This window comes from Gordionus sp. m RMFG-2023, chromosome 1 (assembly GCF_954871325.1).
Source record: "Gordionus sp. m RMFG-2023 chromosome 1, tfGorSpeb1-WG-v2, whole genome shotgun sequence".
In the NCBI taxonomy this organism is placed as follows: domain Eukaryota; kingdom Metazoa; phylum Nematomorpha; class Gordioida; order Chordodea; family Parachordodidae; genus Gordionus; species Gordionus sp. m RMFG-2023.
In genome coordinates, this window is record NC_088775.1 from 30,988,454 (window position 1) to 31,060,542 (window position 72,089).

Here is a 72,089-nt window from a genome sequence, read left to right on the forward strand (position 1 = left end):
AATATATTCAAAATTACATTTAAAATGTTAGCATTTCCCCTATAAATGTCTTTCGCGATAAAAAATTTATTTTGTGAACCGGAAACGTAAAAAAATACATCTAAGCGGTTTTGGATATAGAATTAAATTCTAAGTTCAATGATATAAATATATTTAAAATTACATTTAAAATGTTAACCTTTCCCTATAAATGTCTTTAGCGACAAAATATTTATTTTGTGAACCGGAAACGTAAAAAAATACATCTAAGCGGTTTTGGATAGAGAATTAAATTCTGAGTTCAATGATATAAATATCTTTAAAATTACATTTAAAATGTTAGCCTTTCCCTTATAAATGTCTTTCGCGACAAAAAATTTATTTTGTGAACCGGAAACGTAAAAAAATATATCTAAGCGGTTTTGGATAGAGAATTAAATTCTGCAATGATATAAATATCTTTAAAATTACATTTATAATGTAAGCCTTTCCCCTATAAATGTCTTTGGCGACAAAAAATTATTTTGTGAACCGGAAACGTAAAAATATACATCTAAGCGGTTTTGGATAGAGAATTAAATTCTGAGTTTAATGATATAAATATATTTAAAATTACCATTAAAATGTTAGCCTTTCCCCTATAAATGTCTTTCGCGACAAAAAATTTATTTTGTGAACCGGAAACGTAAAAAAATACATCTAAGCAGTTTTCGGTAGAGAATTAAATTCTGAGTTTAATGATATAAATATATTCAAAATTACATTTAAAATGTTAGCCTTTATCCTATAAATGTCTTTCGCGACAAAATATTTATTTTGTGAACCGGAAACGTAAAAAAATACATCTAAGCGGTTTTGGATAGAGAATTTAATTCTGAGTTCAATGATATAAATATATTCAAAATTACTTTTAAAATGTTAACCTTTCCCCTATAAATGTTTTTCGCCACAAAATATTTATTTTGTGAACCGGAAACGTAAAAATTACATCTAAGCAGTTTTCGGTAGAGAATTAAATTCTGAGTTTAATGATATAAATATATTTAAATAAAATGTTAGCCTTTATCCTATAAATGTCTTTCGCGACAAAATATTTATTTTGTGAACCGGAAACGTAAAAAAATACATCTAAGCGGTTTTGGATAGAGAATTTAATTCTGAGTTCAATGATATAAATATATTCAAAATTACTTTTAAAATGTTAACCTTTCCCCTATAAATGTTTTTCGCCACAAAATATTTATTTTGTGAACCGGATACGTAAAAAAATACATCTAAGCGGTTTTGGATAGAGAATTTAATTCTGAGTTCAATGATATAAATATATTCAAAATTACTTTTAAAATGTTAACCTTTCCCCTATAAATGTTTTTCGCCACAAAATATTTATTTTGTGAACCGGAAACGTAAAAATTACATCTAAGCAGTTTTCGGTAGAGAATTAAATTCTGAGTTTAATGATATAAATATATTCAAAATTACATTTAAAATGTTAGCATTTCCCCTATAAATGTCTTTCGCGATAAAAAATTTATTTTGTGAATCGGAAACGTAAAAAAATACATCTAAGCGGTTTTGGATATAGAATTAAATTCTAAGTTCAATGATATAAATATATTTAAAATTACATTTAAAATGTTAACCTTTCCCTATAAATGTCTTTAGCGACAAAATATTTATTTTGTGAACCGGAAACGTAAAAAAATACATCTAAGCGGTTTTGGATAGAGAATTAAATTCTGAGTTCAATGATATAAATATCTTTAAAATTACATTTAAAATGTTAGCCTTTCCCTTATAAATGTCTTTCGCGACAAAAAATTTATTTTGTGAACCGGAAACGTAAAAAAATATATCTAAGCGGTTTTGGATAGAGAATTAAATTCTGCAATGATATAAATATCTTTAAAATTACATTTATAATGTAAGCCTTTCCCCTATAAATGTCTTTGGCGACAAAAAATTATTTTGTGAACCGGAAACGTAAAAATATACATCTAAGCGGTTTTGGATAGAGAATTAAATTCTGAGTTTAATGATATAAATATATTTAAAATTACCATTAAAATGTTAGCCTTTCCCCTATAAATGTCTTTCGCGACAAAAAATTTATTTTGTGAACCGGAAACGTAAAAAAATACATCTAAGCAGTTTTCGGTAGAGAATTAAATTCTGAGTTTAATGATATAAATATATTCAAAATTACATTTAAAATGTTAGCCTTTATCCTATAAATGTCTTTCGCGACAAAATATTTATTTTGTGAACCGGAAACGTAAAAAAATACATCTAAGCGGTTTTGGATAGAGAATTTAATTCTGAGTTCAATGATATAAATATATTCAAAATTACTTTTAAAATGTTAACCTTTCCCCTATAAATGTTTTTCGCCACAAAATATTTATTTTGTGAACCGGAAACGTAAAAATTACATCTAAGCAGTTTTCGGTAGAGAATTAAATTCTGAGTTTAATGATATAAATATATTCAAAATTACATTTAAAATGTTAGCCTTTATCCTATAAATGTCTTTCGCGACAAAATATTTATTTTGTGAACCGGAAACGTAAAAAAATACATCTAAGCGGTTTTGGATAGAGAATTTAATTCTGAGTTCAATGATATAAATATATTCAAAATTACTTTTAAAATGTTAACCTTTCCCCTATAAATGTTTTTCGCCACAAAATATTTATTTTGTGAACCGGATACGTAAAAAAATACATCTAAGCGGTTTTGGATAGAGAATTTAATTCTGAGTTCAATGATATAAATATATTCAAAATTACTTTTAAAATGTTAACCTTTCCCCTATAAATGTTTTTCGCCACAAAATATTTATTTTGTGAACCGGAAACGTAAAAATTACATCTAAGCAGTTTTCGGTAGAGAATTAAATTCTGAGTTTAATGATATAAATATATTCAAAATTACATTTAAAATGTTAGCATTTCCCCTATAAATGTCTTTCGCGATAAAAAATTTATTTTGTGAACCGGAAACGTAAAAAAATACATCTAAGCGGTTTTGGATATAGAATTAAATTCTAAGTTCAATGATATAAATATATTTAAAATTACATTTAAAATGTTAACCTTTCCCTATAAATGTCTTTAGCGACAAAATATTTATTTTGTGAACCGGAAACGTAAAAAAATACATCTAAGCGGTTTTGGATAGAGAATTAAATTCTGAGTTCAATGATATAAATATCTTTAAAATTACATTTAAAATGTTAGCCTTTCCCTTATAAATGTCTTTCGCGACAAAAAATTTATTTTGTGAACCGGAAACGTAAAAAAATATATCTAAGCGGTTTTGGATAGAGAATTAAATTCTGCAATGATATAAATATCTTTAAAATTACATTTATAATGTAAGCCTTTCCCCTATAAATGTGTTTGGCGACAAAAAATTATTTTGTGAACCGGAAACGTAAAAATATACATCTAAGCGGTTTTGGATAGAGAATTAAATCCTGAGTTTAATGATATAAATATATTTAAAATTACCATTAAAATGTTAGCCTTTCCCCTATAAATGTCTTTCGCGACAAAAAATTTATTTTGTGAACCGGAAACGTAAAAAAATACATCTAAGCAGTTTTCGGTAGAGAATTAAATTCTGAGTTTAATGATATAAATATATTCAAAATTACATTTAAAATGTTAGCCTTTATCCTATAAATGTCTTTCGCGACAAAATATTTATTTTGTGAACCGGAAACGTAAAAAAATACATCTAAGCGGTTTTGGATAGAGAATTTAATTCTGAGTTCAATGATATAAATATATTCAAAATTACTTTTAAAATGTTAACCTTTCCCCTATAAATGTTTTTCGCCACAAAATATTTATTTTGTGAACCGGAAACGTAAAAATTACATCTAAGCAGTTTTCGGTAGAGAATTAAATTCTGAGTTTAATGATATAAATATATTCAAAATTACATTTAAAATGTTAGCCTTTATCCTATAAATGTCTTTCGCGACAAAATATTTATTTTGTGAACCGGAAACGTAAAAAAATACATCTAAGCGGTTTTGGATAGAGAATTTAATTCTGAGTTCAATGATATAAATATATTCAAAATTACTTTTAAAATGTTAACCTTTCCCCTATAAATGTTTTTCGCCACAAAATATTTATTTTGTGAACCGGATACGTAAAAAAATACATCTAAGCGGTTTTGGATAGAGAATTTAATTCTGAGTTCAATGATATAAATATATTCAAAATTACTTTTAAAATGTTAACCTTTCCCCTATAAATGTTTTTCGCCACAAAATATTTATTTTGTGAACCGGAAACGTAAAAATTACATCTAAGCAGTTTTCGGTAGAGAATTAAATTCTGAGTTTAATGATATAAATATATTCAAAATTACATTTAAAATGTTAGCATTTCCCCTATAAATGTCTTTCGCGATAAAAAATTTATTTTGTGAACCGGAAACGTAAAAAAATACATCTAAGCGGTTTTGGATATAGAATTAAATTCTAAGTTCAATGATATAAATATATTTAAAATTACATTTAAAATGTTAACCTTTCCCTATAAATGTCTTTAGCGACAAAATATTTATTTTGTGAACCGGAAACGTAAAAAAATACATCTAAGCGGTTTTGGATAGAGAATTAAATTCTGAGTTCAATGATATAAATATCTTTAAAATTACATTTAAAATGTTAGCCTTTCCCTTATAAATGTCTTTCGCGACAAAAAATTTATTTTGTGAACCGGAAACGTAAAAAAATATATCTAAGCGGTTTTGGATAGAGAATTAAATTCTGCAATGATATAAATATCTTTAAAATTACATTTATAATGTAAGCCTTTCCCCTATAAATGTGTTTGGCGACAAAAAATTATTTTGTGAACCGGAAACGTAAAAATATACATCTAAGCGGTTTTGGATAGAGAATTAAATCCTGAGTTTAATGATATAAATATATTTAAAATTACCATTAAAATGTTAGCCTTTCCCCTATAAATGTCTTTCGCGACAAAAAATTTATTTTGTGAACCGGAAACGTAAAAAAATACATCTAAGCAGTTTTCGGTAGAGAATTAAATTCTGAGTTTAATGATATAAATATATTCAAAATTACATTTAAAATGTTAGCCTTTATCCTATAAATGTCTTTCGCGACAAAATATTTATTTTGTGAACCGGAAACGTAAAAAAATACATCTAAGCGGTTTTGGATAGAGAATTTAATTCTGAGTTCAATGATATAAATATATTCAAAATTACTTTTAAAATGTTAACCTTTCCCCTATAAATGTTTTTCGCCACAAAATATTTATTTTGTGAACCGGAAACGTAAAAATTACATCTAAGCAGTTTTCGGTAGAGAATTAAATTCTGAGTTTAATGATATAAATATATTCAAAATTACATTTAAAATGTTAGCCTTTATCCTATAAATGTCTTTCGCGACAAAATATTTATTTTGTGAACCGGAAACGTAAAAAAATACATCTAAGCGGTTTTGGATAGAGAATTTAATTCTGAGTTCAATGATATAAATATATTCAAAATTACTTTTAAAATGTTAACCTTTCCCCTATAAATGTTTTTCGCCACAAAATATTTATTTTGTGAACCGGAAACGTAAAAATTACATCTAAGCAGTTTTCGGTAGAGAATTAAATTCTGAGTTTAATGATATAAATATATTCAAAATTACATTTAAAATGTTAGCCTTTATCCTATAAATGTCTTTCGCGACAAAATATTTATTTTGTGAACCGGAGACGTAAAAAAATACATCTAAGCGGTTTTGGATATAGAATTAAATTCTAAGTTCAATGATATAAATATATTTAAAATTACATTTAAAATGTTAACCTTTCCCTATAAATGTCTTTCGCGACAAAATATTTATTTTGTGAACCGGAAACGTAAAAAAATACATCTAAGCGGTTTTGGATAGAGAATTTAATTCTGAGTTCAATGATATAAATATATTCAAAATTACTTTTAAAATGTTAACCTTTCCCCTATAAATGTTTTTCGCCACAAAATATTTATTTTGTGAACCGGAAACGTAAAAATTACATCTAAGCAGTTTTCGGTAGAGAATTAAATTCTGAGTTTAATGATATAAATATATTCAAAATTACATTTAAAATGTTAGCATTTCCCCTATAAATGTCTTTCGCGATAAAAAATTTATTTTGTGAACCGGAAACGTAAAAAAATACATCTAAGCGGTTTTGGATATAGAATTAAATTCTAAGTTCAATGATATAAATATATTTAAAATTACATTTAAAATGTTAACCTTTCCCTATAAATGTCTTTCGCGACAAAATATTATTTTGTGAACCGGAAACGTAAAAAATTACATCTAAGCGGTTTTGGATAGAGAATTAAATTCTGAGTTTAATGATATAATATTCAAAATTACATTTAAAATGTTAGCGTTTCCCCTATAAATGTCTTTCGCGACAAAATATTTATTTTGTGAACCGAAAACGTAAAAAAATACATCTAAGCGGTTTCGGATAGAGAATTAAATTCTGAGTTCAATGATATAAATATATTCAAAATTACTTTTAAAATGTTAACCTTTCCCCTATAAATGTCTTTCGCGATAAAAAATTTATTTTATGAACCGGAAATGTAAAAAAATACATCTAAGCGGTTTTGGATAGATAATTTAATTCTGAGTTCAATGATATAAATATATTCAAAATTACTCTTAAAATGTTAACCTTTCCCTTATAAATGTCTTTCGCGACAAAAAATTTATTTTGTGAACCGGAAACGTAAAAAAATACATCTAAGCGGTTTTGGATAGAGAATTATATTCTGAGTTCAATGATATAAATATCTTTAAAATTACATTTAAAATGTTAGCCTTTCCCTTATAAATGTCATTTGCGACAAAAAATTAATTTTGTGAACCGGAAACGTAAAAAAACACATCTAAGCGGTTTTCGGTATAGAATTAAATTCTGAGTTTAATGATATAAATATATTCAAAATTACATTTAAAATGTTATCCTTTATCCTATAAATGTCTTTCGCGACAAAATATTTATTTTGTGAACCGGAAACGTAAAAATTACATCTAAGCAGTTTTCGGTAGAGAATTAAATTCTGAGTTTAATGATATAAATATATTCAAAATTACATTTAAAATGTTAGCCTTTATCCTATAAATGTCTTTCGCGACAAAATATTTATTTTGTGAACCGGAGACGTAAAAAAATACATCTAAGCGGTTTTGGATATAGAATTAAATTCTAAGTTCAATGATATAAATATATTTAAAATTACATTTAAAATGTTAACCTTTCCCTATAAATGTCTTTCGCGACAAAATATTTATTTTGTGAACCGGAAACGTAAAAAAATACATCTAAGCGGTTTTGGATAGAGAATTTAATTCTGAGTTCAATGATATAAATATATTCAAAATTACTTTTAAAATGTTAACCTTTCCCCTATAAATGTTTTTCGCCACAAAATATTTATTTTGTGAACCGGAAACGTAAAAATTACATCTAAGCAGTTTTCGGTAGAGAATTAAATTCTGAGTTTAATGATATAAATATATTCAAAATTACATTTAAAATGTTAGCATTTCCCCTATAAATGTCTTTCGCGATAAAAAATTTATTTTGTGAACCGGAAACGTAAAAAAATACATCTAAGCGGTTTTGGATATAGAATTAAATTCTAAGTTCAATGATATAAATATATTTAAAATTACATTTAAAATGTTAACCTTTCCCTATAAATGTCTTTCGCGACAAAATATTATTTTGTGAACCGGAAACGTAAAAAATTACATCTAAGCGGTTTTGGATAGAGAATTAAATTCTGAGTTTAATGATATAATATTCAAAATTACATTTAAAATGTTAGCGTTTCCCCTATAAATGTCTTTCGCGACAAAATATTTATTTTGTGAACCGAAAACGTAAAAAAATACATCTAAGCGGTTTCGGATAGAGAATTAAATTCTGAGTTCAATGATATAAATATATTCAAAATTACTTTTAAAATGTTAACCTTTCCCCTATAAATGTCTTTCGCGATAAAAAATTTATTTTATGAACCGGAAATGTAAAAAAATACATCTAAGCGGTTTTGGATAGATAATTTAATTCTGAGTTCAATGATATAAATATATTCAAAATTACTCTTAAAATGTTAACCTTTCCCTTATAAATGTCTTTCGCGACAAAAAATTTATTTTGTGAACCGGAAACGTAAAAAAATACATCTAAGCGGTTTTGGATAGAGAATTATATTCTGAGTTCAATGATATAAATATCTTTAAAATTACATTTAAAATGTTAGCCTTTCCCTTATAAATGTCATTTGCGACAAAAAATTAATTTTGTGAACCGGAAACGTAAAAAAACACATCTAAGCGGTTTTCGGTATAGAATTAAATTCTGAGTTTAATGATATAAATATATTCAAAATTACATTTAAAATGTTATCCTTTATCCTATAAATGTCTTTCGCGACAAAATATTTATTTTGTGAACCGGAAACGTAAAAAAATATATCTAAGCGGTTTTGGATAGAGAATTAAATTCTGAGTTCAATGATATAAATATCTTTAAAATTACATTTAAAATGGTAGCCTTTCCCTTATTGTCTTTCGCGACAAAAAATTTATTTTGTGAACCGGAAACGTAAAAAAATATATCTAAGCGGTTTTGGATAGAGAATTAAATTCTGCAATGATATAAATATCTTTAAAATTACATTTAAAATGTAAGATTTTCCCCTATAAATGTCTTTCGCGACAAAAAATTTATTTTGTGAACCGGAAACGTAAAAAAAATACATCTAAGCAGTTTTCGGTATAGAATTAAATTCTGAGTTTAATGATATAAATATATTCAAAATTACATTTAAAATGTTATCCTTTATCCTATAAATGTCTTTCGCGATAAAAAATTTATTTTGTGAACCGGAAACGTAAAAAAATACATCTAAGCGGTTTTGGATAGAGAATTAAATTCTGAGTTCAATGATATAAATATATTCAAAATTACTTTTAAAATGTTAGCCTTTCCCCTATAAATGTCTTTGGCGACAAAAAAATAATTTGTGAACCGGAAACGTAAAAAAATACATCTAAGCAGTTTTGGATAGATAATAAAATTTTGAGTTCAATGATATAAATATCTTTAAAATTACATTTAAAATGTTAGCCTTTCCCTTATAAATGTCTTTGGCGACAAAAAATTATTTTGTGAACCGGAAACGTAAAAATATACATCTAAGCGGTTTTGGATAGAGAATTATATTCTGAGTTTAATGATATAAATATATTTAAAATTACCATTAAAATGTTAGCCTTTCCCTTATAAATGTCTTTCGCGACAAAAAATTTATTTTGTGAACCGGAAACGTAAAAAAATACATCTAAGCGGTTTTGGATAGAGAATTATATTCTGAGTTCAATGATATAAATATATTCAAAATTACTCTTAAAATGTTAGCCTTTCCCCTATAAATGTCTTTCGCGATAAAGAATTTATTTTGTGAACCGGAAATGTAAAAAAATACATCTAAGCGGTTTTGGATAGAGAATTTAATTCTGAGTTCAATGATATAAATATATTCAAAATTACTTTTAAAATGTCAACCTTTCCCCTATAAATGTTTTTCGCGACAAAATATTTATTTTGTGAACCGGAAACGTAAAAAAATACATCTAAGCGGTTTTGGATAGAGAATTTAATTCTGAGTTCAATGATATAAATATATTCAAAATTACTTTTAAAATGTCAACCTTTCCCCTATAAATGTTTTTCGCGACAAAATATTTATTTTGTGAACCGGAAATGTAAAAAAATACATCTAAGCGGTTTCGGATAGAGAATTAAATTCTGAGTTCAATCATATAAATATATTCAAAATTACTTTTAAAATGTTAACCTTTCCCATATAAATGTCTTTCGCGACAAAAAATTTATTTTGTGAACCGGAAACGTAAAAAATTACATCTAAGCGGTTTTGGATAGAGAATTAAATTCTGAGTTTAATGATATAATATTAAAAATTACATTTAAAATGTTAGCCTTTCCCCTATAAATTTCTTTCGCGACAAAATATTTATTTTGTGAACCGAAAACGTAAAAAAATACATCTAAGCGGTTTCGGATAGAGAATTAAATTCTGAGTTCAATGATATAAATATATTCAAAATTACTTTTAAAATGTTAGCCTTTCCCCTATAAATGTCTTTGGCGACAAAAAAATATTTTGTGAACCGGAAACGTAAAAAAATACATCTAAGCAGTTTTGGATAGATAATAAAATTTTGAGTTCAATGACATAAATATCTTTAAAATTACATTTAAAATGTTAGCCTTTCCCTTATAAATGTCTTTGGCGACAAAAAATTATTTTGTGAACCGGAAACGTAAAAATATACATCTAAGCGGTTTTGGATAGAGAATTAAATTCTGAGTTCAATGATATAAATATATTCAAAATTACTTTTAAAATGTTAGCCTTTCCCCTATAAATGTCTTTGGCGACAAAAAAATATTTTGTGAACCGGAAACGTAAAAAAATACATCTAAGCAGTTTTGGATAGATAATAAAATTTTGAGTTCAATGATATAAATATCTTGAAAATTACATTTAAAATGTTAGCCTTTCCCTTATAAATGTCTTTGGCGACAAAAAATTATTTTGTGAACCGGAAACGTAAAAATATACATCTAAGCGGTTTTGGATAGAGAATTATATTCTGAGTTTAATGATATAAATATATTTAAAATTACCATTAAAATGTTAGCCTTTCCCTATAAATGTCTTTCGCGACAAAATATTTATTTTGTGAACCGGAAACGTAAAAAAATACATCTAAGCGGTTTTGGATAGAGAATTTAATTCTGAGTTCAATGATATAAATATATTCAAAATTACTTTTAAAATGTTAACCTTTCCCCTATAAATGTTTTTCGTCACAAAATATTTATTTTGTGAACCGGAAATGTAAAAAAATACATCTAAGCGGTTTCGGATAGAGAATTAAATTCTGAGTTCAATGATATAAATATATTCAAAATTACTTTTAAAATGTTAGCCTTTCCCCTATAAATGTCTTTGGCGACAAAAAAATATTTTGTGAACAGGAAACGTAAAAAAATACATCTAAGCAGTTTTGGATAGAGAATTTAATTCTGAGTTCAATGATATAAATATATTCAAAATTACTTTTAAAATGTCAACCTTTCCCCTATAAATGTTTTTCGCGACAAAATATTTATTTTGTGAACCGGAAACGTAAAAAAATACATCTAAGCGGTTTTGGATAGAGAATTTAATTCTGAGTTCAATGATATAAATATATTCAAAATTACTTTTAAAATGTCAACCTTTCCCCTATAAATGTTTTTCGCGACAAAATATTTATTTTGTGAACCGGAAATGTAAAAAAATACATCTAAGCGGTTTCGGATAGAGAATTAAATTCTGAGTTCAATCATATAAATATATTCAAAATTACTTTTAAAATGTTAACCTTTCCCATATAAATGTCTTTCGCGACAAAAAATTTATTTTGTGAACCGGAAACGTAAAAAATTACATCTAAGCGGTTTTGGATAGAGAATTTAATTCTGAGTTCAATGATATAAATATATTCAAAATTACTTTTAAAATGTCAACCTTTCCCCTATAAATGTTTTTCGCGACAAAATATTTATTTTGTGAACCGGAAACGTAAAAAAATACATCTAAGCGGTTTTGGATAGAGAATTTAATTCTGAGTTCAATGATATAAATATATTCAAAATTACTTTTAAAATGTCAACCTTTCCCCTATAAATGTTTTTCGCGACAAAATATTTATTTTGTGAACCGGAAATGTAAAAAAATACATCTAAGCGGTTTCGGATAGAGAATTAAATTCTGAGTTCAATCATATAAATATATTCAAAATTACTTTTAAAATGTTAACCTTTCCCATATAAATGTCTTTGGCGACAAAAAATTTATTTTGTGAACCGGAAACGTAAAAAATTACATCTAAGCGGTTTTGGATAGAGAATTAAATTCTGAGTTTAATGATATAATATTAAAAATTACATTTAAAATGTTAGCCTTTCCCCTATAAATTTCTTTCGCGACAAAATATTTATTTTGTGAACCGAAAACGTAAAAAAATACATCTAAGCGGTTTCGGATAGAGAATTAAATTCTGAGTTCAATGATATAAATATATTCAAAATTACTTTTAAAATGTTAGCCTTTCCCCTATAAATGTCTTTGGCGACAAAAAAATATTTTGTGAACCGGAAACGTAAAAAAATACATCTAAGCAGTTTTGGATAGATAATAAAATTTTGAGTTCAATGACATAAATATCTTTAAAATTACATTTAAAATGTTAGCCTTTCCCTTATAAATGTCTTTGGCGACAAAAAATTATTTTGTGAACCGGAAACGTAAAAATATACATCTAAGCGGTTTTGGATAGAGAATTAAATTCTGAGTTCAATGATATAAATATATTCAAAATTACTTTTAAAATGTTAGCCTTTCCCCTATAAATGTCTTTGGCGACAAAAAAATATTTTGTGAACCGGAAACGTAAAAAAATACATCTAAGCAGTTTTGGATAGATAATAAAATTTTGAGTTCAATGATATAAATATCTTTAAAATTACATTTAAAATGTTAGCCTTTCCCTTATAAATGTCTTTGGCGACAAAAAATTATTTTGTGAACCGGAAACGTAAAAATATACATCTAAGCGGTTTTGGATAGAGAATTATATTCTGAGTTTAATGATATAAATATATTTAAAATTACCATTAAAATGTTAGCCTTTCCCTTATAAATGTCTTTCGCGACAAAAAATTTATTTTGTGAACCGGAAACGTAAAAAAATACATCTAAGTGGTTTTGGATAGAGAATTTAATTCTGAGTTCAATGATATAAATATATTCAAAATTACTTTTAAAATGTTAACCTTTCCCTATAAATGTCTTTTGCGACAAAAAAATATTTTGTGAACCGGAAACGTAAAAAAATACATCTAAGCAGTTTTGGATAGATAATAAAATTTTGAGTTCAATGATATAAATATATTCAGAATTACTTTTAAAATGTTAGCCTTTCCCTTATAAATGTCTTTCGCGATAAAAAATTTATTTTGTGAACCGGAAACGTAAAAAAATACATCTAAGTTTGGATAGAGAATTTAATTCTGAGTTCAATGATATAAATATATTCAAAATTACTTTTAAAATGTTAACCTTTCCCCTATAAATGTCTTTCGCGATAAAAAATTTATTTTATGAACCGGAAATGTAAAAAAATACATCTAAGCGGTTTTGGATAGAGAATTAAATTCTGAGTTCAATGATATAAATATCTTTAAAATTACATTTAAAATGTTAGCCTTTCCCTTATAAATGTCTTTTGCGACAAAAAATTTATTTTGTGAACCGGAAACGTAAAAAAATACATCTAAGCGGTTTTGGATAGAGAATTAAATTCTGAGTTCAATGATATAAATATATTCAAAATTACTTTTAAAATGTTAGCCTTTCCCCTATAAATGTCTTTGGCGACAAAAAAATATTTTGTGAACCGGAAACGTAAAAAAATACATCTAAGCAGTTTTGGATAGATAATAAAATTTTGAGTTCAATGATATAAATATATTCAGAATTACTTTTAAAATGTTAGCCTTTCCCTATAAATGTTTTTCGCGACAAAATATTTATTTTGTGAACCGGAAACGTAAAAAAATACATCTAAGCGGTTTTGGGTAGAGAATTAAATTCTGAGTTCAATGATATAAATATCTTTAAAATTACATTTAAAATGTTAGCCTTTCCCTTATAAATGTCTTTTGCGACAAAAAATTTATTTTGTGAACCGGAAACGTAAAAAAATACATCTAAGCGGTTTTGGATAGAGAATTATATTCTGAGTTCAATGATATAAATATATTCAAAATTACTCTTAAAATGTTAGCCTTTCCCCTATAAATGTCTTTCGCGACAAAATATTTATTTTGTGAACCGGAAACGTAAAAAAATACATCTAAGCGGTTTCGGATAGAAAATTAAATTCTGAGTTCAATGATATAAATATATTCAAAATTACTTTTAAAATGTCAACCTTTCCCCTATAAATGTTTTTCGCGACAAAATATTTATTTTGTGAACCGGAAATGTAAAAAAATACATCTAAGCGGTTTCGGATAGAGAATTAAATTCTGAGTTCAATCATATAAATATATTCAAAATTACTTTTAAAATGTTAACCTTTCCCATATAAATGTCTTTCGCGACAAAAAATTTATTTTGTGAACCGGAAACGTAAAAATATACATCTAAGCGGTGGTGGATAGAGAATTAAATTCTGAGTTTAATGATATAAATATATTTAAAATTACCATTAAAATGTTAGCCTTTCCCTTATAAATGTCTTTCGCGACAAAAAATTTATTTTGTGAACCGGAAACGTAAAAAAATACATCTAAGTGGTTTTGGATAGAGAATTTAATTCTGAGTTCAATGATATAAATATATTCAAAATTACTTTTAAAATGTTAACCTTTCCCCTATAAATGTCTTTCGCGATAAAAAATTTATTTTATGAACCGGAAATGTAAAAAAATACATCTAAGCGGTTTTGGATAGAGAATTTAATTCTGAGTTCAATGATATAAATATATTCAAAATTACTTTTAAAATGTCAACCTTTCCCCTATAAATGTTTTTCGCGACAAAATATTTATTTTGTGAACCGGAAATGTAAAAAAATACATCTAAGCGGTTTCGGATAGAGAATTAAATTCTGAGTTCAATCATATAAATATATTCAAAATTACTTTTAAAATGTTAACCTTTCCCATATAAATGTCTTTCGCGACAAAAAATTTATTTTGTGAACCGGAAACGTAAAAATATACATCTAAGCGGTTTTGGATAGAGAATTAAATTCTGAGTTTAATGATATAAATATATTTAAAATTACCATTAAAATGTTAGCCTTTCCCTTATAAATGTCTTTCGCGACAAAAAATTTATTTTGTGAACCGGAAACGTAAAAAAATACATCTAAGTTTGGATAGAGAATTTAATTCTGAGTTCAATGATATAAATATATTCAAAATTACTTTTAAAATGTTAACCTTTCCCCTATAAATGTCTTTCGCGATAAAAAATTTATTTTATGAACCGGAAATGTAAAAAAATACATCTAAGCGGTTTTGGATAGAGAATTAAATTCTGAGTTCAATGATATAAATATCTTTAAAATTACATTTAAAATGTTAGCCTTTCCCTTATAAATGTCTTTTGCGACAAAAAATTTATTTTGTGAACCGGAAACGTAAAAAAATACATCTAAGCGGTTTTGGATAGAGAATTAAATTCTGAGTTCAATGATATAAATATATTCAAAATTACTTTTAAAATGTTAGCCTTTCCCCTATAAATGTCTTTGGCGACAAAAAAATATTTTGTGAACCGGAAACGTAAAAAAATACATCTAAGCAGTTTTGGATAGATAATAAAATTTTGAGTTCAATGATATAAATATATTCAGAATTACTTTTAAAATGTTAGCCTTTCCCTATAAATGTTTTTCGCGACAAAATATTTATTTTGTGAACCGGAAACGTAAAAAAATACATCTAAGCGGTTTTGGATAGAGAATTAAATTCTGAGTTCAATGATATAAATATCTTTAAAATTACATTTAAAATGTTAGCCTTTCCCTTATAAATGTCTTTTGCGACAAAAAATTTATTTTGTCAACCGGAAACGTAAAAAAATACATCTAAGCGGTTTTGGATAGAGAATTAAATTCTGAGTTCAATGATATAAATATATTCAAAATTACTTTTAAAATGTTAGCCTTTCCCCTATAAATGTCTTTGGCGACAAAAAAATATTTTGTGAACCGGAAACGTAAAAAAATACATCTAAGCAGTTTTGGATAGATAATAAAATTTTGAGTTCAATGATATAAATATATTCAGAATTACTTTTAAAATGTTAGCCTTTCCCTATAAATGTCTTTCGCGACAAAAAATTTATTTTGTGAACCGGAAACGTAAAAAAATACATCTAAGCGGTTTTGGTAAGAGAATTATATTCTGAGTTCAATGATATAAATATATTTAAAATTACTCTTAAAATGTTAGCCTTTCCCCTATAAATGTCTTTCGCGATAAAATATTATTTTGTGAACCGGAAACGTAAAAAAAACATCTAAGCGGTTTTGGATAGAGAATTATATTCTGAGTTTAATGATATAAATATATTTAAAATTACCATTAAAATGTTAGCCTTTCCCTTATAAATGTCTTTCGCGACAAAAAATTTATTTTGTGAACCGGAAACGTAAAAAAATACATCTAAGCGGTTTTGGATAGAGAATTAAATTCTGAGTTCAATGATATAAATATATTCAAAATTACTTTTAAAATGTTAGCCTTTCCCCTATAAATGTCTTTGGAGACAAAAAAATATTTTGTGAACCGGAAACGTAAAAATATACATCTAAGCGGTTTTGGATAGATAATTAAATTCTGAGTTCAATGATATAAATATATTCAAAATTACATTTAAAATGTTAGCTTTTCCCCTATAAATGTCTTTCGCGATAAAAAATTTATTTTATGAACCGGAAATGTAAAAAAATACATCTAAGCGGTTTTGGATAGATAATTAAATTCTGAGTTCAATGATATAAATATCTTTAAAATTACATTTAAAATGTTAGCCTTTCCCCTATAAATGTCTTTCGCGACAAAATATTTATTTTGTGAACCGAAAACGTAAAAAAATACATCTAAGCGGTTTCGGATAGAAAATTAAATTCTGAGTTCAATGATATAAATATATTCAAAATTTCTTTTAAAATGTTAACCTTTCCCCTATAAATGTCTTTCGCGATAAAAAATTTATTTTATGAACCGGAAATGTAAAAAAATACATCTAAGCGGTTTTGGATAGAGAATTAAATTCTGAGTTTAATGATATAAATATTTTTAAAATTACATTTAAAATGTTAGCCTTTCCCCTATAAATGTCTTTGGCGTCAAAAAATTATTTTGTGAACCGGAAACGTAAAAATATATATCTAAGCGGTTTTGGATAGAGAATTAAATTCTGAGTTCAATGATATAAATATATTCAAAATTTCTTTTAAAATGTTAACCTTTCCCCTATAAATGTCTTTCGCGATAAAAAATTTATTTTATGAACCGGAAATGTAAAAAAATACATCTAAGCGGTTTTGGATAGAGAATTAAATTCTGAGTTCAATGATATAAATATATTCAAAATTTCTTTTAAAATGTTAACCTTTCCCCTATAAATGTCTTTCGCGATAAAAAATTTATTTTATGAACCGGAAATGTAAAAAAATACATCTAAGCGGTTTTGGATAGATAATTAAATTCTGAGTTCAATGATATAAATATCTTTAAAATTACATTTAAAATGTTAGCCTTTCCCCTATAAATGTCTTTCGCGACAAAATATTTATTTTGTGAACCGAAAACGTAAAAAAATACATCTAAGCGGTTTCGGATAGAAAATTAAATTCTGAGTTCAATGATATAAATATATTCAAAATTTCTTTTAAAATGTTAACCTTTCCACTATAAATGTCTTTCGCGATAAAAAATTTATTTTATGAACCGGAAATGTAAAAAAATACATCTAAGCGGTTTTGGATAGATAATTAAATTCTGAGTTCAATGATATAAATATATTCAAAATTTCTTTTAAAATGTTAACCTTTCCCCTATAAATGTCTTTCGCGATAAAAAATTTATTTTATGAACCGGAAATGTAAAAAAATACATCTAAGCGGTTTTGGATAGATAATTAAATTCTGAGTTCAATGATATAAATATATTCAAAATTTCTTTTAAAATGTTAACCTTTCCCCTATAAATGTCTTTCGCGATAAAAAATTTATTTTATGAACCGGAAATGTAAAAAAATACATCTAAGCGGTTTTGGATAGATAATTAAATTCTGAGTTCAATGATATAAATATCTTTAAAATTACATTTAAAATGTTAGCCTTTCCCCTATAAATGTCTTTCGCGACAAAATATTTATTTTGTGAACCGAAAACGTAAAAAAATACATCTAAACGGTTTCGGATAGAAAATTAAATTCTGAGTTCAATGATATAAATATATTCAAAATTTCTTTTAAAATGTTAACCTTTCCCCTCATGTCTTCGCGATAAAAAATTTATTTTATGAACCGGAAATGTAAAAAAATACATCTAAGCGGATTTGGATAGATAATTAAATTCTGAGTTCAATGATATAAATATCTTTAAAATTACATTTAAAATGTTAGCCTTTCCCCTATAAATGTCTTTCGCGACAAAATATTTATTTTGTGAACCGAAAACGTAAAAAAATACATCTAAGCGGTTTCGGATAGAAAATTAAATTCTGAGTTCAATGATATAAATATATTCAAAATTTCTTTTAAAATGTTAACCTTTCCCCTATAAATGTCTTTCGCGATAAAAAATTTATTTTATGAACCGGAAATGTAAAAAAATACAACTAAGCGGTTTTGGATAGAGAATTAAATTCTGAGTTCAATGATATAAATATATTCAAAATTACTTTTAAAATGTTAGCCTTTCCCCTATAAATGTCTTTGGCGATAAAAAAATATTTTGTGAACCGGAAACGTAAAAAAATACATCTAAGCAGTTTTGGATAGATAATAAAATTTTGAGTTCAATGATATAAATATATTCAGAATTACTTTTAAAATGTTAGCCTTTCCCTATAAATGTCTTTCGCGACAAATAATTTATTTTGTGAACCGGAAACGTAAAAAAATACATCTAAGCGGTTTTGGATAGAGAATTAAATTCTGAGTTTAATGATATAAATATATTTAAAATTACATTTAAAATGTTAGCCTTTCCCCTATAAATGTCTTTCGCGACAAAATATTTATTTTGTGAACCGAAAACGTAAAAAAATACATCTAAGCGGTTTCGGATAGAAAATTAAATTCTGAGTTCAATGATATAAATATATTCAAAATTTCTTTTAAAATGTTAACCTTTCCCCTATAAATGTCTTTCGCGATAAAAAATTTATTTTATGAACCGGAAATGTAAAAAAATACATCTAAGCGGATTTGGATAGATAATTAAATTCTGAGTTCAATGATATAAATATCTTTAAAATTACATTTAAAATGTTAGCCTTTCCCCTATAAATGTCTTTCGCGACAAAATATTTATTTTGTGAACCGAAAACGTAAAAAAATACATCTAAGCGGTTTCGGATAGAAAATTAAATTCTGAGTTCAATGATATAAATATATTCAAAATTTCTTTTAAAATGTTAACCTTTCCCCTATAAATGTCTTTCGCGATAAAAAATTTATTTTATGAACCGGAAATGTAAAAAAATACAACTAAGCGGTTTTGGATAGAGAATTAAATTCTGAGTTCAATGATATAAATATATTCAAAATTACTTTTAAAATGTTAGCCTTTCCCCTATAAATGTCTTTGGCGACAAAAAAATATTTTGTGAACCGGAAACGTAAAAAAATACATCTAAGCAGTTTTGGATAGATAATAAAATTTTGAGTTCAATGATATAAATATATTCAGAATTACTTTTAAAATGTTAGCCTTTCCCTATAAATGTCTTTCGCGACAAATAATTTATTTTGTGAACCGGAAACGTAAAAAAATACATCTAAGCGGTTTTGGATAGAGAATTAAATTCTGAGTTTAATGATATAAATATATTTAAAATTACCATTAAAATGTTAGCCTTTCCCTTATAAATGTCTTTCGCGACAAAAAATTTATTTTGTGAACCGGAAACGTAAAAAAATACATCTAAGCGGTTTTGGTAAGAGAATTATATTCTGAGTTCAATGATATAAATATATTTAAAATTACTCTTAAAATGTTAGCCTTTCCCCTATAAATGTCTTTCGCAATAAAATATTATTTTGTGAACCGGAAACGTAAAAAAAACATCTAAGCGGTTTTGGATAGAGAATTATATTCTGAGTTTAATGATATAAATATATTTAAAATTACCATTAAAATGTTAGCCTTTCCCTTATAAATGTCTTTCGCGACAAAAAATTTATTTTGTGAACCGGAAACGTAAAAAAATACATCTAAGCGGTTTTGGATAGAGAATTAAATTCTGAGTTCAATGATATAAATATATTCAAAATTACTTTTAAAATGTTAGCCTTTCCCCTATAAATGTCTTTGGAGACAAAAAAATATTTTGTGAACCGGAAACGTAAAAATATACATCTAAGCGGTTTTGGATAGATAATTAAATTCTGAGTTCAATGATATAAATATCTTTAAAATTACATTTAAAATGTTAGCCTTTCCCCTATAAATGTCTTTCGCGACAAAATATTTATTTTGTGAACCGAAAACGTAAAAAAATACATCTAAGCGGTTTCGGATAGAAAATTAAATTCTGAGTTCAATGATATAAATATATTCAAAATTTCTTTTAAAATGTTAGCCTTTCCCCTATAAATGTCGCGACAAAATATTTATTTTGTGAACCGAAAACGTAAAAAAATACATCTAAGCGGTTTCGGATAGAAAATTAAATTCTGAGTTCAATGATATAAATATATTCAAAATTTCTTTTAAAATGTTAACCTTTCCCCTATAAATGTCTTTCGCGATAAAAAATTTATTTTATGAACCGGAAATGTAAAAAAATACAACTAAGCGGTTTTGGATAGAGAATTAAATTCTGAGTTCAATGATATAAATATATTCAAAATTACTTTTAAAATGTTAGCCTTTCCCCTATAAATGTCTTTGGCGACAAAAAAATATTTTGTGAACCGGAAACGTAAAAAAATACATCTAAGCAGTTTTGGATAGATAATAAAATTTTGAGTTCAATGATATAAATATATTCAGAATTACTTTTAAAATGTTAGCCTTTCCCTATAAATGTCTTTCGCGACAAATAATTTATTTTGTGAACCGGAAACGTAAAAAAATACATCTAAGCGGTTTTGGATAGAGAATTAAATTCTGAGTTTAATGATATAAATATATTTAAAATTACCATTAAAATGTTAGCCTTTCCCCTATAAATGTCTTTCGCGACAAAATATTTATTTTGTGAACCGAAAACGTAAAAAAATACATCTAAGCGGTTTCGGATAGAAAATTAAATTCTGAGTTCAATGATATAAATATATTCAAAATTTCTTTTAAAATGTTAACCTTTCCCCTATAAATGTCTTTCGCGATAAAAAATTTATTTTATGAACCGGAAATGTAAAAAAATACAACTAAGCGGTTTTGGATAGAGAATTAAATTCTGAGTTTAATGATATAAATATCTTTAAAATTACATTTAAAATGTTAACCTTTCCCCTATAAATGTCTTTCGCGATAAAAAATTTATTTTATGAACCGGAAATGTAAAAAAATACATCTAAGCGGTTTTGGATAGAGAATTAAATTCTGAGTTTAATGATATAAATATCTTTAAAATTACATTTAAAATGTTAGCCTTTCCCCTATAAATGTCTTTGGCGTCAAAATTATTTTGTGAACCGGAAACGTAAAAATATACATCTAAGCGGTTTTGGATAGAGAATTTAATTCTGAGTTCAATGATATAAATATATTCAAAATTACATTTAAAATGTTAGCTTTTCCCCTATAAATTTCTTTCGCGATAAAAAATTTATTTTATAAACCGGAAATGTAAAAAAATACATCTAAGCGGTTTTGGATAGAGAATTAAATTCTGAGTTTAATGATATAAATATCTTTAAAATTACATTTAAAATGTTAGCCTTTCCCCTATAAATGTCTTTCGCGACAAAATATTTATTTTGTGAACCGAAAACGTAAAAAAATACATCTAAGCGGTTTCGGATAGAAAATTAAATTCTGAGTTCAATGATATAAATATATTCAAAATTTCTTTTAAAATGTTAACCTTTCCCCTATAAATGTCTTTCGCGATAAAAAATTTATTTTATGAACCGGAAATGTAAAAAAATACATCTAAGCGGTTTTGGATAGATAATTAAATTCTGAGTTCAATGATATAAATATCTTTAAAATTACATTTAAAATGTTAGCCTTTCCCCTATAAATGTCTTTCGCGACAAAATATTTATTTTGTGAACCGAAAACGTAAAAAAATACATCTAAGCGGTTTCGGATAGAAAATTAAATTCTGAGTTCAATGATATAAATATATTCAAAATTTCTTTTAAAATGTTAACCTTTCCCCTATAAATGTCTTTCGCGATAAAAAATTTATTTTATGAACGGGAAATGTAAAAAAATACATCTAAGCGGTTTTGGATAGAGAATTAAATTCTGAGTTTAATGATATAAATATCTTTAAAATTACATTTAAAATGTTAGCCTTTCCCCTATAAATGTCTTTGGCGTCAAAAAATTATTTTGTGAACCGGAAACGTAAAAATATACATCTAAGCGGTTTTGGATAGAGAATTAAATTCTGAGTTTAATGATATAAATATATTTAAAATTACCATTAAAATGTTAGCCTTTCCCTTATAAATGTCTTTCGCGACAAAAAATTTATTTTATGAACCGGAAATGTAAAAAAATACATCTAAGCGGTTTTGGATAGATAATTTAATTCTGAGTTCAATGATATAAATATATTCAAAATTACTCTTAAAATGTTAACCTTTCCCCTATAAATGTTTTTTGCGACAAAATATTTATTTTGTGATCCGGAAACGTAAAAAAATACATCTAAGCGGTTTTGGATAGAGAATTAAATTCTGAGTTCAATGATATAAATATCTTTAAAATTACATTTAAAATGTTAGCCTTTCCCTTATAAATGTCTTTTGCGACAAAAAATTTATTTTGTGAACCGGAAACGTAAAAAAATACATCTAAGCGGTTTTGGATAGAGAATTATATTCTGAGTTCAATGATATAAATATATTCAAAATTACTCTTAAAATGTTAGCCTTTCCCCTATAAATGTCTTTTGCGACAAAAATTTTATTTTGTGAACCGGAAACGTAAAAAAATACATCTAAGCGGTTTTGGATAGAAAATTAAATTCTGAGTTTAATGATATAAATATATTCAAAATAACATTTAAAATGTTAGCCTTTCGCCTATAAATGTCTTTCGCGATAAAAAATTTATTTTGTGAACCGGAAACGTAAAAAAATACATCTAAGCGGTTTTGGATAGAGAATTAAATTCTGAGTTCAATGATATAAATATATTCAAAATTACTTTTAAAATGTTAGCCTTTCCCCTATAAATGTCTTTGGCGACAAAAAATTATTTTGTGAACCGGAAACGTAAAAATATACATCTAAGCGGTTTTGGATAGAGAATTATATTCTGAGTTTAATGATATAAATATATTTAAAATTACCATTAAAATGTTAACCTTTCCCCTATAAATGTCTTTCGCGATAAAAAATTTATTTTATGAACCGGAAATGTAAAAAAATACATCTAAGCGGTTTTGGATAGATAATTAAATTCTGAGTTCAATGATATAAATATCTTTAAAATTACATTTAAAATGTTAGCATTTCCCCTATAAATGTCTTTCGCGACAAAATATTTATTTTGTGAACCGAAAACGTAAAAAAATACATCTAAGCGGTTTCGGATAGAAAATTAAATTCTGAGTTCAATGATATAAATATATTCAAAATTTCTTTTAAAATGTTAACCTTTCCCCTATAAATGTCTTTCGCGATAAAAAATTTATTTTATGAACCGGAAATGTAAAAAAATACATCTAAGCGGTTTTGGATAGAGAATTAAATTCTGAGTTCAATGATATAAATATCTTTAAAATTACATTTAAAATGTTAGCCTTTCCCCTATAAATGTCTTTCGCGACAAAATATTTATTTTGTGAACCGAAAACGTAAAAAAATACATCTAAGCGGTTTCGGATAGAAAATTAAATTCTGAGTTCAATGATATAAATATATTCAAAATTTCTTTTAAAATGTTAACCTTTCCCCTATAAATGTCTTTCGCGATAAAAAATTTATTTTATGAACCGGAAATGTAAAAAAATACATCTAAGCGGATTTGGATAGATAATTAAATTCTGAGTTCAATGATATAAATATCTTTAAAATTACATTTAAAATGTTAGCCTTTCCCCTATAAATGTCTTTCGCGACAAAATATTTATTTTGTGAACCGAAAACGTAAAAAAATACATCTAAACGGTTTCGGATAGAAAATTAAATTCTGAGTTCAATGATATAAATATATTCAAAATTTCTTTTAAAATGTTAACCTTTCCCCTATAAATGTCTTTCGCGATAAAAAATTTATTTTATGAACCGGAAATGTAAAAAAATACAACTAAGCGGTTTTGGATAGAGAATTAAATTCTGAGTTTAATGATATAAATATCTTTAAAATTACATTTAAAATGTTAGCCTTTCCCCTATAAATGTCTTTGGCGTCAAAAAATTATTTTGTGAACCGGAAACGTAAAAATATACATCTAAGCGGTTTTGGATAGAGAATTTAATTCTGAGTTCAATGATATAATTCAAAATTACATTTAAAATGTTAGCTTTTCCCCTATAAATTTCTTTCGCGATAAAAAATTTATTTTATGAACCGGAAATGTAAAAAAATACATCTAAGCGGTTTTGGATAGAGAATTAAATTCTGAGTTTAATGATATAAATATCTTTAAAATTACATTTAAAATGTTAGCCTTTCCCCTATAAATGTCTTTCGCGACAAAATATTTATTTTGTGAACCGAAAACGTAAAAAAATACATCTAAGCGGTTTCGGATAGAAAATTAAATTCTGAGTTCAATGATATAAATATATTCAAAATTTCTTTTAAAATGTTAACCTTTCCCCTATAAATGTCTTTCGCGATAAAAAATTTATTTTATGAACCGGAAATGTAAAAAAATACATCTAAGCGGTTTTGGATAGATAATTAAATTCTGAGTTCAATGATATAAATATATTCAAAATTTCTTTTAAAATGTTAACCTTTCCCCTATAAATGTCTTTCGCGATAAAAAATTTATTTTATGAACCGGAAATGTAAAAAAATACATCTAAGCGGTTTTGGATAGAGAATTAAATTCTGAGTTTAATGATATAAATATCTTTAAAATTACATTTAAAATGTTAGCCTTTCCCCTATAAATGTCTTTGGCGACAAAAAATTATTTTGTGAACCGGAAACGTAAAAATATACATCTAAGCGGTTTTAGGTAGAGAATTAAATTCTGAGTTCAATGATATAAATATATTCAAAATTACATTTAAAATGTTAGCCTTTATCCTATAAATGTCTTTGGCGTCAAAAAATTATTTTGTGAACCGGAAACGTAAAAATATACATCTAAGCGGTTTTGGAAAGAGAATTAAATTCTGAGTTTAATGATATAAATATATTTAAAATTACCATTAAATTGTTAGCCTTTCCCTTATAAATGTCTTTCGCGACAAAAAATTTATTTTCAGAACCGGAAACGTAAAAAAATACATCTAAGCGGTTTTGGAAAGAGAATTAAATTCTGAGTTTAATGATATAAATATATTTAAAATTACCATTAAATTGTTAGCCTTTCCCTTATAAATGTCTTTCGCGACAAAAAATTTATTTTCAGAACCGGAAACGTAAAAAAATACATCTAAGCAGTTTTCGGTAGAGAATTAAATTCTGAGTTTAATGATATAAATATATTCAAAATTACATTTAAAATGTTAGCCTTTATCCTATAAATGTCTTTCGCGACAAAATATTTATTTTGTGAACCGGAAACGTAAAAAAATACATCTAAGCAGTTTTCGGTAGAGAATTAAATTCTGAGTTTAATGAAATAAATATATTCAAAATTACATTTAAAATGTTAGCCTTTCCCCTATAAATGTCTTTCGCGATAAAAAATTTATTTTGTGAACCGGAAATGTAAAAAAATACATCTAAGCGGTTTTGGATAGATAATTAAATTTTGAGTTCAATGATATAAATATATTAAAAATTACATTTAAAATGTTAGCTTTTATCCTATAAATTTCTTTCGCGATAAAAATTTTATTTTATGATCCTAAAATGTAAAAAAATACATCTAAGCGGTTTTGGATAGATAATTAAATTCTGAGTTCAATGATATAAATATCTTTAAAATTACATTTAAAATGTTAGCCTTTCCCCTATAAATGTCTTTGGCGACAAAAAATTATTTTGTGAACCGGAAACGTAAAAATATACATCTAAGCGGTTTTAGGTAGAGAATTAAATTCTGAGTTCAATGATATAAATATATTCAAAATTACATTTAAAATGTTAGCCTTTCCCCTATAAATGTCTTTCGCGACAAAATATTTATTTTGTGAACCGAAAACGTAAAAAAATACATCTAAGCGGTTTCGGATAGAAAATTAAATTCTGAGTTCAATGATATAAATATATTCAAAATTTCTTTTAAAATGTTAACCTTTCCCCTATAAATGTCTTTCGCGATAAAAAATTTATTTTATGAACCGGAAATGTAAAAAAATACATCTAAGCGGTTTTGGATAGAGAATTAAATTCTGAGTTTAATGATATAAATATCTTTAAAATTACATTTAAAATGTTAGCCTTTCCCCTATAAATGTCTTTGGCGACAAAAAATTATTTTGTGAACCGGAAACGTAAAAATATACATCTAAGCGGTTTTAGGTAGAGAATTAAATTCTGAGTTCAATGATATAAATATATTCAAAATTACATTTAAAATGTTAGCCTTTATCCTATAAATGTCTTTGGCGTCAAAAAATTATTTTGTGAACCGGAAACGTAAAAATATACATCTAAGCGGTTTTAAAAAGAGAATTAAATTCTGAGTTTAATGATATAAATATATTTAAAATTACCATTAAATTGTTAGCCTTTCCCTTATAAATGTCTTTCGCGACAAAAAATTTATTTTCAGAACCGGAAACGTAAAAAAATACATCTAAGCGGTTTTGGATAGATAATTAAATTTTGAGTTCAATGATATAAATATATTCAAAATTACATTTAAAATGTTAGCTTTTCCCCTATAAATTTCTTTCGCGATAAAAATTTTATTTTATGATCCTAAAATGTAAAAAAATACATCTAAGCGGTTTTGGATAGATAATTAAATTCTGAGTTCAATGATATAAATATCTTTAAAATTACATTTAAAATGTTAGCCTTTCCCCTATAAATGTCTTTGGCGACAAAAAATTATTTTGTGAACCGGAAACGTAAAAATATACATCTAAGCGGTTTTAGGTAGAGAATTAAATTCTGAGTTCAATGATATAAATATATTCAAAATTACATTTAAAATGTTAGCCTTTATCCTATAAATGTCTTTCGCGACAAAATATTTATTTTGTGAACCGAAAACGTAAAAAAATACATCTAAGCGGTTTCGGTAGAGAATTTAATTCTGAGTTTAATGATATAAATATATTCAAAATTACATTTAAAATGTTAGCCTTTATCCTATAAATGTCTTTCGCGACAAAATATTTATTTTGTGAACCGGAAACGTAAAAAAATACATCTAAGCAGTTTTCGGTAGAGAATTAAATTCTGAGTTTAATGAAATAAATATATTCAAAATTACATTTAAAATGTTAGCCTTTCCCCTATAAATGTCTTTCGCGATAAAAAATTTATTTTGTGAACCGGAAATGTAAAAAAATACATCTAAGCGGTTTTGGATAGATAATTAAATTTTGAGTTCAATGATATAAATATATTCAAAATTACATTTAAAATGTTAGCTTTTCCCCTATAAATTTCTTTCGCGATAAAAATTTTATTTTATGAACCTAAAATGTAAAAAAATACATCTAAGCGGTTTTGGATAGATAATTAAATTCTGAGTTCAATGATATAAATATCTTTAAAATTACATTTAAAATGTTAGCCTTTCCCCTATAAATGTCTTTGGCGACAAAAAATTATTTTGTGAACCGGAAACGTAAAAATATACATCTAAGCGGTTTTAGGTAGAGAATTAAATTCTGAGTTCAATGATATAAATATATTCAAAATTACATTTAAAATGTTAGCCTTTATCCTATAAATGTCTTTCGCGACAAAATATTTATTTTGTGAACCGAAAACGTAAAAAAATACATCTAAGCGGTTTCGGATAGAAAATTAAATTCTGAGTTCAATGATATAAATATATTCAAAATTTCTTTTAAAATGTTAACCTTTCCCCTATAAATGTCTTTCGCGATAAAAAATTTATTTTATGAACCGGAAATGTAAAAAAATACATCTAAGCGGTTTTGGATAGAGAATTAAATTCTGAGTTTAATGATATAAATATCTTTAAAATTACATTTAAAATGTTAGCCTTTCCCCTATAAATGTCTTTGGCGTCAAAAAATTATTTTGTGAACCGGAAACGTAAAAATATACATCTAAGCGGTTTTGGATAGAGAATTTAATTCTGAGTTCATTGATATAAATATATTCAAAATTACATTTAAAATGTTAGCTTTTCCCCTATAAATTTCTTTCGCGATAAAAAATTTATTTTATGAACCGGAAATGTAAAAAAATACATCTAAGCGGTTTTGGATAGAGAATTAAATTCTGAGTTTAATGATATAAATATCTTTAAAATTACATTTAAAATGTTAGCCTTTCCCCTATAAATGTCTTTCGCGACAAAATATTTATTTTGTGAACCGAAAACGTAAAAAAATACATCTAAGCGGTTTCGGATAGAAAATTAAATTCTGAGTTCAATGATATAAATATATTCAAAATTTCTTTTAAAATGTTAACCTTTCCCCTATAAATGTCTTTCGCGATAAAAAATTTATTTTATGAACCGGAAATGTAAAAAAATACATCTAAGCGGTTTTGGATAGATAATTAAATTCTGAGTTCAATGATATAAATATCTTTAAAATTACATTTAAAATGTTAGCCTTTCCCCTATAAATGTCTTTCGCGACAAAATATTTATTTTGTGAACCGAAAACGTAAAAAAATACATCTAAGCGGTTTCGGATAGAAAATTAAATTCTGAGTTCAATGATATAAATATATTCAAAATTTCTTTTAAAATGTTAACCTTTCCCCTATAAATGTCTTTCGCGATAAAAAATTTATTTTATGAACCGGAAATGTAAAAAAATACATCTAAGCGGTTTTGGATAGAGAATTAAATTCTGAGTTTAATGATATAAATATCTTTAAAATTACATTTAAAATGTTAGCCTTTCCACTATAAATGTCTTTGGCGACAAAAAATTATTTTGTGAACCGGAAACGTAAAAATATACATCTAAGCGGTTTTAGGTAGAGAATTAAATTCTGAGTTCAATGATATAAATATATTCAAAATTACATTTAAAATGTTAGCCTTTATCCTATAAATGTCTTTGGCGTCAAAAAATTATTTTGTGAACCGGAAACGTAAAAATATACATCTAAGCGGTTTTGGAAAGAGAATTAAATTCTGAGTTTAATGATATAAATATATTTAAAATTACCATTAAATTGTTAGCCTTTCCCTTATAAATGTCTTTCGCGACAAAAAATTTATTTTCAGAACCGGAAACGTAAAAAAATACATCTAAGCAGTTTTCGGTAGAGAATTAAATTCTGAGTTTAATGATATAAATATATTCAAAATTACATTTAAAATGTTAGCCTTTATCCTATAAATGTCTTTCGCGACAAAATATTTATTTTGTGAACCGGAAACGTAAAAAAATACATCTAAGCAGTTTTCGGTAGAGAATTAAATTCTGAGTTTAATGAAATAAATATATTCAAAATTACATTTAAAATGTTAGCCTTTCCCCTATAAATGTCTTTCGCGATAAAAAATTTATTTTGTGAACCGGAAATGTAAAAAAATACATCTAAGCGGTTTTGGATAGATAATTAAATTTTGAGTTCAATGATATAAATATATTCAAAATTACATTTAAAATGTTAGCTTTTCCCCTATAAATTTCTTTCGCGATAAAAATTTTATTTTATGATCCTAAAATGTAAAAAAATACATCTAAGCGGTTTTGGATAGATAATTAAATTCTGAGTTCAATGATATAAATATCTTTAAAATTACATTTAAAATAGCCTTTCCCCTATAAATGTCTTTGGCGACAAAAAATTATTTTGTGAACCGGAAACGTAAAAATATACATCTAAGCGGTTTTAGGTAGAGAATTAAATTCTGAGTTCAATGATATAAATATATTCAAAATTACATTTAAAATGTTAGCCTTTATCCTATAAATGTCTTTCGCGACAAAATATTTATTTTGTGAACCGAAAACGTAAAAAAATACATCTAAGCGGTTTCGGATAGAAAATTAAATTCTGAGTTCAATGATATAAATATATTCAAAATTTCTTTTAAAATGTTAACCTTTCCCCTATAAATGTCTTTCGCGATAAAAAATTTATTTTATGAACCGGAAATGTAAAAAAATACATCTAAGCGGTTTTGGATAGAGAATTAAATTCTGAGTTTAATGATATAAATATCTTTAAAATTACATTTAAAATGTTAGCCTTTCCCCTATAAATGTCTTTGGCGTCAAAAAATTATTTTGTGAACCGGAAACGTAAAAATATACATCTAAGCGGTTTTGGATAGAGAATTAAATTCTGAGTTTAATGATATAAATATATTTAAAATTACCATTAAAATGTTAGCCTTTCCCTTATAAATGTCTTTCGCGACAAAAAATTTATTTTCAGAACCGGAAACGTAAAAAAATACATCTAAGCAGTTTTCGGTAGAGAATTAAATTCTGAGTTTAATGATATAAATATATTCAAAATTACATTTAAAATGTTAGCCTTTATCCTATAAATGTCTTTGGCGTCAAAAAATTATTTTGTGAACCGGAAACGTAAAAATATACATCTAAGCGGTTTTGGATAGAGAATTAAATTCTGAGTTTAATGATATAAATATATTTAAAATTACCATTAAATTGTTAGCCTTTCCCTTATAAATGTCTTTCGCGACAAAAAATTTATTTTCAGAACCGGAAACGTAAAAAAATACATCTAAGCAGTTTTCGGTAGAGAATTTAATTCTGAGTTTAATGATATAAATATATTCAAAATTACATTTAAAATGTTAGCCTTTATCCTATAAATGTCTTTCGCGACAAAATATTTATTTTGTGAACCGGAAACGTAAAAAAATACATCTAAGCAGTTTTCGGTAGAGAATTAAATTCTGAGTTTAATGAAATAAATATATTCAAAATTACATTTAAAATGTTAGCCTTTCCCCTATAAATGTCTTTCGCGATAAAAAATTTATTTTGTGAACCGGAAATGTAAAAAAATACATCTAAGCGGTTTTGGATAGATAATTAAATTTTGAGTTCAATGATATAAATATATTCAAAATTACATTTAAAATGTTAGCTTTTCCCCTATAAATTTCTTTCGCGATAAAAATTTTATTTTATGAACCTAAAATGTAAAAAAATACATCTAAGCGGTTTTGGATAGATAATTAAATTCTGAGTTCAATGATATAAATATCTTTAAAATTACATTTAAAATGTTAGCCTTTCCCCTATAAATGTCTTTGGCGACAAAAAATTATTTTGTGAACCGGAAACGTAAAAATATACATCTAAGCGGTTTTAGGTAGAGAATTAAATTCTGAGTTCAATGATATAAATATATTCAAAATTACATTTAAAATGTTAGCCTTTATCCTATAAATGTCTTTCGCGACAAAATATTTATTTTGTGAACCGAAAACGTAAAAAAATACATCTAAGCGGTTTCGGATAGAAAATTAAATTCTGAGTTCAATGATATAAATATATTCAAAATTTCTTTTAAAATGTTAACCTTTCCCCTATAAATGTCTTTCGAGATAAAAAATTTATTTTATGAACCGGAAATGTAAAAAAATACATCTAAGCGGTTTTGGATAGAGAATTAAATTCTGAGTTTAATGATATAAATATCTTTAAAATTACATTTAAAATGTTAGCCTTTCCCCTATAAATGTCTTTGGCGTCAAAAAATTATTTTGTGAACCGGAAACGTAAAAATATACATCTAAGCGGTTTTGGATAGAGAATTAAATTCTGAGTTTAATGATATAAATATATTTAAAATTACCATTAAAATGTTAGCCTTTCCCTTATAAATGTCTTTCGCGACAAAAAATTTATTTTCAGAACCGGAAACGTAAAAAAATACATCTAAGCAGTTTTCGGTAGAGAATTAAATTCTGAGTTTAATGATATAAATATATTCAAAATTACATTTAAAATGTTAGCCTTTATCCTATAAATGTCTTTGGCGTCAAAAAATTATTTTGTGAACCGGAAACGTAAAAATATACATCTAAGCGGTTTTGGATAGAGAATTAAATTCTGAGTTTAATGATATAAATATATTTAAAATTACCATTAAAATGTTAGCCTTTCCCTTATAAATGTCTTTCGCGACAAAAAATTTATTTTCAGAACCGGAAACGTAAAAAAATACATCTAAGCAGTTTTCGGTAGAGAATTAAATTCTGAGTTTAATGATATAAATATATTCAAAATTACATTTAAAATGTTAGCCTTTATCCTATAAATGTCTTTCGCGACAAAATATTTATTTTGTGAACCGAAAACGTAAAAAAATACATCTAAGCGGTTTCGGATAGAGAATTAAATTCTGAGTTCAATGATATAAATATCTTTAAAATTACATTTAAAATGTTAGCCTTTCCCTTATAAATGTCTTTCGCGACAAAAAATTTATTTTCAGAACCGGAAACGTAAAAATATACATCTAAGCGGTTTTGGATAGAGAATTAAATTCTGAGTTTAATGATATATTTATATTCAAAATTACATTTAAAATGTTAGCTTTTCCCCTATAAATTTCTTTCGCGATAAAAAATTTATTTTATGAACCGGAAATGTAAAAAAATACATCTAAGCGGTTTTGGATAGAGAATTAAATTCTGAGTTTAATGATATAAATATCTTTAAAATTACATTTAAAATGTTAGCCTTTCCTCTATAAATGTCTTTCGCGACAAAATATTTATTTTGTGAACCGAAAACGTAAAAAAATACATCTAAGCGGTTTCGGATAGAAAATTAAATTCTGAGTTCAATGATATAAATATATTCAAAATTTCTTTTAAAATGTTAACCTTTCCCCTATAAATGTCTTTCGCGATAAAAAATTTATTTTATGAACCGGAAATGTAAAAAAATACATCTAAGCGGTTTTGGATAGAGAATTAAATTCTGAGTTTAATGATATAAATATCTTTAAAATTACATTTAAAATGTTAGCCTTTCCCCTATAAATGTCTTTGGCGTCAAAAAATTATTTTGTGAACCGGAAACGTAAAAATATACATCTAAGCGGTTTTGGATAGAGAATTAAATTCTGAGTTTAATGATATAAATATATTTAAAATTACCATTAAAATGTTAGCCTTTCCCTTATAAATGTCTTTCGCGACAAAAAATTTATTTTCAGAACCGGAAACGTAAAAAAATACATCTAAGCAGTTTTCGGTAGAGAATTAAATTCTGAGTTTAATGATATAAATATATTCAAAATTACATTTAAAATGTTAGCCTTTATCCTATAAATGTCTTTGGCGTCAAAAAATTATTTTGTGAACCGGAAACGTAAAAATATACATCTAAGCGGTTTTGGATAGAGAATTAAATTCTGAGTTTAATGATATAAATATATTTAAAATTACCATTAAAATGTTAGCTTTTCCCTTATAAATGTCTTTCGCGACAAAAAATTTATTTTCAGAACCGGAAACGTAAAAAAATACATCTAAGCAGTTTTCGGTAGAGAATTAAATTCTGAGTTTAATGATATAAATATATTCAAAATTACATTTAAAATGTTAGCCTTTATCCTATAAATGTCTTTCGCGACAAAATATTTATTTTGTGAACCGAAAACGTAAAAAAATACATCTAAGCGGTTTCGGATAGAGAATTAAATTCTGAGTTCAATGATATAAATATCTTTAAAATTACATTTAAAATGTTAGCCTTTCCCTTATAAATGTCTTTCGCGACAAAAAATTTATTTTCAGAACCGGAAACGTAAAAATATACATCTAAGCGGTTTTGGATAGAGAATTAAATTCTGAGTTTAATGATATATTTATATTCAAAATTACATTTAAAATGTTAGCTTTTCCCCTATAAATTTCTTTCGCGATAAAAAATTTATTTTATGAACCGGAAATGTAAAAAAATACATCTAAGCGGTTTTGGATAGAGAATTAAATTCTGAGTTTAATGATATAAATATCTTTAAAATTACATTTAAAATGTTAGCCTTTCCCCTATAAATGTCTTTGGCGTCAAAAAATTATTTTGTGAACCGGAAACGTAAAAATATACATCTAAGCGGTTTTGGATAGAGAATTAAATTCTGAGTTTAATGATATAAATATATTTAAAATTACCATTAAAATGTTAGCCTTTCCCTTATAAATGTCTTTCGCGACAAAAAATTTATTTTCAGAACCGGAAACGTAAAAAAATACATCTAAGCAGTTTTCGGTAGAGAATTAAATTCTGAGTTTAATGATATAAATATATTCAAAATTACATTTAAAATGTTAGCCTTTATCCTATAAATGTCTTTGGCGTCAAAAAATTATTTTGTGAACCGGAAACGTAAAAATATACATCTAAGCGGTTTTGGATAGAGAATTAAATTCTGAGTTTAATGATATAAATATATTTAAAATTACCATTAAAATGTTAGCTTTTCCCTTATAAATGTCTTTCGCGACAAAAAATTTATTTTCAGAACCGGAAACGTAAAAAAATACATCTAAGCAGTTTTCGGTAGAGAATTAAATTCTGAGTTTAATGATATAAATATATTCAAAATTACATTTAAAATGTTAGCCTTTATCCTATAAATGTCTTTCGCGACAAAATATTTATTTTGTGAACCGAAAACGTAAAAAAATACATCTAAGCGGTTTCGGATAGAGAATTAAATTCTGAGTTCAATGATATAAATATCTTTAAAATTACATTTAAAATGTTAGCCTTTCCCTTATAAATGTCTTTCGCGACAAAAAATTTATTTTCAGAACCGGAAACGTAAAAATATACATCTAAGCGGTTTTGGATAGAGAATTAAATTCTGAGTTTAATGATATATTTATATTCAAAATTACATTTAAAATGTTAGCTTTTCCCCTATAAATTTCTTTCGCGATAAAAAATTTATTTTATGAACCGGAAATGTAAAAAAATACATCTAAGCGGTTTTGGATAGAGAATTAAATTCTGAGTTTAATGATATAAATATCTTTAAAATTACATTTAAAATGTTAGCCTTTCCTCTATAAATGTCTTTCGCGACAAAATATTTATTTTGTGAACCGAAAACGTAAAAAAATACATCTAAGCGGTTTCGGATAGAAAATTAAATTCTGAGTTCAATGATATAAATATATTCAAAATTTCTTTTAAAATGTTAACCTTTCCCCTATAAATGTCTTTCGCGATAAAAAATTTATTTTATGAACCGGAAATGTAAAAAAATACATCTAAGCGGTTTTGGATAGAGAATTAAATTCTGAGTTTAATGATATAAATATCTTTAAAATTACATTTAAAATGTTAGCCTTTCCCCTATAAATGTCTTTGGCGTCAAAAAATTATTTTGTGAACCGGAAACGTAAAAATATACATCTAAGCGGTTTTGGATAGAGAATTAAATTCTGAGTTTAATGATATAAATATATTTAAAATTACCATTAAAATGTTAGCCTTTCCCTTATAAATGTCTTTCGCGACAAAAAATTTATTTTATGAACCGGAAATGTAAAAAAATACATCTAAGCGGTTTTGGATAGATAATTTAATTCTGAGTTCAATGATATAAATATATTCAAAATTACTCTTAAATTGTTAACCTTTCCCCTATAAATGTTTTTCGCGACAAAATATTTATTTTGTGAACCGGAAACGTAAAAAAATACATCTAAGCGGTTTTGGATAGAGAATTAAATTCTGAGTTCAATGATATAAATATCTTTAAAATTACATTTAAAATGTTAGCCTTTCCCTTATAAATGTCTTTTGCGACAAAAAATTTATTTTGTGAACCGGAAACGTAAAAAAATACATCTAAGCGGTTTTGGATAGAGAATTATATTCTGAGTTCAATGATATAAATATATTCAAAATTACTCTTAAAATGTTAGCCTTTCCCCTATAAATGTCTTTTGCGACAAAAATTTTATTTTGTGAACCGGAAACGTAAAAAAATACATCTAAGCGGTTCTGGATAGAAAATTAAATTCTGAGTTTAATGATATAAATATATTCAAAATAACATTTAAAATGTTAGCCTTTCGCCTATAAATGTCTTTCGCGATAAAAAATTTATTTTGTGAACCGGAAACGTAAAAAAATACATCTAAGCGGTTTTGGATAGAGAATTAAATTCTGAGTTCAATGATATAAATATATTCAAAATTACTTTTAAAATGTTAGCCTTTCCCCTATAAATGTCTTTGGCGACAAAAAATTATTTTGTGAACCGGAAACGTAAAAATATACATCTAAGCGGTTTTGGATAGAGAATTATATTCTGAGTTTAATGATATAAATATATTTAAAATTACCATTAAAATGTTAGCCTTTCCCTTATAAATGTCTTTTGCGACAAAAAATTTATTTTGTGAACCGGAAACGTAAAAAAATACATCTAAGCGGTTTTGGATAGAGAATTATATTCTGAGTTCAATGATATAAATATATTCAAAATTACTCTTAAAATGTTAGCCTTTCCCTTATAAATGTCTTTGGCGACAAAAAATTATTTTGTGAACCGGAAACGTAAAAATATACATCTAAGCGGTTTTGGATAGAGAATTATATTCTGAGTTTAATGATATAAATATATTTAAAATTACCATTAAAATGTTAGCCTTTCCCTTATAAATGTCTTTCGCGACAAAAAATTTATTTTGTGAACCGGAAACGTAAAAAAATACATCTAAGCGGTTTTGGATAGAGAATTATATTCTGAGTTCAATGATATAAATATATTCAAAATTACTCTTAAAATGTTAGCCTTTCCGCTATAAATGTCTTTCGCGATAAAAAATTTATTTTATGAACCGGAAATGTAAAAAAATACATCTAAGCGGTTTTGGATAGATAATTTAATTCTGAGTTCAATGATATAAATATATTCAAAATTACTCTTAAAATGTTAACCTTTCCCCTATAAATGTTTTTCGCGACAAAATATTTATTTTGTGAACCGGAAACGTAAAAAAATACATCTAAGCGGTTTTGGATAGAGAATTAAATTCTGAGTTCAATGATATAAATATCTTTAAAATTACATTTAAAATGTTAGCCTTTCCCTTATAAATGTCTTTTGCGACAAAAAATTTATTTTGTGAACCGGAAACGTAAAAAAATACATCTAAGCGGTTTTGGATAGAGAATTATATTCTGAGTTCAATGATATAAATATATTCAAAATTACTCTTAAAATGTTAGCCTTTCCCCTATAAATGTCTTTTGCGACAAAAATTTTATTTTGTGAACCGGAAACGTAAAAAAATACATCTAAGCGGTTTTGGATAGAAAATTAAATTCTGAGTTTAATGATATAAATATATTCAAAATAACATTTAAAATGTTAGCCTTTCGCCTATAAATGTCTTTCGCGATAAAAAATTTATTTTGTGAACCGGAAACGTAAAAAAATACATCTAAGCGGTTTTGGATAGAGAATTAAATTCTGAGTTCAATGATATAAATATATTCAAAATTACTTTTAAAATGTTAGCCTTTCCCCTATAAATGTCTTTGGCGACAAAAAATTATTTTGTGAACCGGAAACGTAAAAATATACATCTAAGCGGTTTTGGATAGAGAATTATATTCTGAGTTTAATGATATAAATATATTTAAAATTACCATTAAAATGTTAGCCTTTCCCTTATAAATGTCTTTTGCGACAAAAAATTTATTTTGTGAACCGGAAACGTAAAAAAATACATCTAAGCGGTTTTGGATAGAGAATTATATTCTGAGTTCAATGATATAAATATATTCAAAATTACTCTTAAAATGTTAGCCTTTCCCTTATAAATGTCTTTGGCGACAAAAAATTATTTTGTGAACCGGAAACGTAAAAATATACATCTAAGCGGTTTTGGATAGAGAATTATATTCTGAGTTTAATGATATAAATATATTTAAAATTACCATTAAAATGTTAGCCTTTCCCTTATAAATGTCTTTCGCGACAAAAAATTTATTTTGTGAACCGGAAACGTAAAAAAATACATCTAAGCGGTTTTGGATAGAGAATTATATTCTGAGTTCAATGATATAAATATATTCAAAATTACTCTTAAAATGTTAGCCTTTCCGCTATAAATGTCTTTCGCGATAAAAAATTTATTTTATGAACCGGAAATGTAAAAAAATACATCTAAGCGGTTTTGGATAGATAATTTAATTCTGAGTTCAATGATATAAATATATTCAAAATTACTCTTAAAATGTTAACCTTTCCCCTATAAATGTTTTTCGCGACAAAATATTTATTTTGTGAACCGGAAACGTAAAAAAATACATCTAAGCGGTTTTGGATAGAGAATTAAATTCTGAGTTCAATGATATAAATATCTTTAAAATTACATTTAAAATGTTAGCCTTTCCCTTATAAATGTCTTTTGCGACAAAAAATTTATTTTGTGAACCGGAAACGTAAAAAAATACATCTAAGCGGTTTTGGATAGAGAATTATATTCTGAGTTTAATGATATAAATATATTTAAAATTACCATTAAAATGTTAGCCTTTCCCTTATAAATGTCTTTCGCGACAAAAAATTTATTTTGTGAACCGGAAACGTAAAAAAATACATCTAAGCGGTTTTGGATAGAGAATTATATTCTGAGTTCAATGATATAAATATATTCAAAATTACTCTTGGAATGTTAGCCTTTCCCCTATAAATGTCTTTTGCGACAAAAATTTTATTTTGTGAACCGGAAACGTAAAAAAATACATCTAAGCGGTTTTGGATAGAAAATTAAATTCTGAGTTTAATGATATAAATATATTCAAAATAACATTTAAAATGTTAGCCTTTCGCCTATAAATGTCTTTCGCGATAAAAAATTTATTTTGTGAACCGGAAACGTAAAAAAATACATCTAAGCGGTTTTGGATAGAGAATTATATTCTGAGTTCAATGATATAAATATATTCAAAATTACTCTTTAAATGTTAGCCTTTCCCATATAAATGTCTTTGGCGACAAAAAATTATTTTGTGAACCGGAAACGTAAAAATATACATCTAAGCGGTTTTGGATAGAGAATTATATTCTGAGTTTAATGATATAAATATATTTAAAATTACCATTAAAATGTTAGCCTTTCCCTTATAAATGTCTTTTGCGACAAAAAATTTATTTTGTGAACCGGAAACGTAAAAAAATACATCTAAGCGGTTTTGGATAGAGAATTATATTCTGAGTTCAATGATATAAATATATTCAAAATTACTCTTTAAATGTTAGCCTTTCCCCTATAAATGTCTTTCGCGACAAAATATTTATTTTGTGAACCGGAAACGTAAAAAAATACATCTAAGCGGTTTTGGATAGAGAATTAAATTCTGAGTTCAATGATATAAATATATTCAAAATTACTTTTAAAATGTTAGCCTTTCCCCTATAAATGTCTTTGGCGACAAAAAAATATTTTGTGAACCGGAAACGTAAAAAAATACATCTAAGCAGTTTTGGATAGATAATAAAATTTTGAGTTCAATGATATAAATATCTTTAAAATTACATTTAAAATGTTAGCCTTTCCCATATAAATGTCTTTGGCGACAAAAAATTATTTTGTGAACCGGAAACGTAAAAATATACATCTAAGCGGTTTTGGATAGAGAATTATATTCTGAGTTTAATGATATAAATATATTTAAAATTACCATTAAAATGTTAGCCTTTCCCTTATAAATGTCTTTTGCGACAAAAAATTTATTTTGTGAACCGGAAACGTAAAAAAATACATCTAAGCGGTTTTGGATAGAGAATTATATTCTGAGTTCAATGATATAAATATATTCAAAATTACTCTTAAAATGTTAGCCTTTCCCCTATAAATGTCTTTCGCGACAAAATATTTATTTTGTGAACCGGAAACGTAAAAAAATACATCTAAGCGGTTTTGGATAGAGAATTAAATTCTGAGTTCAATGATATAAATATATTCAAAATTACTTTTAAAATATTAGCCTTTCCCCTATAAATGTCTTTGGCGACAAAAAAATATTTTGTGAACCGGAAACGTAAAAAAATACATCTAAGCAGTTTTGGATAGATAATAAAATTTTGAGTTCAATGATATAAATATCTTTAAAATTACATTTAAAATGTTAGCCTTTCCCTTATAAATGTCTTTGGCGACAAAAAATTATTTTGTGAACCGGAAACGTAAAAATATACATCTAAGCGGTTTTGGATAGAGAATTATATTCTGAGTTTAATGATATAAATATATTTAAAATTACCATTAAAATGTTAGCCTTTCCCTTATAAATGTCTTTTGCGACAAAAAATTTATTTTGTGAACCGGAAACGTAAAAAAATACATCTAAGCGGTTTTGGATAGAGAATTATATTCTGAGTTCAATGATATAAATATATTCAAAATTACTCTTAAAATGTTAGCCTTTCCCCTATAAATGTCTTTCGCGACAAAATATTTATTTTGTGAACCGGAAACGTAAAAATATACATCTAAGCGGTTTTGGATAGAGAATTATATTCTGAGTTTAATGATATAAATATATTTAAAATTACCATTAAAATGTTAGCCTTTCCCTTATAAATGTCTTTCGCAACAAAAAATTTATTTTGTGAACCGGAAACGTAAAAAAATACATCTAAGCGGTTTTGGATAGAGAATTATATTCTGAGTTCAATGATATAAATATATTCAAAATTACTCTTAAAATGTTAGCCTTTCCCTTATAAATGTCTTTGGCGACAAAAAATTATTTTGTGAACCGGAAACGTAAAAATATACATCTAAGCGGTTTTGGATAGAGAATTATATTCTGAGTTTAATGATATAAATATATTTAAAATTACCATTAAAATGTTAGCCTTTCCCTTATAAATGTCTTTCGCGACAAAAAATTTATTTTGTGAACCGGAAACGTAAAAAAATACATCTAAGCGGTTTTGGATAGAGAATTATATTCTGAGTTCAATGATATAAATATATTCAAAATTACTCTTAAAATGTTAGCCTTTCCCCTATAAATGTCTTTCGCGATAAAAAATTTATTTTATGAACCGGAAATGTAAAAAAATACATCTAAGCGGTTTTGGATAGATAATTTAATTCTGAGTTCAATGATATAAATATATTCAAAATTACTCTTAAAATGTTAACCTTTCCCCTATAAATGTTTTTCGCGACAAAATATTTATTTTGTGAACCGGAAACGTAAAAAAATACATCTAAGCGGTTTTGGATAGAGAATAAAATTCTGAGTTCAATGATATAAATATCTTTAAAATTACCATTAAAATGTTAGCCTTTCCCTTATAAATGTCTTTTGCGACAAAAAATTTATTTTGTGAACCGGAAACGTAAAAAAATACATCTAAGCGGTTTTGGATAGAGAATTATATTCTGAGTTCAATGATATAAATATATTCAAAAATACTCTTAAAATGTTAGCCTTTCCCCTATAAATGTCTTTCGCGATAAAAAATTTATTTTATGAACCGGAAACGTAAAAATATACATCTAAGCGGTTTTGGATAGAGAATTATATTCTGAGTTTAATGATATAAATATATTTAAAATTACCATTAAAATGTTAGCCTTTCCCTTATAAATGTCTTTCGCAACAAAAAATTTATTTTGTGAACCGGAAACGTAAAAAAATACATCTAAGCGGTTTTGGATAGAGAATTATATTCTGAGTTTAATGATATAAATATATTTAAAATTACCATTAAAATGTTAGCCTTTCCCTTATAAATGTCTTTCGCGACAAAAAATTTATTTTGTGAACCGGAAACGTAAAAAAATACATCTAAGCGGTTTTGGATAGAGAATTATATTCTGAGTTCAATGATATAAATATATTCAAAATTACTCTTAAAATGTTAGCCTTTCCCCTATAAATGTCTTTTGCGACAAAAATTTTATTTTGTGAACCGGAAACGTAAAAAAATACATCTAAGCGGTTTTGGATAGAAAATTAAATTCTGAGTTTAATGATATAAATATATTCAAAATAACATTTAAAATGTTAGCCTTTCGCCTATAAATGTCTTTCGCGATAAAAAATTTATTTTGTGAACCGGAAACGTAAAAAAATACATCTAAGCGGTTTTGGATAGAGAATTAAATTCTGAGTTCAATGATATAAATATATTCAAAATTACTTTTAAAATGTTAGCCTTTCCCCTATAAATGTCTTTGGCGACAAAAAAATATTTTGTGAACCGGAAACGTAAAAAAATACATCTAAGCAGTTTTGGATAGATAATAAAATTTTGAGTTCAATGATATAAATATATTCAAAATTACTTTTAAAATATTAGCCTTTCCCCTATAAATGTCTTTGGCGACAAAAATTTTATTTTGTGAACCGGAAACGTAAAAAAATACATCTAAGCGGTTTTGGATAGAGAATTATATTCTGAGTTCAATGATATAAATATATTCAAAATTACTCTTAAAATGTTAGCCTTTCCCCTATAAATGTCTTTCGCGATAAAAAATTTATTTTATGAACCGGAAATGTAAAAAAATACATCTAAGCGGTTTTGGATAGATAATTTAATTCTGAGTTCAATGATATAAATATATTCAAAATTACTCTTAAAATGTTAACCTTTCCCCTATAAATGTTTTTCGCGACAAAATATTTATTTTGTGAACCGGAAACGTAAAAAAATACATCTAAGCGGTTTTGGATAGAGAATTAAATTCTGAGTTCAATGATATAAATATCTTTAAAATTACATTTAAAATGTTAGCCTTTCCCTTATAAATGTCTTTTGCGACAAAAAATTTATTTTGTGAACCGGAAACGTAAAAAAATACATCTAAGCGGTTTTGGATAGAGAATTATATTCTGAGTTTAATGATATAAATATATTTAAAATTACCATTAAAATGTTAGCCTTTCCCTTATAAATGTCTTTCGCGACAAATAATTTATTTTGTGAACCGGAAACGTAAAAAAATACATCTAAGCGGTTTTGGATAGAGAATTATATTCTGAGTTCAATGATATAAATATATTCAAAATTACTCTTAGAATGTTAGCCTTTCCCCTATAAATGTCTTTTGCGACAAAAATTTTATTTTGTGAACCGGAAACGTAAAAAAATACATCTAAGCGGTTTTGGATAGAAAATTAAATTCTGAGTTTAATGATATAAATATATTCAAAATAACATTTAAAATGTTAGCCTTTCGCCTATAAATGTCTTTCGCGATAAAAAATTTATTTTGTGAACCGGAAACGTAAAAAAATACATCTAAGCGGTTTTGGATAGAGAATTAAATTCTGAGTTCAATGATATAAATATATTCAAAATTACTTTTAAAATGTTAGCCTTTCCCCTATAAATGTCTTTGGCGACAAAAAAATATTTTGTGAACCGGAAACGTAAAAAAATACATCTAAGCAGTTTTGGATAGATAATAAAATTTTGAGTTCAATGACATAAATATCTTTAAAATTACATTTAAAATGTTAGCCTTTCCCTTATAAATGTCTTTGGCGACAAAAAATTATTTTGTGAACCGGAAACGTAAAAATATACATCTAAGCGGTTTTGGATAGAGAATTATATTCTGAGTTCAATGATATAAATATATTCAAAATTACTCTTAAAATGTTAGCCTTTCCCCTATAAATGTCTTTCGCGATAAAAAATTTATTTTATGAACCGGAAATGTAAAAAAATACATCTAAGCGGTTTTGGATAGATAATTTAATTCTGAGTTCAATGATATAAATATATTCAAAATTACTCTTAAAATGTTAACCTTTCCCCTATAAATGTTTTTCGCGACAAAATATTTATTTTGTGAACCGGAAACGTAAAAAAATACATCTAAGCGGTTTTGGATAGAGAATTAAATTCTGAGTTCAATGATATAAATATCTTTAAAATTACATTTAAAATGTTAGCCTTTCCCTTATAAATGTCTTTTGCGACAAAAAATTTATTTTGTGAACCGGAAACGTAAAAAAATACATCTAAGCGGTTTTGGATAGAGAATTATATTCTGAGTTTAATGATATAAATATATTTAAAATTACCATTAAAATGTTAGCCTTTCCCTTATAAATGTCTTTCGCGACAAAAAATTTATTTTGTGAACCGGAAACGTAAAAAAATACATCTAAGCGGTTTTGGATAGAGAATTATATTCTGAGTTCAATGATATAAATATATTCAAAATTACTCTTAGAATGTTAGCCTTTCCCCTATAAATGTCTTTTGCGACAAAAATTTTATTTTGTGAACCGGAAACGTAAAAAAATACATCTAAGCGGTTTTGGATAGAAAATTAAATTCTGAGTTTAATGATATAAATATATTCAAAATAACATTTAAAATGTTAGCCTTTCGCCTATAAATGTCTTTCGCGATAAAAAATTTATTTTGTGAACCGGAAACGTAAAAAAATACATCTAAGCGGTTTTGGATAGAGAATTAAATTCTGAGTTCAATGATATAAATATATTCAAAATTACTTTTAAAATGTTAGCCTTTCCCCTATAAATGTCTTTGGCGACAAAAAAATATTTTGTGAACCGGAAACGTAAAAAAATACATCTAAGCAGTTTTGGATAGATAATAAAATTTTGAGTTCAATGACATAAATATCTTTAAAATTACATTTAAAATGTTAGCCTTTCCCTTATAAATGTCTTTGGCGACAAAAAATTATTTTGTGAACCGGAAACGTAAAAATATACATCTAAGCGGTTTTGGATAGAGAATTATATTCTGAGTTCAATGATATAAATATATTCAAAATTACTCTTAAAATGTTAGCCTTTCCCCTATAAATGTCTTTCGCGATAAAAAATTTATTTTATGAACCGGAAATGTAAAAAAATACATCTAAGCGGTTTTGGATAGATAATTTAATTCTGAGTTCAATGATATAAATATATTCAAAATTACTCTTAAAATGTTAACCTTTCCCCTATAAATGTTTTTCGCGACAAAATATTTATTTTGTGAACCGGAAACGTAAAAAAATACATCTAAGCGGTTTTGGATAGAGAATTAAATTCTGAGTTCAATGATATAAATATCTTTAAAATTACATTTAAAATGTTAGCCTTTCCCTTATAAATGTCTTTTGCGACAAAAAATTTATTTTGTGAACCGGAAACGTAAAAAAATACATCTAAGCGGTTTTGGATAGAGAATTATATTCTGAGTTTAATGATATAAATATATTTAAAATTACCATTAAAATGTTAGCCTTTCCCTTATAAATGTCTTTCGCGACAAAAAATTTATTTTGTGAACCGGAAACGTAAAAAAATACATCTAAGCGGTTTTGGATAGAGAATTATATTCTGAGTTCAATGATATAAATATATTCAAAATTACTCTTAGAATGTTAGCCTTTCCCCTATAAATGTCTTTTGCGACAAAAATTTTATTTTGTGAACCGGAAACGTAAAAAAATACATCTAAGCGGTTTTGGATAGAAAATTAAATTCTGAGTTTAATGATATAAATATATTCAAAATAACATTTAAAATGTTAGCCTTTCGCCTATAAATGTCTTTCGCGATAAAAAATTTATTTTGTGAACCGGAAACGTAAAAAAATACATCTAAGCGGTTTTGGATAGAGAATTAAATTCTGAGTTCAATGATATAAATATATTCAAAATTACTTTTAAAATGTTAGCCTTTCCCCTATAAATGTCTTTAACGACAAAAAAATATTTTGTGAACCGGAAACGTAAAAAAATACATCTAAGCAGTTTTGGATAGATAATAAAATTTTGAGTTCAATGACATAAATATCTTTAAAATTACATTTAAAATGTTAGCCTTTCCCTTATAAATGTCTTTGGCGACAAAAAATTATTTTGTGAACCGGAAACGTAAAAATATACATCTAAGCGGTTTTGGATAGAGAATTAAATTCTGAGTTCAATGATATAAATATATTCAAAATTACTTTTAAAATGTTAGCCTTTCCCCTATAAATGTCTTTGGCGACAAAAAAATATTTTGTGAACCGGAAACGTAAAAAAATACATCTAAGCAGTTTTGGATAGATAATAAAATTTTGAGTTCAATGATATAAATATCTTTAAAATTACATTTAAAATGTTAGCCTTTCCCTTATAAATGTCTTTGGCGACAAAAAATTATTTTGTGAACCGGAAACGTAAAAATATACATCTAAGCGGTTTTGGATAGAGAATTATATTCTGAGTTTAATGATATAAATATATTTAAAATTACCATTAAAATGTTAGCCTTTCCCTTATAAATGTCTTTTGCGACAAAAAATTTATTTTGTGAACCGGAAACGTAAAAAAATACATCTAAGCGGTTTTGGATAGAGAATTATATTCTGAGTTCAATGATATAAATATATTCAAAATTACTCTTTAAATGTTAGCCTTTCCCCTATAAATGTCTTTCGCGACAAAATATTTATTTTGTGAACCGGAAACGTAAAAAAATACATCTAAGCGGTTTTGGATAGAGAATTAAATTCTGAGTTCAATGATATAAATATATTCAAAATTACTTTTAAAATGTTAGCCTTTCCCCTATAAATGTCTTTGGCGACAAAAAAATATTTTGTGAACCGGAAACGTAAAAAAATACATCTAAGCAGTTTTGGATAGATAATAAAATTTTGAGTTCAATGATATAAATATCTTTAAAATTACATTTAAAATGTTAGCCTTTCCCATATAAATGTCTTTGGCGACAAAAAATTATTTTGTGAACCGGAAACGTAAAAATATACATCTAAGCGGTTTTGGATAGAGAATTATATTCTGAGTTTAATGATATAAATATATTTAAAATTACCATTAAAATGTTAGCCTTTCCCTTATAAATGTCTTTTGCGACAAAAAATTTATTTTGTGAACCGGAAACGTAAAAAAATACATCTAAGCGGTTTTGGATAGAGAATTATATTCTGAGTTCAATGATATAAATATATTCAAAATTACTCTTAAAATGTTAGCCTTTCCCCTATAAATGTCTTTCGCGACAAAATATTTATTTTGTGAACCGGAAACGTAAAAAAATACATCTAAGCGGTTTTGGATAGAGAATTAAATTCTGAGTTCAATGATATAAATATATTCAAAATTACTTTTAAAATATTAGCCTTTCCCCTATAAATGTCTTTGGCGACAAAAAAATATTTTGTGAACAGGAAACGTAAAAAAATACATCTAAGCAGTTTTGGATAGATAATAAAATTTTGAGTTCAATGATATAAATATCTTTAAAATTACATTTAAAATGTTAGCCTTTCCCTTATAAATGTCTTTGGCGACAAAAAATTATTTTGTGAACCGGAAACGTAAAAATATACATCTAAGCGGTTTTGGATAGAGAATTATATTCTGAGTTTAATGATATAAATATATTTAAAATTACCATTAAAATGTTAGCCTTTCCCTTATAAATGTCTTTTGCGACAAAAAATTTATTTTGTGAACCGGAAACGTAAAAAAATACATCTAAGCGGTTTTGGATAGAGAATTATATTCTGAGTTCAATGATATAAATATATTCAAAATTACTCTTAAAATGTTAGCCTTTCCCCTATAAATGTCTTTCGCGACAAAATATTTATTTTGTGAACCGGAAACGTAAAAATATACATCTAAGCGGTTTTGGATAGAGAATTATATTCTGAGTTTAATGATATAAATATATTTAAAATTACCATTAAAATGTTAGCCTTTCCCTTATAAATGTCTTTTGCGACAAAAAATTTATTTTGTGAACCGGAAACGTAAAAAAATACATCTAAGCGGTTTTGGATAGAGAATTATATTCTGAGTTCAATGATATAAATATATTCAAAATTACTCTTAAAATGTTAGCCTTTCCCCTATAAATGTCTTTCGCGACAAAATATTTATTTTGTGAACCGGAAACGTAAAAAAATACATCTAAGCGGTTTTGGATAGAGAATTAAATTCTGAGTTCAATGATATAAATATATTCAAAATTACTTTTAAAATGTTAGCCTTTCCCCTATAAATGTCTTTGGCGACAAAAAATTATTTTGTGAACCGGAAACGTAAAAATATACATCTAAGCGGTTTTGGATAGAGAATTATATTCTGAGTTTAATGATATAAATATATTTAAAATTACCATTAAAATGTTAGCCTTTCCCTTATAAATGTCTTTCGCGACAAAAAATTTATTTTATGAACCGGAAATGTAAAAAAATACATCTAAGCGGTTTTGGATAGATAATTTAATTCTGAGTTCAATGATATAAATATATTCAAAATTACTCTTAAATTGTTAACCTTTCCCCTATAAATGTTTTTCGCGACAAAATATTTATTTTGTGAACCGGAAACGTAAAAAAATACATCTAAGCGGTTTTGGATAGAGAATTAAATTCTGAGTTCAATGATATAAATATCTTTAAAATTACATTTAAAATGTTAGCCTTTCCCTTATAAATGTCTTTTGCGACAAAAAATTTATTTTGTGAACCGGAAACGTAAAAAAATACATCTAAGCGGTTTTGGATAGAGAATTATATTCTGAGTTCAATGATATAAATATATTCAAAATTACTCTTAAAATGTTAGCCTTTCCCCTATAAATGTCTTTTGCGACAAAAATTTTATTTTGTGAACCGGAAATGTAAAAAAATACATCTAAGCGGTTCTGGATAGAAAATTAAATTCTGAGTTTAATGATATAAATATATTCAAAATAACATTTAAAATGTTAGCCTTTCGCCTATAAATGTCTTTCGCGATAAAAAATTTATTTTGTGAACCGGAAACGTAAAAAAATACATCTAAGCGGTTTTGGATAGAGAATTAAATTCTGAGTTCAATGATATAAATATATTCAAAATTACTTTTAAAATGTTAGCCTTTCCCCTATAAATGTCTTTGGCGACAAAAAATTATTTTGTGAACCGGAAACGTAAAAATATACATCTAAGCGGTTTTGGATAGAGAATTATATTCTGAGTTTAATGATATAAATATATTTAAAATTACCATTAAAATGTTAGCCTTTCCCTTATAAATGTCTTTTGCGACAAAAAATTTATTTTGTGAACCGGAAACGTAAAAAAATACATCTAAGCGGTTTTGGATAGAGAATTATATTCTGAGTTCAATGATATAAATATATTCAAAATTACTCTTAAAATGTTAGCCTTTCCCTTATAAATGTCTTTGGCGACAAAAAATTATTTTGTGAACCGGAAACGTAAAAATATACATCTAAGCGGTTTTGGATAGAGAATTATATTCTGAGTTTAATGATATAAATATATTTAAAATTACCATTAAAATGTTAGCCTTTCCCTTATAAATGTCTTTCGCGACAAAAAATTTATTTTGTGAACCGGAAACGTAAAAAAATACATCTAAGCGGTTTTGGATAGAGAATTATATTCTGAGTTCAATGATATAAATATATTCAAAATTACTCTTAAAATGTTAGCCTTTCCGCTATAAATGTCTTTCGCGATAAAAAATTTATTTTATGAACCGGAAATGTAAAAAAATACATCTAAGCGGTTTTGGATAGATAATTTAATTCTGAGTTCAATGATATAAATATATTCAAAATTACTCTTAAAATGTTAACCTTTCCCCTATAAATGTTTTTCGCGACAAAATATTTATTTTGTGAACCGGAAACGTAAAAAAATACATCTAAGCGGTTTTGGATAGAGAATTAAATTCTGAGTTCAATGATATAAATATCTTTAAAATTACATTTAAAATGTTAGCCTTTCCCTTATAAATGTCTTTTGCGACAAAAAATTTATTTTGTGAACCGGAAACGTAAAAAAATACATCTAAGCGGTTTTGGATAGAGAATTATATTCTGAGTTCAATGATATAAATATATTCAAAATTACTCTTAAAATGTTAGCCTTTCCCCTATAAATGTCTTTTGCGACAAAAATTTTATTTTGTGAACCGGAAACGTAAAAAAATACATCTAAGCGGTTTTGGATAGAAAATTAAATTCTGAGTTTAATGATATAAATATATTCAAAATAACATTTAAAATGTTAGCCTTTCGCCTATAAATGTCTTTCGCGATAAAAAATTTATTTTGTGAACCGGAAACGTAAAAAAATACATCTAAGCGGTTTTGGATAGAGAATTAAATTCTGAGTTCAATGATATAAATATATTCAAAATTACTTTTAAAATGTTAGCCTTTCCCCTATAAATGTCTTTGGCGACAAAAAATTATTTTGTGAACCGGAAACGTAAAAATATACATCTAAGCGGTTTTGGATAGAGAATTATATTCTGAGTTTAATGATATAAATATATTTAAAATTACCATTAAAATGTTAGCCTTTCCCTTATAAATGTCTTTTGCGACAAAAAATTTATTTTGTGAACCGGAAACGTAAAAAAATACATCTAAGCGGTTTTGGATAGAGAATTATATTCTGAGTTCAATGATATAAATATATTCAAAATTACTCTTAAAATGTTAGCCTTTCCCTTATAAATGTCTTTGGCGACAAAAAATTATTTTGTGAACCGGAAACGTAAAAATATACATCTAAGCGGTTTTGGATAGAGAATTATATTCTGAGTTTAATGATATAAATATATTTAAAATTACCATTAAAATGTTAGCCTTTCCCTTATAAATGTCTTTCGCGACAAAAAATTTATTTTGTGAACCGGAAACGTAAAAAAATACATCTAAGCGGTTTTGGATAGAGAATTATATTCTGAGTTCAATGATATAAATATATTCAAAATTACTCTTAAAATGTTAGCCTTTCCGCTATAAATGTCTTTCGCGATAAAAAATTTATTTTATGAACCGGAAATGTAAAAAAATACATCTAAGCGGTTTTGGATAGATAATTTAATTCTGAGTTCAATGATATAAATATATTCAAAATTACTCTTAAAATGTTAACCTTTCCCCTATAAATGTTTTTCGCGACAAAATATTTATTTTGTGAACCGGAAACGTAAAAAAATACATCTAAGCGGTTTTGGATAGAGAATTAAATTCTGAGTTCAATGATATAAATATCTTTAAAATTACATTTAAAATGTTAGCCTTTCCCTTATAAATGTCTTTTGCGACAAAAAATTTATTTTGTGAACCGGAAACGTAAAAAAATACATCTAAGCGGTTTTGGATAGAGAATTATATTCTGAGTTTAATGATATAAATATATTTAAAATTACCATTAAAATGTTAGCCTTTCCCTTATAAATGTCTTTCGCGACAAAAAATTTATTTTGTGAACCGGAAACGTAAAAAAATACATCTAAGCGGTTTTGGATAGAGAATTATATTCTGAGTTCAATGATATAAATATATTCAAAATTACTCTTGGAATGTTAGCCTTTCCCCTATAAATGTCTTTTGCGACAAAAATTTTATTTTGTGAACCGGAAACGTAAAAAAATACATCTAAGCGGTTTTGGATAGAAAATTAAATTCTGAGTTTAATGATATAAATATATTCAAAATAACATTTAAAATGTTAGCCTTTCGCCTATAAATGTCTTTCGCGATAAAAAATTTATTTTGTGAACCGGAAACGTAAAAAAATACATCTAAGCGGTTTTGGATAGAGAATTATATTCTGAGTTCAATGATATAAATATATTCAAAATTACTCTTTAAATGTTAGCCTTTCCCATATAAATGTCTTTGGCGACAAAAAATTATTTTGTGAACCGGAAACGTAAAAATATACATCTAAGCGGTTTTGGATAGAGAATTATATTCTGAGTTTAATGATATAAATATATTTAAAATTACCATTAAAATGTTAGCCTTTCCCTTATAAATGTCTTTTGCGACAAAAAATTTATTTTGTGAACCGGAAACGTAAAAAAATACATCTAAGCGGTTTTGGATAGAGAATTATATTCTGAGTTCAATGATATAAATATATTCAAAATTACTCTTTAAATGTTAGCCTTTCCCCTATAAATGTCTTTCGCGACAAAATATTTATTTTGTGAACCGGAAACGTAAAAAAATACATCTAAGCGGTTTTGGATAGAGAATTAAATTCTGAGTTCAATGATATAAATATATTCAAAATTACTTTTAAAATGTTAGCCTTTCCCCTATAAATGTCTTTCGCGATAAAAAATTTATTTTATGAACCGGAAATGTAAAAAAATACATCTAAGCGGTTTTGGATAGATAATTTAATTCTGAGTTCAATGATATAAATATATTCAAAATTACTCTTAAAATGTTAACCTTTCCCCTATAAATGTTTTTCGCGACAAAATATTTATTTTGTGAACCGGAAACGTAAAAAAATACATCTAAGCGGTTTTGGATAGAGAATTAAATTCTGAGTTCAATGATATAAATATCTTTAAAATTACATTTAAAATGTTAGCCTTTCCCTTATAAATGTCTTTTGCGACAAAAAATTTATTTTGTGAACCGGAAACGTAAAAAAATACATCTAAGCGGTTTTGGATAGAGAATTATATTCTGAGTTTAATGATATAAATATATTTAAAATTACCATTAAAATGTTAGCCTTTCCCTTATAAATGTCTTTCGCGACAAATAATTTATTTTGTGAACCGGAAACGTAAAAAAATACATCTAAGCGGTTTTGGATAGAGAATTATATTCTGAGTTCAATGATATAAATATATTCAAAATTACTCTTAGAATGTTAGCCTTTCCCCTATAAATGTCTTTTGCGACAAAAATTTTATTTTGTGAACCGGAAACGTAAAAAAATACATCTAAGCGGTTTTGGATAGAAAATTAAATTCTGAGTTTAATGATATAAATATATTCAAAATAACATTTAAAATGTTAGCCTTTCGCCTATAAATGTCTTTCGCGATAAAAAATTTATTTTGTGAACCGGAAACGTAAAAAAATACATCTAAGCGGTTTTGGATAGAGAATTAAATTCTGAGTTCAATGATATAAATATATTCAAAATTACTTTTAAAATGTTAGCCTTTCCCCTATAAATGTCTTTGGCGACAAAAAAATATTTTGTGAACCGGAAACGTAAAAAAATACATCTAAGCAGTTTTGGATAGATAATAAAATTTTGAGTTCAATGACATAAATATCTTTAAAATTACATTTAAAATGTTAGCCTTTCCCTTATAAATGTCTTTGGCGACAAAAAATTATTTTGTGAACCGGAAACGTAAAAATATACATCTAAGCGGTTTTGGATAGAGAATTATATTCTGAGTTCAATGATATAAATATATTCAAAATTACTCTTAAAATGTTAGCCTTTCCCCTATAAATGTCTTTCGCGATAAAAAATTTATTTTATGAACCGGAAATGTAAAAAAATACATCTAAGCGGTTTTGGATAGATAATTTAATTCTGAGTTCAATGATATAAATATATTCAAAATTACTCTTAAAATGTTAACCTTTCCCCTATAAATGTTTTTCGCGACAAAATATTTATTTTGTGAACCGGAAACGTAAAAAAATACATCTAAGCGGTTTTGGATAGAGAATTAAATTCTGAGTTCAATGATATAAATATCTTTAAAATTACATTTAAAATGTTAGCCTTTCCCTTATAAATGTCTTTTGCGACAAAAAATTTATTTTGTGAACCGGAAACGTAAAAAAATACATCTAAGCGGTTTTGGATAGAGAATTATATTCTGAGTTTAATGATATAAATATATTTAAAATTACCATTAAAATGTTAGCCTTTCCCTTATAAATGTCTTTCGCGACAAAAAATTTATTTTGTGAACCGGAAACGTAAAAAAATACATCTAAGCGGTTTTGGATAGAGAATTATATTCTGAGTTCAATGATATAAATATATTCAAAATTACTCTTAGAATGTTAGCCTTTCCCCTATAAATGTCTTTTGCGACAAAAATTTTATTTTGTGAACCGGAAACGTAAAAAAATACATCTAAGCGGTTTTGGATAGAAAATTAAATTCTGAGTTTAATGATATAAATATATTCAAAATAACATTTAAAATGTTAGCCTTTCGCCTATAAATGTCTTTCGCGATAAAAAATTTATTTTGTGAACCGGAAACGTAAAAAAATACATCTAAGCGGTTTTGGATAGAGAATTAAATTCTGAGTTCAATGATATAAATATATTCAAAATTACTTTTAAAATGTTAGCCTTTCCCCTATAAATGTCTTTGGCGACAAAAAAATATTTTGTGAACCGGAAACGTAAAAAAATACATCTAAGCAGTTTTGGATAGATAATAAAATTTTGAGTTCAATGACATAAATATCTTTAAAATTACATTTAAAATGTTAGCCTTTCCCTTATAAATGTCTTTGGCGACAAAAAATTATTTTGTGAACCGGAAACGTAAAAATATACATCTAAGCGGTTTTGGATAGAGAATTAAATTCTGAGTTCAATGATATAAATATATTCAAAATTACTTTTAAAATGTTAGCCTTTCCCCTATAAATGTCTTTGGCGACAAAAAAATATTTTGTGAACCGGAAACGTAAAAAAATACATCTAAGCAGTTTTGGATAGATAATAAAATTTTGAGTTCAATGATATAAATATCTTTAAAATTACATTTAAAATGTTAGCCTTTCCCTTATAAATGTCTTTGGCGACAAAAAATTATTTTGTGAACCGGAAACGTAAAAATATACATCTAAGCGGTTTTGGATAGAGAATTATATTCTGAGTTTAATGATATAAATATATTTAAAATTACCATTAAAATGTTAGCCTTTCCCTTATAAATGTCTTTTGCGACAAAAAATTTATTTTGTGAACCGGAAACGTAAAAAAATACATCTAAGCGGTTTTGGATAGAGAATTAAATTCTGAGTTCAATGATATAAATATATTCAAAATTACTTTTAAAATGTTAGCCTTTCCCCTATAAATGTCTTTGGCGACAAAAAAATATTTTGTGAACCGGAAACGTAAAAAAATACATCTAAGCAGTTTTGGATAGATAATAAAATTTTGAGTTCAATGATATAAATATCTTTAAAATTACATTTAAAATGTTAGCCTTTCCCATATAAATGTCTTTGGCGACAAAAAATTATTTTGTGAACCGGAAACGTAAAAATATACATCTAAGCGGTTTTGGATAGAGAATTATATTCTGAGTTTAATGATATAAATATATTTAAAATTACCATTAAAATGTTAGCCTTTCCCTTATAAATGTCTTTTGCGACAAAAAATTTATTTTGTGAACCGGAAACGTAAAAAAATACATCTAAGCGGTTTTGGATAGAGAATTATATTCTGAGTTCAATGATATAAATATATTCAAAATTACTCTTAAAATGTTAACCTTTCCCCTATAAATGTTTTTCGCGACAAAATATTTATTTTGTGAACCGGAAACGTAAAAAAATACATCTAAGCGGTTTTGGATAGAGAATTAAATTCTGAGTTCAATGATATAAATATCTTTAAAATTACATTTAAAATGTTAGCCTTTCCCTTATAAATGTCTTTTGCGACAAAAAATTTATTTTGTGAACCGGAAACGTAAAAAAATACATCTAAGCGGTTTTGGATAGAGAATTATATTCTGAGTTTAATGATATAAATATATTTAAAATTACCATTAAAATGTTAGCCTTTCCCTTATAAATGTCTTTCGCGACAAAAAATTTATTTTGTGAACCGGAAACGTAAAAAAATACATCTAAGCGGTTTTGGATAGAGAATTATATTCTGAGTTCAATGATATAAATATATTCAAAATTACTCTTAGAATGTTAGCCTTTCCCCTATAAATGTCTTTTGCGACAAAAATTTTATTTTGTGAACCGGAAACGTAAAAAAATACATCTAAGCGGTTTTGGATAGAAAATTAAATTCTGAGTTTAATGATATAAATATATTCAAAATAACATTTAAAATGTTAGCCTTTCGCCTATAAATGTCTTTCGCGATAAAAAATTTATTTTGTGAACCGGAAACGTAAAAAAATACATCTAAGCGGTTTTGGATAGAGAATTAAATTCTGAGTTCAATGATATAAATATATTCAAAATTACTTTTAAAATGTTAGCCTTTCCCCTATAAATGTCTTTGGCGACAAAAAAATATTTTGTGAACCGGAAACGTAAAAAAATACATCTAAGCAGTTTTGGATAGATAATAAAATTTTGAGTTCAATGACATAAATATCTTTAAAATTACATTTAAAATGTTAGCCTTTCCCTTATAAATGTCTTTGGCGACAAAAAATTATTTTGTGAACCGGAAACGTAAAAATATACATCTAAGCGGTTTTGGATAGAGAATTAAATTCTGAGTTCAATGATATAAATATATTCAAAATTACTTTTAAAATGTTAGCCTTTCCCCTATAAATGTCTTTGGCGACAAAAAAATATTTTGTGAACCGGAAACGTAAAAAAATACATCTAAGCAGTTTTGGATAGATAATAAAATTTTGAGTTCAATGATATAAATATCTTTAAAATTACATTTAAAATGTTAGCCTTTCCCTTATAAATGTCTTTGGCGACAAAAAATTATTTTGTGAACCGGAAACGTAAAAATATACATCTAAGCGGTTTTGGATAGAGAATTATATTCTGAGTTTAATGATATAAATATATTTAAAATTACCATTAAAATGTTAGCCTTTCCCTTATAAATGTCTTTTGCGACAAAAAATTTATTTTGTGAACCGGAAACGTAAAAAAATACATCTAAGCGGTTTTGGATAGAGAATTATATTCTGAGTTCAATGATATAAATATATTCAAAATTACTCTTTAAATGTTAGCCTTTCCCCTATAAATGTCTTTCGCGACAAAATATTTATTTTGTGAACCGGAAACGTAAAAAAATACATCTAAGCGGTTTTGGATAGAGAATTAAATTCTGAGTTCAATGATATAAATATATTCAAAATTACTTTTAAAATGTTAGCCTTTCCCCTATAAATGTCTTTGGCGACAAAAAAATATTTTGTGAACCGGAAACGTAAAAAAATACATCTAAGCAGTTTTGGATAGATAATAAAATTTTGAGTTCAATGATATAAATATCTTTAAAATTACATTTAAAATGTTAGCCTTTCCCATATAAATGTCTTTGGCGACAAAAAATTATTTTGTGAACCGGAAACGTAAAAATATACATCTAAGCGGTTTTGGATAGAGAATTATATTCTGAGTTTAATGATATAAATATATTTAAAATTACCATTAAAATGTTAGCCTTTCCCTTATAAATGTCTTTTGCGACAAAAAATTTATTTTGTGAACCGGAAACGTAAAAAAATACATCTAAGCGGTTTTGGATAGAGAATTATATTCTGAGTTCAATGATATAAATATATTCAAAATTACTCTTAAAATGTTAGCCTTTCCCCTATAAATGTCTTTCGCGACAAAATATTTATTTTGTGAACCGGAAACGTAAAAAAATACATCTAAGCGGTTTTGGATAGAGAATTAAATTCTGAGTTCAATGATATAAATATATTCAAAATTACTTTTAAAATATTAGCCTTTCCCCTATAAATGTCTTTGGCGACAAAAAAATATTTTGTGAACAGGAAACGTAAAAAAATACATCTAAGCAGTTTTGGATAGATAATAAAATTTTGAGTTCAATGATATAAATATCTTTAAAATTACATTTAAAATGTTAGCCTTTCCCTTATAAATGTCTTTGGCGACAAAAAATTATTTTGTGAACCGGAAACGTAAAAATATACATCTAAGCGGTTTTGGATAGAGAATTATATTCTGAGTTTAATGATATAAATATATTTAAAATTACCATTAAAATGTTAGCCTTTCCCTTATAAATGTCTTTTGCGACAAAAAATTTATTTTGTGAACCGGAAACGTAAAAAAATACATCTAAGCGGTTTTGGATAGAGAATTATATTCTGAGTTCAATGATATAAATATATTCAAAATTACTCTTAAAATGTTAGCCTTTCCCCTATAAATGTCTTTCGCGACAAAATATTTATTTTGTGAACCGGAAACGTAAAAATATACATCTAAGCGGTTTTGGATAGAGAATTATATTCTGAGTTTAATGATATAAATATATTTAAAATTACCATTAAAATGTTAGCCTTTCCCTTATAAATGTCTTTCGCAACAAAAAATTTATTTTGTGAACCGGAAACGTAAAAAAATACATCTAAGCGGTTTTGGATAGAGAATTATATTCTGAGTTCAATGATATAAATATATTCAAAATTACATCTTAAAATGTTAGCCTTTCCCTTATAAATGTCTTTGGCGACAAAAAATTATTTTGTGAACCGGAAACGTAAAAATATACATCTAAGCGGTTTTGGATAGAGAATTATATTCTGAGTTTAATGATATAAATATATTTAAAATTACCATTAAAATGTTAGCCTTTCCCTTATAAATGTCTTTCGCGACAAAAAATTTATTTTGTGAACCGGAAACGTAAAAAAATACATCTAAGCGGTTTTGGATAGAGAATTATATTCTGAGTTCAATGATATAAATATATTCAAAATTACTCTTAAAATGTTAGCCTTTCCCCTATAAATGTCTTTGGCGACAAAAAATTTATTTTGTGAACCGGAAACGTAAAAATATACATCTAAGCGGTTTTGGATAGAGAATTATATTCTGAGTTTAATGATATAAATATATTTAAAATTACCATTAAAATGTTAGCCTTTCCCTTATAAATGTCTTTTGCGACAAAAAATTTATTTTGTGAACCGGAAACGTAAAAAAATACATCTAAGCGGTTTTGGATAGAGAATTATATTCTGAGTTCAATGATATAAATATATTCAAAATTACTCTTAAAATGTTAGCCTTTCCCCTATAAATGTCTTTCGCGACAAAATATTTATTTTGTGAACCGGAAACGTAAAAAAATACATCTAAGCGGTTTTGGATAGAGAATTAAATTCTGAGTTCAATGATATAAATATATTCAAAATTACTTTTAAAATGTTAGCCTTTCCCCTATAAATGTCTTTGGCGACAAAAAAATATTTTGTGAACCGGAAACGTAAAAAAATACATCTAAGCAGTTTTGGATAGATAATAAAATTTTGAGTTCAATGATATAAATATCTTTAAAATTACATTTAAAATGTTAGCCTTTCCCATATAAATGTCTTTGGCGACAAAAAATTATTTTGTGAACCGGAAACGTAAAAATATACATCTAAGCGGTTTTGGATAGAGAATTATATTCTGAGTTTAATGATATAAATATATTTAAAATTACCATTAAAATGTTAGCCTTTCCCTTATAAATGTCTTTTGCGACAAAAAATTTATTTTGTGAACCGGAAACGTAAAAAAATACATCTAAGCGGTTTTGGATAGAGAATTATATTCTGAGTTCAATGATATAAATATATTCAAAATTACTCTTAAAATGTTAGCCTTTCCCCTATAAATGTCTTTCGCGACAAAATATTTATTTTGTGAACCGGAAACGTAAAAAAATACATCTAAGCGGTTTTGGATAGAGAATTAAATTCTGAGTTCAATGATATAAATATATTCAAAATTACTTTTAAAATATTAGCCTTTCCCCTATAAATGTCTTTGGCGACAAAAAAATATTTTGTGAACCGGAAACGTAAAAAAATACATCTAAGCAGTTTTGGATAGATAATAAAATTTTGAGTTCAATGATATAAATATCTTTAAAATTACATTTAAAATGTTAGCCTTTCCCTTATAAATGTCTTTGGCGACAAAAAATTATTTTGTGAACCGGAAACGTAAAAATATACATCTAAGCGGTTTTGGATAGAGAATTATATTCTGAGTTTAATGATATAAATATATTTAAAATTACCATTAAAATGTTAGCCTTTCCCTTATAAATGTCTTTTGCGACAAAAAATTTATTTTGTGAACCGGAAACGTAAAAAAATACATCTAAGCGGTTTTGGATAGAGAATTATATTCTGAGTTCAATGATATAAATATATTCAAAATTACTCTTAAAATGTTAGCCTTTCCCCTATAAATGTCTTTCGCGACAAAATATTTATTTTGTGAACCGGAAACGTAAAAATATACATCTAAGCGGTTTTGGATAGAGAATTATATTCTGAGTTTAATGATATAAATATATTTAAAATTACCATTAAAATGTTAGCCTTTCCCTTATAAATGTCTTTCGCAACAAAAAATTTATTTTGTGAACCGGAAACGTAAAAAAATACATCTAAGCGGTTTTGGATAGAGAATTATATTCTGAGTTCAATGATATAAATATATTCAAAATTACTCTTAAAATGTTAGCCTTTCCCTTATAAATGTCTTTGGCGACAAAAAATTATTTTGTGAACCGGAAACGTAAAAATATACATCTAAGCGGTTTTGGATAGAGAATTATATTCTGAGTTTAATGATATAAATATATTTAAAATTACCATTAAAATGTTAGCCTTTCCCTTATAAATGTCTTTCGCGACAAAAAATTTATTTTGTGAACCGGAAACGTAAAAAAATACATCTAAGCGGTTTTGGATAGAGAATTATATTCTGAGTTCAATGATATAAATATATTCAAAATTACTCTTAAAATGTTAGCCTTTCCCCTATAAATGTCTTTCGCGATAAAAAATTTATTTTATGAACCGGAAATGTAAAAAAATACATCTAAGCGGTTTTGGATAGATAATTTAATTCTGAGTTCAATGATATAAATATATTCAAAATTACTCTTAAAATGTTAACCTTTCCCCTATAAATGTTTTTCGCGACAAAATATTTATTTTGTGAACCGGAAACGTAAAAAAATACATCTAAGCGGTTTTGGATAGAGAATTAAATTCTGAGTTCAATGATATAAATATCTTTAAAATTACCATTAAAATGTTAGCCTTTCCCTTATAAATGTCTTTTGCGACAAAAAATTTATTTTGTGAACCGGAAACGTAAAAAAATACATCTAAGCGGTTTTGGATAGAGAATTATATTCTGAGTTCAATGATATAAATATATTCAAAATTACTCTTAAAATGTTAGCCTTTCCCCTATAAATGTCTTTCGCGATAAAAAATTTATTTTATGAACCGGAAACGTAAAAATATACATCTAAGCGGTTTTGGATAGAGAATTATATTCTGAGTTTAATGATATAAATATATTTAAAATTACCATTAAAATGTTAGCCTTTCCCTTATAAATGTCTTTCGCAACAAAAAATTTATTTTGTGAACCGGAAACGTAAAAAAATACATCTAAGCGGTTTTGGATAGAGAATTATATTCTGAGTTCAATGAAATAAATATATTCAAAATTACTCTTAAAATGTTAGCCTTTCCCCTATAAATGTCTTTTGCGACAAAAATTTTATTTTGTGAACCGGAAACGTAAAAAAATACATCTAAGCGGTTTTGGATAGAAAATTAAATTCTGAGTTTAATGATATAAATATATTCAAAATAACATTTAAAATGTTAGCCTTTCGCCTATAAATGTCTTTCGCGATAAAAAATTTATTTTGTGAACCGGAAACGTAAAAAAATACATCTAAGCGGTTTTGGATAGAGAATTAAATTCTGAGTTCAATGATATAAATATATTCAAAATTACTTTTAAAATGTTAGCCTTTCCCCTATAAATGTCTTTGGCGACAAAAAAATATTTTGTGAACCGGAAACGTAAAAAAATACATCTAAGCAGTTTTGGATAGATAATAAAATTTTGAGTTCAATGACATAAATATCTTTAAAATTACATTTAAAATGTTAGCCTTTCCCTTATAAATGTCTTTGGCGACAAAAAATTATTTTGTGAACCGGAAACGTAAAAATATACATCTAAGCGGTTTTGGATAGAGAATTAAATTCTGAGTTCAATGATATAAATATATTCAAAATTACTTTTAAAATGTTAGCCTTTCCCCTATAAATGTCTTTGGCGACAAAATAATATTTTGTGAACCGGAAACGTAAAAAAATACATCTAAGCAGTTTTGGATAGATAATAAAATTTTGAGTTCAATGATATAAATATCTTTAAAATTACATTTAAAATGTTAGCCTTTCCCTTATAAATGTCTTTGGCGACAAAAAATTATTTTGTGAACCGGAAACGTAAAAATATACATCTAAGCGGTTTTGGATAGAGAATTAAATTCTGAGTTCAATGATATAAATATATTCAAAATTACTTTTAAAATGTTAGCCTTTCCCCTATAAATGTCTTTGGCGACAAAAAAATATTTTGTGAACCGGAAACGTAAAAAAATACATCTAAGCAGTTTTGGATAGATAATAAAATTTTGAGTTCATTGATATAAATATCTTTAAAATTACATTTAAAATGTTAGCCTTTCCCATATAAATGTCTTTGGCGACAAAAAATTATTTTGTGAACCGGAAACGTAAAAATATACATCTAAGCGGTTTTGGATAGAGAATTATATTCTGAGTTTAATGATATAAATATATTTAAAATTACCATTAAAATGTTAGCCTTTCCCTTATAAATGTCTTTTGCGACAAAAAATTTATTTTGTGAACCGGAAACGTAAAAAAATACATCTAAGCGGTTTTGGATAGAGAATTATATTCTGAGTTCAATGATATAAATATATTCAAAATTACTCTTAAAATGTTAGCCTTTCCCCTATAAATGTCTTTCGCGACAAAATATTTATTTTGTGAACCGGAAACGTAAAAAAATACATCTAAGCGGTTTTGGATAGAGAATTAAATTCTGAGTTCAATGATATAAATATATTTAAAATTACCATTAAAATGTTAGCCTTTCCCTTATAAATGTCTTTGGCGACAAAAAATTATTTTGTGAACCGGAAACGTAAAAATATACATCTAAGCGGTTTTGGATAGAGAATTATATTCTGAGTTTAATGATATAAATATATTTAAAATTACCATTAAAATGTTAGCCTTTCCCTTATAAATGTCTTTTGCGACAAAAAATTTATTTTGTGAACCGGAAACGTAAAAAAATACATCTAAGCGGTTTTGGATAGAGAATTATATTCTGAGTTTAATGATATAAATATATTTAAAATTACCATTAAAATGTTAGCCTTTCCCTTATAAATGTCTTTTGCGACAAAAAATTTATTTTGTGAACCGGAAACGTAAAAAAATACATCTAAGCGGTTTTGGATAGAGAATTATATTCTGAGTTCAATGATATAAATATATTCAAAATTACTCTTAAAATGTTAGCCTTTCCCCTATAAATGTCTTTCGCGACAAAATATTTATTTTGTGAACCGGAAACGTAAAAATATACATCTAAGCGGTTTTGGATAGAGAATTATATTCTGAGTTTAATGATATAAATATATTTAAAATTACCATTAAAATGTTAGCCTTTCCCTTATAAATGTCTTTCGCAACAAAAAATTTATTTTGTGAACCGGAAACGTAAAAAAATACATCTAAGCGGTTTTGGATAGAGAATTATATTCTGAGTTCAATGATATAAATATATTCAAAATTACTCTTAAAATGTTAGCCTTTCCCTTATAAATGTCTTTGGCGACAAAAAATTATTTTGTGAACCGGAAACGTAAAAATATACATCTAAGCGGTTTTGGATAGAGAATTATATTCTGAGTTTAATGATATAAATATATTTAAAATTACCATTAAAATGTTAGCCTTTCCCTTATAAATGTCTTTCGCGACAAAAAATTTATTTTGTGAACCGGAAACGTAAAAAAATACATCTAAGCGGTTTTGGATAGAGAATTATATTCTGAGTTCAATGATATAAATATATTCAAAATTACTCTTAAAATGTTAGCCTTTCCCCTATAAATGTCTTTCGCGATAAAAAATTTATTTTATGAACCGGAAATGTAAAAAAATACATCTAAGCGGTTTTGGATAGATAATTTAATTCTGAGTTCAATGATATAAATATATTCAAAATTACTCTTAAAATGTTAACCTTTCCCCTATAAATGTTTTTCGCGACAAAATATTTATTTTGTGAACCGGAAACGTAAAAAAATACATCTAAGCGGTTTTGGATAGAGAATTAAATTCTGAGTTCAATGATATAAATATCTTTAAAATTACATTTAAAATGTTAGCCTTTCCCTTATAAATGTCTTTTGCGACAAAAAATTTATTTTGTGAACCGGAAACGTAAAAAAATACATCTAAGCGGTTTTGGATAGAGAATTATATTCTGAGTTTAATGATATAAATATATTTAAAATTACCATTAAAATGTTAGCCTTTCCCTTATAAATGTCTTTCGCGACAAAAAATTTATTTTGTGAACCGGAAACGTAAAAAAATACATCTAAGCGGTTTTGGATAGAGAATTATATTCTGAGTTCAATGATATAAATATATTCAAAATTACTCTTAAAATGTTAGCCTTTCCCCTATAAATGTCTTTTGCGACAAAAATTTTATTTTGTGAACCGGAATCGTAAAAAAATACATCTAAGCGGTTTTGGATAGAAAATTAAATTCTGAGTTTAATGATATAAATATATTCAAAATAACATTTAAAATGTTAGCCTTTCGCCTATAAATGTCTTTCGCGATAAAAAATTTATTTTGTGAACCGGAAACGTAAAAAAATACATCTAAGCGGTTTTGGATAGAGAATTAAATTCTGAGTTCAATGATATAAATATATTCAAAATTACTTTTAAAATGTTAGCCTTTCCCCTATAAATGTCTTTGGCGACAAAAAAATATTTTGTGAACCGGAAACGTAAAAAAATACATCTAAGCAGTTTTGGATAGATAATAAAATTTTGAGTTCAATGACATAAATATCTTTAAAATTACATTTAAAATGTTAGCCTTTCCCTTATAAATGTCTTTGGCGACAAAAAATTATTTTGTGAACCGGAAACGTAAAAATATACATCTAAGCGGTTTTGGATAGAGAATTATATTCTGAGTTCAATGATATAAATATATTCAAAATTACTCTTAAAATGTTAGCCTTTCCCCTATAAATGTCTTTCGCGACAAAATATTTATTTTGTGAACCGGAAACGTAAAAATATACATCTAAGCGGTTTTGGATAGAGAATTATATTCTGAGTTTAATGATATAAATATATTTAAAATTACCATTAAAATGTTAGCCTTTCCCTTATAAATGTCTTTCGCAACAAAAAATTTATTTTGTGAACCGGAAACGTAAAAAAATACATCTAAGCGGTTTTAGATAGAGAATTATATTCTGAGTTCAATGATATAAATATATTCAAAATTACTCTTAAAATGTTAGCCTTTCCCTTATAAATGTCTTTGGCGACAAAAAATTATTTTGTGAACCGGAAACGTAAAAATATACATCTAAGCGGTTTTGGATAGAGAATTATATTCTGAGTTTAATGATATAAATATATTTAAAATTACCATTAAAATGTTAGCCTTTCCCTTATAAATGTCTTTCGCGACAAAAAATTTATTTTGTGAACCGGAAACGTAAAAAAATACATCTAAGCGGTTTTGGATAGAGAATTATATTCTGAGTTCAATGATATAAATATATTCAAAATTACTCTTAAAATGTTAGCCTTTCCCCTATAAATGTCTTTCGCGATAAAAAATTTATTTTATGAACCGGAAATGTAAAAAAATACATCTAAGCGGTTTTGGATAGATAATTTAATTCTGAGTTCAATGATATAAATATATTCAAAATTACTCTTAAAATGTTAACCTTTCCCCTATAAATGTTTTTCGCGACAAAATATTTATTTTGTGAACCGGAAACGTAAAAAAATACATCTAAGCGGTTTTGGATAGAGAATTAAATTCTGAGTTCAATGATATAAATATCTTTAAAATTACATTTAAAATGTTAGCCTTTCCCTTATAAATGTCTTTTGCGACAAAAAATTTATTTTGTGAACCGGAAACGTAAAAAAATACATCTAAGCGATTTTGGATAGAGAATTATATTCTGAGTTTAATGATATAAATATATTTAAAATTACCATTAAAATGTTAGCCTTTCCCTTATAAATGTCTTTCGCAACAAAAAATTTATTTTGTGAACCGGAAACGTAAAAAAATACATCTAAGCGGTTTTGGATAGAGAATTATATTCTGAGTTCAATGAAATAAATATATTCAAAATTACTCTTAAAATGTTAGCCTTTCCCCTATAAATGTCTTTTGCGACAAAAATTTTATTTTGTGAACCGGAAACGTAAAAAAATACATCTAAGCGGTTTTGGATAGAAAATTAAATTCTGAGTTTAATGATATAAATATATTCAAAATAACATTTAAAATGTTAGCCTTTCGCCTATAAATGTCTTTCGCGATAAAAAATTTATTTTGTGAACCGGAAACGTAAAAAAATACATCTAAGCGGTTTTGGATAGAGAATTAAATTCTGAGTTCAATGATATAAATATATTCAAAATTACTTTTAAAATGTTAGCCTTTCCCCTATAAATGTCTTTGGCGACAAAAAAATATTTTGTGAACCGGAAACGTAAAAAAATACATCTAAGCAGTTTTGGATAGATAATAAAATTTTGAGTTCAATGACATAAATATCTTTAAAATTACATTTAAAATGTTAGCCTTTCCCTTATAAATGTCTTTGGCGACAAAAAATTATTTTGTGAACCGGAAACGTAAAAATATACATCTAAGCGGTTTTGGATAGAGAATTAAATTCTGAGTTCAATGATATAAATATATTCAAAATTACTTTTAAAATGTTAGCCTTTCCCCTATAAATGTCTTTGGCGACAAAAAAATATTTTGTGAACCGGAAACGTAAAAAAATACATCTAAGCAGTTTTGGATAGATAATAAAATTTTGAGTTCAATGATATAAATATCTTTAAAATTACATTTAAAATGTTAGCCTTTCCCTTATAAATGTCTTTGGCGACAAAAAATTATTTTGTGAACCGGAAACGTAAAAATATACATCTAAGCGGTTTTGGATAGAGAATTAAATTCTGAGTTCAATGATATAAATATATTCAAAATTACTTTTAAAATGTTAGCCTTTCCCCTATAAATGTCTTTGGCGACAAAAAAATATTTTGTGAACCGGAAACGTAAAAAAATACATCTAAGCAGTTTTGGATAGATAATAAAATTTTGAGTTCATTGATATAAATATCTTTAAAATTACATTTAAAATGTTAGCCTTTCCCATATAAATGTCTTTGGCGACAAAAAATTATTTTGTGAACCGGAAACGTAAAAATATACATCTAAGCGGTTTTGGATAGAGAATTATATTCTGAGTTTAATGATATAAATATATTTAAAATTACCATTAAAATGTTAGCCTTTCCCTTATAAATGTCTTTTGCGACAAAAAATTTATTTTGTGAACCGGAAACGTAAAAAAATACATCTAAGCGGTTTTGGATAGAGAATTATATTCTGAGTTCAATGATATAAATATATTCAAAATTACTCTTAAAATGTTAGCCTTTCCCCTATAAATGTCTTTCGCGACAAAATATTTATTTTGTGAACCGGAAACGTAAAAAAATACATCTAAGCGGTTTTGGATAGAGAATTAAATTCTGAGTTCAATGATATAAATATATTTAAAATTACCATTTAAAATGTTAGCCTTTCCCTTATAAATGTCTTTGGCGACAAAAAATTATTTTGTGAACCGGAAACGTAAAAATATACATCTAAGCGGTTTTGGATAGAGAATTATATTCTGAGTTTAATGATATAAATATATTTAAAATTACCATTAAAATGTTAGCCTTTCCCTTATAAATGTCTTTTGCGACAAAAAATTTATTTTGTGAACCGGAAACGTAAAAAAATACATCTAAGCGGTTTTGGATAGAGAATTATATTCTGAGTTTAATGATATAAATATATTTAAAATTACCATTAAAATGTTAGCCTTTCCCTTATAAATGTCTTTTGCGACAAAAAATTTATTTTGTGAACCGGAAACGTAAAAAAATACATCTAAGCGGTTTTGGATAGAGAATTATATTCTGAGTTCAATGATATAAATATATTCAAAATTACTCTTAAAATGTTAGCCTTTCCCCTATAAATGTCTTTCGCGACAAAATATTTATTTTGTGAACCGGAAACGTAAAAATATACATCTAAGCGGTTTTGGATAGAGAATTATATTCTGAGTTTAATGATATAAATATATTTAAAATTACCATTAAAATGTTAGCCTTTCCCTTATAAATGTCTTTCGCAAAAAAAAATTTATTTTGTGAACCGGAAACGTAAAAAAATACATCTAAGCGGTTTTGGATAGAGAATTATATTCTGAGTTCAATGATATAAATATATTCAAAATTACTCTTAAAATGTTAGCCTTTCCCTTATAAATGTCTTTGGCGACAAAAAATTATTTTGTGAACCGGAAACGTAAAAATATACATCTAAGCGGTTTTGGATAGAGAATTATATTCTGAGTTTAATGATATAAATATATTTAAAATTACCATTAAAATGTTAGCCTTTCCCTTATAAATGTCTTTCGCGACAAAAAATTTATTTTGTGAACCGGAAACGTAAAAAAATACATCTAAGCGGTTTTGGATAGAGAATTATATTCTGAGTTCAATGATATAAATATATTCAAAATTACTCTTAAAATGTTAGCCTTTCCCCTATAAATGTCTTTCGCGATAAAAAATTTATTTTATGAACCGGAAATGTAAAAAAATACGTCTAAGCGGTTTTGGATAGATAATTTAATTCTGAGTTCAATGATATAAATATATTCAAAATTACTCTTAAAATGTTAACCTTTCCCCTATAAATGTTTTTCGCGACAAAATATTTATTTTGTGAACCGGAAACGTAAAAAAATACATCTAAGCGGTTTTGGATAGAGAATTAAATTCTGAGTTCAATGATATAAATATCTTTAAAATTACATTTAAAATGTTAGCCTTTCCCTTATAAATGTCTTTTGCGACAAAAAATTTATTTTGTGAACCGGAAACGTAAAAAAATACATCTAAGCGGTTTTGGATAGAGAATTATATTCTGAGTTTAATGATATAAATATATTTAAAATTACCATTAAAATGTTAGCCTTTCCCTTATAAATGTCTTTCGCGACAAAAAATTTATTTTGTGAACCGGAAACGTAAAAAAATACATCTAAGCGGTTTTGGATAGAGAATTATATTCTGAGTTCAATGATATAAATATATTCAAAATTACTCTTAAAATGTTAGCCTTTCCCCTATAAATGTCTTTTGCGACAAAAATTTTATTTTGTGAACCGGAATCGTAAAAAAATACATCTAAGCGGTTTTGGATAGAAAATTAAATTCTGAGTTTAATGATATAAATATATTCAAAATAACATTTAAAATGTTAGCCTTTCGCCTATAAATGTCTTTCGCGATAAAAAATTTATTTTGTGAACCGGAAACGTAAAAAAATACATCTAAGCGGTTTTGGATAGAGAATTAAATTCTGAGTTCAATGATATAAATATATTCAAAATTACTTTTAAAATGTTAGCCTTTCCCCTATAAATGTCTTTGGCGACAAAAAAATATTTTGTGAACCGGAAACGTAAAAAAATACATCTAAGCAGTTTTGGATAGATAATAAAATTTTGAGTTCAATGACATAAATATCTTTAAAATTACATTTAAAATGTTAGCCTTTCCCTTATAAATGTCTTTGGCGACAAAAAATTATTTTGTGAACCGGAAACGTAAAAATATACATCTAAGCGGTTTTGGATAGAGAATTATATTCTGAGTTCAATGATATAAATATATTCAAAATTACTCTTAAAATGTTAGCCTTTCCCCTATAAATGTCTTTCGCGACAAAATATTTATTTTGTGAACCGGAAACGTAAAAATATACATCTAAGCGGTTTTGGATAGAGAATTATATTCTGAGTTTAATGATATAAATATATTTAAAATTACCATTAAAATGTTAGCCTTTCCCTTATAAATGTCTTTCGCAACAAAAAATTTATTTTGTGAACCGGAAACGTAAAAAAATACATCTAAGCGGTTTTAGATAGAGAATTATATTCTGAGTTCAATGATATAAATATATTCAAAATTACTCTTAAAATGTTAGCCTTTCCCTTATAAATGTCTTTGGCGACAAAAAATTATTTTGTGAACCGGAAACGTAAAAATATACATCTAAGCGGTTTTGGATAGAGAATTATATTCTGAGTTTAATGATATAAATATATTTAAAATTACCATTAAAATGTTAGCCTTTCCCTTATAAATGTCTTTCGCGACAAAAAATTTATTTTGTGAACCGGAAACGTAAAAAAATACATCTAAGCGGTTTTGGATAGAGAATTATATTCTGAGTTCAATGATATAAATATATTCAAAATTACTCTTAAAATGTTAGCCTTTCCCCTATAAATGTCTTTCGCGATAAAAAATTTATTTTATGAACCGGAAATGTAAAAAAATACATCTAAGCGGTTTTGGATAGATAATTTAATTCTGAGTTCAATGATATAAATATATTCAAAATTACTCTTAAAATGTTAACCTTTCCCCTATAAATGTTTTTCGCGACAAAATATTTATTTTGTGAACCGGAAACGTAAAAAAATACATCTAAGCGGTTTTGGATAGAGAATTAAATTCTGAGTTCAATGATATAAATATCTTTAAAATTACATTTAAAATGTTAGCCTTTCCCTTATAAATGTCTTTTGCGACAAAAAATTTATTTTGTGAACCGGAAACGTAAAAAAATACATCTAAGCGATTTTGGATAGAGAATTATATTCTGAGTTTAATGATATAAATATATTTAAAATTACCATTAAAATATTAGCCTTTCCCTTATAAATGTCTTTCGCGACAAAAAATTTATTTTGTGAACCGGAAACGTAAAAAAATACATCTAAGCGGTTTTGGATAGAGAATTATATTCTGAGTTCAATGATATAAATATATTCAAAATTACTCTTAAAATGTTAGCCTTTCCCCTATAAATGTCTTTTGCGACAAAAATTTTATTTTGTGAACCGGAAACGTAAAAAAATACATCTAAGCGGTTTTGGATAGAAAATTAAATTCTGAGTTTAATGATATAAATATATTCAAAATAACATTTAAAATGTTAGCCTTTCGCCTATAAATGTCTTTCGCGATAAAAAATTTATTTTGTGAACCGGAAACGTAAAAAAATACATCTAAGCGGTTTTGGATAGAGAATTAAATTCTGAGTTCAATGATATAAATATCTTTAAAATTACATTTAAAATGTTAGCCTTTCCCTTATAAATGTCTTTTGCGACAAAAAATTTATTTTGTGAACCGGAAACGTAAAAAAATACATCTAAGCGGTTTTGGATAGAGAATTATATTCTGAGTTCAATGATATAAATATATTCAAAATTACTCTTAAAATGTTAGCCTTTCCCCTATAAATGTCTTTCGCGATAAAAAATTTATTTTATGAACCGGAAATGTAAAAAAATACATCTAAGCGGTTTTGGATAGATAATTTAATTCTGAGTTCAATGATATAAATATATTCAAAATTACTCTTAAAATGTTAACCTTTCCCCTATAAATGTTTTTCGCGACAAAATATTTATTTTGTGAACCGGAAACGTAAAAAAATACATCTAAGCGGTTTTGGATAGAGAATTAAATTCTGAGTTCAATGATATAAATATCTTTAAAATTACATTTAAAATGTTAGCCTTTCCCTTATAAATGTCTTTTGCGACAAAAAAATTATTTTGTGAACCGGAAACGTAAAAAAATACATCTAAGCGGTTTTGGATAGAGAATTATATTCTGAGTTTAATGATATAAATATATTTAAAATTACCATTAAAATGTTAGCCTTTCCCTTA